General features: G+C 36.0%; 1 protein-coding gene and 1 pseudogene across 2 annotated transcripts; both read left to right on the forward strand.

Annotated features, from left to right (window-relative positions):
- Positions 1–3,444: 3,444 nt before the first annotated feature.
- On the forward strand, positions 3,445–38,053 carry LOC141545110 (E3 ubiquitin-protein ligase Mdm2-like). 2 transcript variants are annotated; one of them, XM_074272079.1, is made up of 21 exons: positions 3,445–3,980; positions 4,164–4,248; positions 6,167–6,241; positions 9,365–9,498; positions 10,991–11,040; positions 12,432–12,499; positions 12,659–12,737; positions 14,392–14,465; positions 14,588–14,666; positions 15,737–15,810; positions 15,935–16,022; positions 17,046–17,119; positions 17,242–17,329; positions 18,414–18,487; positions 18,615–18,702; positions 19,833–19,900; positions 20,019–20,103; positions 23,035–23,192; positions 32,326–32,472; positions 32,957–33,028; positions 37,487–38,053. In XM_074272079.1, the coding sequence occupies exons 2-21, from the start codon at positions 4,183–4,185 to the stop codon at positions 38,051–38,053; spliced, it is 2,208 nt and encodes a 735-aa protein (XP_074128180.1). In that variant the 5' UTR covers positions 3,445–3,980; positions 4,164–4,182. The 2 variants fall into 2 exon arrangements, with proteins under 2 accessions (XP_074128180.1, XP_074128181.1); XM_074272080.1 differs by lacking the exon at positions 10,991–11,040 and having other exon boundaries at positions 3,816–3,980.
- A 7,188-nt stretch (positions 38,054–45,241) lies between these two features.
- Positions 45,242–46,888, forward strand: LOC141544025 (gasdermin-E pseudogene; annotated as a pseudogene).
- Positions 46,889–72,089: the final 25,201 nt, after the last annotated feature.

The following is a 72,089-nucleotide window of genomic DNA, read 5'->3' on the forward strand; positions in this document are numbered from 1 at the left end:
TGATAGCTATTATGTGAGATGAGGTAGCCAAAGGCCAAATCAAGGGTTTGTTTTTGTTTTTGTTTTTAGTGAGCTGGATAATATTAGCAACATCTTCGATGAAGTGTACATATAGCTTTTTTGCTGCTTTTATAATCTTTTTTTTTTTACCTTGGAGACTTCAGACCTTGAGGTCCTACTTAAATAATCCCCAAAATAGTTATTGTATTTATCTCTATCATAGGTCAATTTGATAATGTGCTGAAAGTGAATGCTTTTTATAGCATAACATAGAGTTTCCTCCACTGAAGACCATGGGATCTTCCTCTGTGACTATCCTTCTGGAGGAATAGAGCTAAGACAGGTTCTTGAAAATTATGCCAACAAATTCTGACTGATTCCGCCTAAGGTAAATTAAGTATAAATACCACAAACTATGTCTGCCTCACATATCACTAGACTCATGGTAGGAGCCCTGGTCACGATTAATTTTATGGTGCCAGGAGGACTGTCTGGGTTTTGATTCTTGTAATGAAAGAATATCAATGGTTTCTTTCTTTCTTTCTTCCTTTCTTCCTTTCTTTCTTTCTTTCTTTCTTTCTTTCTTTCTTTCTTTCTTTCTTTCTTTCTTTCTTTCTTTCTTTCTTTCTTTCTTTCTTTCTCTCTTTCTCTCTCTCTCTCTCTTTCTTTCTTCCTTCCTTCCTTTCTTCCTTCCTTTCTCTTTCTTTCTTTCTTTCTTTCTTTTTCTTTCTTTCTTTCTTCCTTCCTTCCTTTTCTTTCTTCCTTCCTTCCTTTTCTCTTTCTTCCTTCCTTTCTTTCTTTCTTTCTTTCTTTCTTTCTTTCTTTCTTTCTTTCTTTCTTTCTTTCTTTCTTTCTTTCTTTCTTTCTTTCTTTCTTTCTTTCTTTCTTTCTTTCTTTCTTTCTTTCTTTCTTTCTCTTTCTTTCTTTTTCTTTCTTTCTTTTTTTTTTCCTGAGGCAATTGGGGTTAAGAAACTTGCCCAGGGTCGTACAGCTAGGAAGTGGTAAGTGCCTGAGGTCAAATTTTAACTCACATCCTCCTGACTTCAGGGCTGGTGCTCTATCCACTGCACCGCCTAACTGCCCCCAAGATCTTTTTAAGCACTGCATTGTTATCAGATTTGTTATTGTTTCATAGCTTTGTTATTGTTTCATAGTCTTCTTCCTCTGGACATACAGTATATGAGTAAAAGAAGGATGTAACATAAAGCTTTTAGTTTTTCAGGCCGATTTCAGAAAACCTGGACTTAAACATGATCTGATGTTGAGATAAGTGAGCAGGATCAGGAGAGCATTGTGCACAGTAACGGAGGATTATGGGATGATCAGCCATCCTCAGCTCTTGTCAGCAATACTGTGATCCAAGATCATTCCGTAGACTTGGGATGGAAAATGCTGTCTGTATTCAGAGAGAGCTATAAAGGCTGAATGCAAATTGAAGCATATTATTTCATTTTTTTTTCTCTGCTGATTTTTCCCTTTTTTCACACTATGAATAATGTGGAAATATGTTTAAAAGGCTATATATATGTATAACATATCAAGTCTTTACTATCTTGGGAAAAGGAAGAGGGGAAAAAATCTGGAACAGTCTTACAAAAGTTAATGTTGAAAACTATTTGAACATGTAATCAGAAAAAATAAAATGGAGGGGGGAAGTAAACTGTTACAAATCATCAAAAAAAAAAAACAAAAAAACAAAAAAAAAAACGTGTTACAAAGGATTATTTGCTGCAAATGTTCTAGGAACTCCCATGGATTTAACTCTCTTCAACTAGGCAGATGAGCAAATGGGCGCGAATTTGAGACGGGACGAGAGCCCGGAAAAGTGTCTGTAAAGCGCCTGACAAGCCTTAAAGCGCTGAGTACATATCACTGAGAAAGCGAGATGCCAGTCCCTCTTTGCTGACAGTGAGGCTGCCTCCCACAGAAGGGAAAAAAAGCTGACAGTGTGTTCGCTCGCTGACCCCTCATTCTCCTTTTAAAACCAAACAAACTCGCTTCCGTCCCTCCGCTGTGGACGCTCTCGCTTAACTTCAGCTTGGTCTCTGCCTTTGTTTTTAATCGCGCTTACTCAGAGTATTTTTATTTTTTTAATTATTCTTAACAAGGCTGGGAAGTTCGTTGCTCTCCCTCCCTACTTAGAAGGAGCGGCGCATAAATCCAAATAACGACGTTCTCCGGGATTCCAGCCGTCACCGCCGCTCTGCAGGCGCGTGCCCCCTTCTGGGGGCGCGCCGAGCCCCGGATGGGCCGCAGCTTCGGAGAAACGTAGCTGCGGATTCGGGCGGGGCGGGGAGAGTGAAGGGCGTGCGCGTGCGACATGCACGCGGTTTCCCGCGCGTAGCTCGCGGCTTCCGGCGCATCCGGTTGGAGGGAGAGGGGCGCGCGCTCTCTGCCGACGCTCAGCAGCGCTCGGGGAGACCTGTGCCCCTTCCAGCTTGGGCCCACTAGGGACTTTATTAGGAGCGTAGACGCCGCCGAGGTGCTTCTTCCCCTCCTCCCAAAGCCCTCCTAGTGTCCGCCAAGCGGCCGTGGCGCCCGAAATCCTCATCCGAAGGCTAGTAGGGCCCCGGGGGAGCGGGCGCGACCAGAAGCTCCTTTCAGCTCCAGAGCTGGAGGCGAGTCTGCGGCCGGGGGACCGTCACTCAAATCAAGTAGACCCAAAGCCTCGCTCTGCTTGGGGGAAGGGTCGAGGGGCGCCCAGTCAATGGCTACTCTTTTCTGGCGCTTGGCGCCGAATTCGAGGTGTGAGGGTGGGGGCGAAGGGACGACTTTGAAGCCACCGGCAGGAAGGGAAAGGAAGAACCGGACGGGATTGGGAGGGGGTGGCTCCGTATCCGGGACTGGGAGGGGGACTCCGCATCCGGGATAAAGGTAACCGGAAGGCGGGGTCGGTGAGCAGACGGGCTCTCTCGGAGCGCGAACAGGTGCCGGTTCTCCAGGAAGCCCAAACCAGAGCCCGGGTCTGTGGGCCCGCCCCGGCCCGCCCGTGGAATCCGCTTTTTCCTTTCTGCTTGGTGGTATTTAGACACGTCAGGAGGCGGCCGTCCCGGGTTTCTAAGTCCCGACTTGTGCGCCAGCTTCGGGCATTGACACTGGAGCCGGAGTAACGCCGTTACTTGCCGGCTTTTGGGGTTTTTAGGGGCTGCGGTCTCCTTTGAGATCCAAGAGAGCACCTCCCGTCCTCATCCGGTAATGCCCGGGAAACTGAGGCGAGGAGAGAGTAGGGTTTTTTTTTCCCCTGAGGCAATTGGGGTTAAGTGACTTGCCCAGGGTCACACAGCTAAGGCGTGTTAAGTGTTTGGAGGAGAGAGTAGTTTAAATTTAGGCTGGAGAGTTTAGTAACCAGGCCCGCCGACGGGAGGGACTATTGTCCGCATCATTCGGTCCCGAGTGACCGCAGAATGGCGTTTGTGTAGCAAAGCGCGCGGGACACACGGAAGCGAAAAAGAAAGTTCGGGCTCCGGGCAGCAGAAAGATTCCCCACAGTTTAGAGTAATAACTGGAGGCACACAATGGGGGGAGGTGCTCGGGCTACTTAACCTAAAGCAAGTGCAGGATACATACAATGAGGGGAATGGGCTTGGGCTTCTTAACCTAAAGCTACTACCGGATACGTACAATGGAGGGGCATGGGCTCGGGCTACTTAACCTAAAGCTAATACCGGATACGCGGACTTCGAGGGGAAGGAGCTCGGGCTACTTAATCTAAAGCTACTACCGGATACGTCCAATGAGGGGAATGGGCTCGGGCTACTTAGCCTAAAGCTAGGACGGGATGCGGACAATGAGGGGCGTGGCTTGGGTCGCGTTCTGTGCGGCGATTGGGCTTCCAGTGTTTGGGCAAACACTTTGCAGGTGTGAGGAAGCGGCCGCAGAACAAAAGCGGGAAGGGGCGTTCTTAACACTGGTTCGGAGCCTTGGCTGAGTTCAGGTTCTCTGGAGAAACTTAGTGGATCCTTTCTGGTTCAGCCATCCAGGTGAGGAGCTTTTCGTTCCCAGCAAGCCCGCGGGCCGCCTTTCTCCGTTCTGCGCTTTTCCGGGCTCGTTTTACTCCTCCGTTCATCTGTGGCCTTGGTCGCCGTCTTCTTTTGTTTCTTTCGGGAAACGATTGAGGTTTTCTTATCTTTGTGTCCTTTGTGGTTTTCTTTTTCCGATTTTAGGCCCCTGTGCGATACCAGGATGTCTGCAGACCCAGAGGGTACCTTAAGCACCTCGCAGATTGCAGCTTCGGAAGAAGAGGCTCTGGTTAGTATTCGCGTCCCAAGTCTTCCGCTTCCCTCGGTCCTTTTGTGCGTGGGGCTTTCAACGAAAAGTAAAGAAGATAAAATAAAAAGCCAGCAGCATTTGCTTTTTCTCTTCTAAATAGATTAATTCAGGTAGACTTTGACAAAATTGTCCCCCTCAAACAACTCCGGGCAGTAAAAATCAGAATCTTCATTCCGGTTGTTCAATCCTATTGCTGATAACAGCATTAACAGTAAGGGATTTTTCCCTCTTTCCCCCATCAAACGAGCCAAGAGATTGAAATGTATACTTTAGATTTGTGCCTTAAGTCTTCATGTTTCTCCACCACTTTTCGCTTGTTTTGAGAAGTCTTAAAATCTTTAGGTTAAAGTGACTCGTGTTGAGATGTACTTTGTATTTTATATCATGTATAGCGTAAAATTAAAGAATCTTGGGAGCAATTTTTCTTTTTAAGTCTACGGTGTTTGTTACATTTTAAACTCCAGAAGCCTTTTTTTCCTTCTTTCTTAAGGAGTCAGTCCTTTAACTGGTATATTGCCTGCCTCACAGTAGACACTCGCTGTCTGACTGGCAAAAAAAAGTTGATAAAAATTTCTGAGGTTTGTGATCAGGCATTGATTGATTCTATTATTTTCTGTTTTAAAAAAGGATTGTAGATAACTTCATAGAAGTTTTTGTTTACATTTATTATCTTTTTAATGCTTTAAAGTTTTTTTAAATTAACATTTGTTTGGCATTTGAATATGAACTTGATATTTCCATAAGCACAGGGTTTGGTTTGATCTCGAGCTGTGATCTCATAGCTCCACAAGTTAAACAGTCTAATTGTAACCAGTTGAATGGAAAAAAACCAGAACAGTGTACCCTAATTATGATCCCGGTGGGGTGGTAAAAACTACAAAAAAAAAAAGTTGTTTTTTTTTTTTAAACTAGAAGTACTTTCTAATGCATTCTGAAGTTTTTTTGTTTTTGTTTTTAAAGCAAACTTTGAATACCTATCATTTGCAAGAATCTAGTCTAATGCTCTGGGGATACTAAATATAAAAGAGAAGGCTTCAGTCCTTGTAATTTACTGTCTAGTAGAAATTCATAAACTAAGAAAATAGGATCCTGAAAAAGTCATTTCACATCTTAAAGAAAAACATTAGAGTTTTAGAAGTTATTATATTGGGTTAAGATAAATCCCAGGCCTCCCTCTCCCCTTTCCTAAATTTTTTACTTGCAAGAGGTAGGAGTTTGTCACACATTTATTTAGTAGTTTATAGTCAAATATCTCTGAAGCTGCAAAGGATCTCAGGTCCCTATCTATAATCCAACCTTTTCATTTTGTAGATGAAGAAGCTGAGACCCACAGTAAGTAGTATATGTCACGCCCTTGGTTAAACAGTAGTAACTTAGGGAGCAGGTATTTGAGCTGAAGTCCTGTAACTCTTCAAGTTTTGTTCTTTGTAAGCAAAGACTCTGGCCCTAAAAAAAAGCAGTGAGGCAGAAAAGAGCTTTGGCTGAGGAGAGAAGAAGTAGGTTCTAGTTTGAATTCTGTTTTCAGCTCATCTCATAACCATGAAGGCAGAATGCTTCACTTCTCTGGACCTCATTTTCCTCATCTCTAAAATTTTAGATACTGGGATTATAAGACTTCCATGAGAATACATGAGGTGTCTGGTTAGAGAATAGGAACTAATAGGGAATTTATGAAGGTCATCTGGTCTTACTCCCTCATTTTTAAAAATGAAGAAGCTGAGGCTCCAGAAGTTGCCGAGCAAAGTTTTGAATTCCAGTCTTAGGCCTCCAAATCCAGTACTACCATACCATACTTTATAGTTTCATTTATTGTGATTATTATATGTTATTAAGTATTAAGAAACTCTTGGTTGTAGAAAGATTTTGTAAGTGTTATAGATATGTTTTTATTTTCTAGGTTCGACCAAAACCATTGTTCTTGAAGTTGTTGAAGTTTGCTGGTGCACAGAAAGATACATTTACAATGAAAGAGGTAAGTTATATTCAGACATTATAAAGGAGGTAGATTGTATTTTGAGATGAAATACAACTAAATTTCTTTTGTTCAGCCTAATGTAGCGTACAGTAATGGTGAAAGAGTTGCATTGTGGAGGAATTTTTTCAGGAGCTAGGGAGATAAAATAATGGAAGGAATTTGACTCTTTTTATAAATGTGTAACATTTTATTACACTGCTTTTACTACTCAGTGGAAAATAGTATCAGGTTTCGAGTAGAAGACTCGGGGAAGACATAATAGGAAAGATAATGTTTGTACCTTGAGTACATTGAGCTGCTTGACCTGTGGACACTTTGTAGAATATGAACTGCATTTTAACTCGTGGATTATTCTTCTATTTACAGTGGTATCACATCCAAAGTTGTGGTCTCAAATTTTCTGCTGTAGAATTACATTTTCCTTTTCCTAAGATATAAATTTTATTCTCATGATGTTATTTTAAAAGTAATTTTATACTGCTATGATCATTATACTACTCCCCTTCTCTGGGGTAATTACAATTTTCTGTAAAAAGATCTTTTCATTCCGTTGGAATTGTGATGGGTAGAAGAGAAGGAAGGAGACTTGTTAGCACAAGTCTTTGGTTTTACTCAATACCTATTGTGGGTTTCAGCTTTGCCTTGATTCAGTGATCAATAGTTAGGTAAGTAGGAGTTAGAGGGCTTCTTTCCTTTGAGTGTGATCTATCAGAAGAGATGGGTCACTTAGTTGTTCATCAGGAAGAGGAAAGAGGAAGATTATCTTCTAAGATTTTTATCATTTTCACCTTCCCCAACAGGAATTCTTAAAGTAGTGTGTGTTTCTAGCTTACATGCTTCTTTAAATTTCATTATGTTATTTTGTTTAAGACCAATAATTCCGGTTTTGCTTTTTTTTCCCATTTCATATTCTGCCTCCAAACAAATTTTAGATTTCAATTCATTGTACATTTGTTAAGTGCCTAGAACATGCAAAGGTTCATAGTTTCAGAGACAATGAAAATAGTTTTGGTGTTGAAGAGCATGCTTTCTCTTGGGAGATTGGGGAAAAAAACAGCGTTTAATTAGCTACTTGCAAAAGGGATTAGGAAAAATGTTGAGACTTTCAGAAGGAGATGGCACTAAGACTTGTGTCTGGAAGGAATCTAAGGTTCCTGAGCTTTAGCTAAGCTTAGAGAACCAGAATTGGGCCAGGTGGGGTGGAAGAGAGAATACATGAATGAAAGGATGTTTGAGATGTTTGGAAGGGGAAGCAGAAGTTAGAAAGGATTTTACATTCCATGTTCTGAGGAGTTTTTTACCCTAGAGCAAATAATACTGAAATAATATGATGACTTCCATTAGGAAAACTTTGGCAGCCTTATGGAGGATGGATTGGAAAGGGGGGAGATTGGAATAAAAAATCCAGTTAGGAAATTATTGGAATAATGCAGGCAGTAGGTGATAAGTGCCTACAGTAAGGTGGTGCATAGGTGAATCTGAAAGAAGGGGGTGGATGTAGGAGACATTATGAAAATAGAGTTGAGAAAACTTGACAATAGTGTGGAATTGGAGAGGGATGAGAATCGAGGATGTCTTGAGTTTGTGCACCTGGGTGACTGAAAAGAAGGATGGTGCTCAGCAGAAAGAGAAGATGTTTGGAAAAAGGGCACATTCAAGAGAAAAGTTCTTTTGGTTCTTTTGAACATTTGGATGTCATTCATCGGAAATGTACTGGAACCCAAGAGATGATTTTTGATAATATGGATTTTGTAATTATCTGCATAAAGATAATAATTGAACCCATGGAAGATTATGAGTGACTGGGAAAGGTTAGAAAGAGGGAAAAAGAAGATAGAACTTGGGGCTTTCATTTCATTAGTGGATGAGGAAATTGACATTATTAGACTGGCAGGAGAACCATCACAGGATAGGAGAACAGGGGGGAGATTCCATAAGAGGAGGAGGTTTCAGAAGTTGAAAGTAAAAAACACAAGGGAAGAGATGGGATTAATCTACTAATACATATATAGCAGTGACATGTGGTTGGTCTAGTGTGAGACTCTTAGATCTTCAGGTGTTTATTCAGGGTTGTGATGAGAGAGGGAGAGAACAGAACGCACACTTATTTAAGGATTTAAAGGAGTCCTATGGTAACTAAAATGAGAGGAGACAGTAAGTACTTAGTCAAGTTCTTAGTTTAACTTTGGTATTTGTGAAAACAAATATCCTTGAGTGTAAATAACATTTAACTTGCTCTTTCAATGAACTCCCCTGGGAGGTTTTGTATTATTAATGAGCAGATGGTTTGTCTCATGGTAATGCGCTCACAGGCTCTTGAGCTTTATGACTGCAATGAACAGAAACTAGGAAAAAGATGCAAAATCAGAGTAGTTAGAAAGCCCTTGCAATTTAATCACTTTTGATGGCGGTATCACTGAGAATATAGGAGATTCATCAGCCCTCTGAAACTATTCTGGAAAAGGGCAGACCCACTTAATGAATTTTATTTAGTAGTTAGTAGTAATATATTAAGGATAGTGTGATAAGCTGGAGAGCATGCAGAGAATTTTGAGTTCAGGACTGATGGTTCAGTGAAAAGAATGGGGTATGTTTAGCAAGGAGAAGAGACCACTTGGGAGACATAATAGTGAGGTCCAAGCCCTGTAATAATGGAAAGGGCACTGACTTGTTTCCTTGGACTACACAGGGCAGAACTAGGGACAAGGGTGGAAATTGCAAAAAGGGATTTAAGCTTTAAGAAAAAGTTTCTAAAGCTGGGCCAGGCTGGAGTGGGCTGGCTCCAGAGGTGGCAGACTATGTTTTGGTGGAGGTCTTCAAGCATAGGCTGAATGACTGCTTTTGTGGGGGGTGTGTTATTTTGGGGATTCCTTTTGTCTTTGACTTGGATTAGAGAACTGCTCTATTTTCTCCCACTTCTCCACACCTACCCCTGAGAATATCCTAGTGGGTAGGCTACATCCATTAGTACTCTTTTAATACATAATCTTGTACTCTCTGGCAGGCTCACTCCTACTTTCTCTCCTTTCTTCCTTCCCTCCCTCCTTCCATATATATATTTATGTATTTTAAATAATAATATTGATTTCTCAGTATTTATAAATTTCATTTCTATTTCAGGTTTTAGTCTATCTTGGCCAGTATATTATGTCAAAACAATTATATGACCGAAAGCAACAGCACATTGTTTATTGTTCAGATGATCTTCTTGGAGCTCTATTTGGGGTACCAAGCTTCTCTGTGAAGGAACCTAGGTAGGCTGCTTCTGTTGATTCATTCCATTTAAAAATCTAGCTATGACTAGGTTTTTTAAATTTAACCTATAAGGTCATCTTTGTGTAGTGAAAAGGTTTTATAATTATATATCTTGCTAAGCGTCATGAGATAGTCTTAATTAGAAACTTGGTATTTTATGAAAAATTCTGAAATATGATTCTTCAACTTTGCCTTACTATATCCTTACTGAACCATTAGAGGTTACTAATCACTACTGCTATAAAGAGCCTACATCCTAGCTACTTTGAAAATACCTATTTCCCTTTTTGATATGCTGCTATGAAACTCTTGTTTTGATATTTAAATGGAATCTAGAGACCAAGTATTTTCTTGACAATTGGGATTGATAATTTTGCTTATACGTGACATTAATTTGTTAAGTAATAGTTTTTAGCATAGCTTCTGTTGTGTATCGTTTTAGTTTTTAAATGATTTTTAATGGATGTTTTGTATATTGTTTACTTCCATTTTCCCATTCTCCAATTTTATTGAAATACTAACAGGCAAATTATGGTGATTTTTAACTTCTCTTTTTTGAAAATTAGAAATAATATAATGACATACATGGTAGTCTCCAAATATATTTTACATATGTCTGGTTACTTAAGTGAATATTTTGTAGATGTTAAACTAATAGAAAAAGAGCATCAAATGATTAGCTTAAGGTTAATATTAAAGTAAAAACAAAATTGAATTTTTTTAAGTCAAAAGATCGAAACATTTTTCCTGTTTTAACAAATTCAGAAGAAACTGCTAAGAAGGGTATAGTTTTCTAAATCCTGAGACTAAAAATAGTCTTCTTTATTAGCTTACTTTAATACTAATTAAGATAGGTCAATTCTTTAGATAGTTTGAATCCCATTGGTAGTATGCTAGATTGGCCCTAATATTTCAATTCAGTTTGAAACTTGTTTAATAGCAAAACCTCTTTTTCCTCCTCAATATTATTTTATTTTTCGAATTACATGTAGCTTTCAACATTGATTTTTTTTTTTTTTTTTTTTTTTTTGGTAAGATTTTGAGTTCCTATTTTTTTTCTTCTTTCTTCCCTTACCTTCCTCCTTCCCAAGACAGCAAGCAATCTGATAAAAGTTATAAATGTGCAGTAATTTTAAATATAATTCCATATTAGTGATGTTGTGAAAGAAATAAAATCAAGCAAAAGAAAAAGCAAAAAAAAATTGAAAATAGTATGTTTCCTTCCATCTTCATCCAGTCTCTCTAGTTTTCTCTTTCAATGCAGGTGGTATTTTCCCTCCCAAATCTATTGAAATTGTCTTGAATCAATGTATTGCTAAGAGCTAAGTCTGTTATAATTGATCATCACATAATCTTGCTGTTATTGTGTCCAATGTTCTCTTGGTAGCATAATTGTTTTAAAATGTTTGATTGTATTCATTTGAATTCAGTCATTATGCAGACTTTCCATTACAGATGTACTTTTTTTCCCCCATCCAATTCCCCTCCAAGGAAACTATATGCCATGATATCTAGAAACTTGATAGCAGTGAATCAACAGGGTAAGTTGATTTTGAAAGAATTCCAAAATGGTTTTTTTGTTGTTGTTTACTCTCCATCACTTCTTAATTAGTTTTCATTAGGTAGTGCATTATGTGGAATTGTAATTTTAATAATATGGAATAATTTAATGAAACAACACAGAAACTAATATTTATATAACATTTGATATGTTTTAATTTATTTTTATAATATATGAATTTTCATGTTCCTCATCTGTATAAATTAACTTAATTAAGTTGGAAATTATTAATGTATTTTGCAAGTTGGGTAATTTAGAAGTCCTCAGTTTGTAGATGAAACACTGATAAGTTGATTTCATGTCCTGGTAAGTAGTGCATTACTTTTTAATTAGTCGTCCTAGTAGGACCCTTGAATAAGTGTTTTTATGTTTTGGAAACTAACAGAATACCACATGGATCACTGTATCTGGGTAAATTACAGCTTGCTTCTCAGTCCCCAGTATGTGGTTCTGTTTCAGCATAGTCTTGATGAGTCCCGATTTCCCTTGTCTAGCCAGCTCCACTTATGGTAAGAATACTTTTGGAGGTCAGATTGGTTTTAGCACTGACTTGAAATTAGCAATCACTAAGCTTGAATGTCTGTCTCATACTTGCTCCCTTACTTCTCTCTGAAATCTCTCGCCAGAAGAAGCCAAAGCCCCTTTCCTAGGTCATCTCAAGACATGGATGCAAGAGAAGACATATATCAAGTTAAATTAAAATTAACAAGCTCTGCAAATGCAGAGATGATAATAGTAATTGACATCTTTATGTAATGCTTGTGCTTATGAAAGATCTTAAATACTATGTCAATCAGAGCTTTATTTTCTATCCAAAATGTTCTTTTTTCCCCCTAAAACAAAAATATGTAAAATTATGCTAACATAGTGGGTTGTTTCACTCTTATGTGTTAATAATGATAAGTGACACTTAAATATGGCACATTTAATCTCAATTAACTTTTCAACATTGGTTAAGTGTAGGGTACAGTAATATACCCCATTCAGTAGAGGAAGATACAGATTTAAAGATGCTAAATAACTGTCCCATGGTTATACAGCTCCCAGACTTAGCCAGAAGTATAAATTTTTAATTTTGACAATTTAAGGGGCAGCTAGGTGGCGCAGTGGATAGAGCACCAGCCTTGAATTCAGGAGGACCGGAGTTCAACTCTGGTCTCAGACACTTAACATTTCCTAGCTGTGTGACCCTGAGCAAGTCACTTAACCCCAGCCTCAGGGGGGGAGGGGGAAATGCCATTTTAAAGAAATATTTTTGTGCCACTTATTAGCATATTTAACAAGGATTTCAACTGCATAAGAGGTTCTGTCTTGCTGTTTTTATTTAAATTATCTTTTCGAAACACCTTAGTTGTATTTTTTTTTCTTTAGAATTTGCTAGCCCAAATACATCTACAAATGAAACCAGGCATTGGCTTGAAATTGGAAGTGATCAAGAGGTGATCTTTACTTCAATATTCTATTGCAGTAATCCTTTTACACTGGAAAGTGTTTTTTTTTTTTTTTTTTGTTGTTGTTGTTGTTGTTATTGTTTTTTTTTATTTGAATTGTATTCTTAAGCTTAATATTTATTTAGTACCTTTATGTTGAACACTTAGGAATCTATGCAAGAAGAGAAACCACCAAATTTGAATGCTACACCAACTACCTCACCCAGAAGAATATATAGTGAAATAGGTATATATAGTAATTAATATTTAACTTAATTTAAAAATTTCACTTCATTTCTACCTTGAAATTAAGATTTACATTGATAGTAGTTGATTTAATAATCAATGCTTGAACGGAGTTTTTGTTTGTTAGGCTGATTGATCTTTTGAGTCTTTTCATATTCTCTTTATATGATATATGCTTACTTATTGAACACTGGCTAATTAAATTCTGTCCAATTTCTTTCTTATTAATGCATTTTAATTTTACTGCAGTGTCTTTTAATATAGTTTTTTTTTAAACCACTGATAGGTAATTTCATTTGAGAAAATGAAAATGGAAGATCTCTTTGGATAGAAATATTAATGGATAAAATTATTTAGAAATGTGTAAAATTACACTTATCCGTATTACACTATGTCTTAGTAAAACAAAAATTAAGCACACACCCTCAATATGATACATTGACAGGTAAATTGCTTACATGAACTGTTATACTAATATGTTACACATTATAAGAACAAAAAATAAAAAAAGTTAGAAAGTATGGTAGATAACAAACAATAGTTTTTTTTTTTAAATACTACATAAAATTGTAGTATTTTTATTGAAAGCGATTGAATATACTGTATTATCTTTGAAAATCTTGACAATTTAAGATAAATCATTAACATCATTAGTGATAATGGGTAGAATTGCGTATTTTAAAGAATTTTAGTGCCTTCAAATAATTATGACCTAAATGTTCTTTTTTCCCCCCAAAACAAAAATATGTAAAATTATGCTAATATAGTGGTCTGTTTGACCTCTTTGTGTTAAAATGCATCATGTATAATATCAATTAACCATTCAACATTGGTGAGGTGTTGGGTACAAGTATATTTCCTGTTTAGTAGAGGAAGAAACAGGTTTAAAGACACTAACTGTCCCGTGGCCATTTGGCCTCTTAAATTTACCTGGAAGCATAAATTTTTAATTTTGACATTTTAAAAGGGAAAATGCCATTTTAAAAAATATTTTTGTGCTACCTATTAGGAGCATATTTGACAAGGATTTCAATGGCAGTGGTTCTGTCTTGCTGTTTTTGTTTAAATTATCTTTTTGAAACACCTTAGTTATATATTTTTCTTTTCTTTTTTTAATATTTAAAAAATTTATTTTATAATTATAACTTTTTTTTAACAGTACATATGCCTGGTAATTTTTTACACCATTGTCCCTTGCATTCACTTTTGTTCTGAATTTTCCTTTCCTTCCTTCCACCCCTTCCCCTAGATGGCAGGCAGTCTTATACATGCTAAATATGTTATAGTGTATTCTAGATACAATATATGTGTGCAGAACTGAATTTCCTGTTGCACAGGAAGAATTGGATTCAGAAGGTAAAAATAACTTGGGAAGAAAAGCAGAAATGCAGTTTACATTCATTTCCCAGTGTTCCTTCTCTGGATGTAGCTGATTCTGTCCATCATTGATCAATTGGAACTGAATTAGATCTTCTCTTTATTGAAGATATCCACTTCCATCAGAATACATCCTCATACAGTATTGTTGTTGAAGTGTATAATGATCTCCTGGTGCTCATTTCACTTGGCATCAGTCCATGTAAGTCTCTCTAAGCCTCTCTGTATTCATCCTGCTGGTCATTTCTTACAGAACAATATATATTTTTTTTCTTTAGAATTTGCTAGCCCAAACATATCTACAAATGGAACCAGTCGTTGGCTTCAAATTGAAAGTGATAGTGATCAAGAGGTGATCTTTAAACTTTAATATTCTACTTCAATAATTCTTTTATACTGGAAAGTGTATGACTTGTATCTGAATTGTATTTTTAAGCCTAGTATTTATTTAGTACCTTTCTGTTGAGCACTTAGGAATTTGTGCAAGAATTGCAAGAAGAGAAACCATCAAATTTGAATGCTACCTCACCAGGAAGAACACATAGTGAAACAGGTATATAGTAATTAATATTTAACTTAATTTAAAAATTTTACTTCATTCCTACCTTAAAATTAAGATTTACATTGATGGTAGATGATTTAATAATCAATGCTGAAAGGAGTTTTTGTTTGTTAGGCTGATTGATCTTTTGAGTTCTTGTTATCTTCTCTCTATGACATGCTTATTTAAATTTTTTTTTTCAATTTCTTTCCTGTTAATGCATTTTAATTTTATTGCAATATGTTTTAAAATAGTTTTGTTTTTTTTAACCACTGATAGATAATTTTATTTGAGAAAATGAAAACGGAAGATCTCTTTGTATAGAAACATTAATGGATAAAATTATTTAGAAATGTGTAAAATTACACATATCCGTATTACACTGTTTATGTCTTAGTAAAACAAAAATTAAGCACACACCCTCAATATGATACACTGACATAAATTGCTTACCTGAACTATTATACTAATATGTTACACATTATAAAAACAAAAAATAGAAGTTGTTAGATAGTTACCAAACAATAGTTAACATTTTTAAAATGTTACATAAAATGGTAATATTTTTGTTGAAAGTGATTGGATGTACTGTATTATCTTTGAAAATCTTGATAATTTAAGGTAAATAATTAACATCATTAGTAATAATAAGTAGAAATGCATATTTTAGAGAATTTTAGTAGCTTCAAATTATTATGTCCTAAATGTTCTTTTTTTCCCCCTAGAACAAAAATATGTAAAATTATGCTTATATAGTGGTCTGTTTGATCTCTATGTGTTAAAATGAATCATGGATAATAATCAATTAACCATTCAACATTGGTGAGGTGTAGGGTACAATTATATACCCTGTTTAGTAGAGGTTTAAAGACACTAACTGTCCCATGATTAGTTAGCCAGAAGTATAAATTTTTAATTTTGACATTTTAAAGGGGGAAAATTCCATTTTAAAAGAAGTATTTTTGTGCCACCTATTAGGAGCATATTTGACAAGGATTTCAGCTGCATAAGAGGTTCTGTCTTGCTGTTTATGTTTAAATTATCTTTTCAAAACAACTTAGTTATATATTTTTTTCCTTTAGAATTGGCTAGCCCAAACACATCTATAAATGGAACCAGTCGTTGGCTTCAAATTGAAAGTGATAGTGATCAAGAGGTGATATTTAAACTTTAATATATTCTATTGTAGTAATTCTTTTACACTGGAAAGTGTATGACTTGTATCTGAATTGTATTCTTAAGTTTAGTATTCATTTAGTACTTTTTTGTTGGATACTTAGGAATCTATGAAAAAATTGCAAGAAGAGAAACCACCAAATTTAAATGCTATACCAACTGCTTCACCCAGAAGAACATACAGTGAAACAGGTATTTTAACTTAATTTTAAAATTTTACTTCATTTCTACCTTGAAATTAAATTTACATTGATGGTAGTTGATTTAATAATCAATGCTGAAAGGATTTTTTGTAAACTGATGGATAATTTGAGATCTTTCTTTTCATCTTCTCTTTATATCATATATACTTATTTATTGAATACTGACTAATCATTTAATTTTTTTCCAATTTCCTATTAATGCAGCATGTTTAAACTAGTTTCTTTTAAGCACTCATAGATAACTTGATTTGAGAAAATAAAATTGAAGAATTCTGGATAGAAACATTAAAGGATAAAATTATTTAGAAATGTGTAAAATTACATACATTCATACTACACTGTTTACTTCTTAGTAAAACAAAATTAAGCACACACCCTCAATATAATGCATTGATATATAAATTGCTTACATGAACTAGTGTACTAATATGTTATAAATTATAAGAACACAAAAATAGAAGTTAAAGTATGACAGATGAGCAATAGTTAAATTTTTTAATGGTACGTGTAATAGTAATTTTTTGGTAAAAGCTATTGAATATTTTGCTTCATTATCTTTGAAAAACCTTAACATCAATAATAATGGGTAAAAATGCATGCTTTAAAGAATTTTAGTTAACTTCAAATTATCATGTCCTAAATGTTCCTTTTTTTTTCTAAAACAAAATATTTCAAATATGCTAATATAGTGGGCTATTTTACTCTGTGTTAGTAATGATAATGACTGATACTTAAAATGAATTATGAATAATATCAATTAACTTTTCAACCTTGGTGAGGTAGAGTCCAATTATACACTCCATTCAGTAAAGGAAGAAACCGGTTTAAAGACACTCAATAACTGTCCCATGGTCATACAGCCTCCCAAACTTAGCCATTTTAAAGAAATATTTTTGTGCCACCTATAGGAGCATATTTGACAAGGATTTCAGCTGCATAAGAAGTTCTGTCTTGCTGTTTATGTTTAAATTATCTTTTCAAAACACCTTAGTTATATATTTTTTTCCTTTAGAATTGGCTAGCCCAAACACATCTATAAATGGAACCAGTCGTTGGCTTCAAATTGAAAGTGATAGTGATCAAGAGGTGATCTTTAAACTTTAATATTCTACTGCAGTAATTCTTTTACACTGGAAAGTGTATGACTTTTATCTGAATTGCATTCTTAAGTTTAGTATTCATTTAGTACTTTTATGTTGAATACTTAGGAATCTGTGCAAGAATTTCAAGAAGAGAAACTACCAAATTTGAATGCTACACCAACTACCTCACCCAGAAGAATACATAGTGAGACAGGTATATAGTAATTAACATTTATCTTAATTTTAAAATTTTACTTCATTCCTATCTTGAAATTAAGATTTACATTGATGGTAGTTGATTTAATAATCAATGCTGAAAGGATTTTTTGTTTGTAAGGCTGATGCATCGTTTGAGATCTTTCTTTTCATCTCTCTGTACGATGTATGCTTATTTATTGAACACTATTTATTTTCCAATTTCTTTCATATTAATGAATCTTAATGTTACTGCAATATGTTTTAAAAGTTTTTTTTAAACCACCGATAGGTAACTTCATTTGAGAAAATAAAATTGAAGATCTCTTTGGATAGAAAAGTTAAAGGATAAAATTATTTAGAAATGTGTAAAATTACATATATTCATACTACATTATTTGCTTCTTAGTAAAACAAAAAATTAAGCACATCCCCTCAATAATAGATTGATGTATAAATTGCATACATGAACTACTGTACATATGTTATAAATTATGAGAACACAAAAATAGAAGTTAAACTATGACAGATAAAAAGAAAAGTTACATTTTTTAATGGTACATAAAACAGTAATTTTTTGGTAAAAGGTATTGCTTCATTGTCTTTGAAAACCTTAACATCAATAATAATGGGTGAAAATTCATTCTTTAAAGAATTTTAGTAACTTCAAATTATTATGTCCTAAACGTTCTTTTTTTCCTAAAACAAAAATGTCAAATTATGGTAATATAGTGGGCTGTATGATCTTTCTTTTTTAATAATGATAATGAGTGAACTTAAAATGGGTCATGGATAATATCAATTAACCTTTCAACATTAGTGAGGTGTAGAGTAATTGTATACCCCATTCATTTGAGGAAGAAACGGGTTTAAAGACACTAAATAATTGTCCCCGGTCATGCAGCCTCCCACACTTAGCCAGAAGTATAAATTTTTAATTTTGCCATTTTAAGGGGGAAAATGCCATTTTAAAGAAATATTTTTGTTGCAACTATTAGGAGCATGTTTGACAAGGATTTCAACTGCATTAGTGGTTCTGTCTTACTGTTTTGTTTAAATTATCTTTTCGAAACACTTTAGTTATATATATTTTTTTTCTTTAGAATTTGCTAGCCCCAATACATATACAAATGGAACCAGGCGTTGGCTTCAAATTGAAAGTGATAGTGATCAAGAGGTGATCTTTAAACTTTAATATTCTACTGCAGTAATTCTTTTATACTGGAAAGTATATGACTTGTATCGTATCTGAACTGTATTCTTAAACTCAGTATTCATTTAGTACCTTTGTGTTGAGTACTTAGGAATCTATGCAAGAATTGCAAGAAGAGAAACCACCAAATTTGAATGCTACACCAACTTCCTCACCCAGAAGAACAGATAGTGAAACAGGTATTTAGTAATTAATATTTAACTTAATTTTAAATTTTTACTTCATTTCTACCTTGAAATTAAATTTACATTGATGGTAGTTGATTTAATAATGCTGAAAGGATTTTTTGTTAAGGTGATGACTCTTTTGAGTTCTTGTCATCTTCTCTATATGATATATGCTTATTTATTAAACACTTATTAATTCTTTATTTTTTCCAATTTCTTTTCTATTAATGCATATTCATTTTATTGCAGTATGGTTTAAAATAGTTGTTGGGTTTTTTTTTAAACCACTGATAGAGGTAACTTCATTTAAGAAAATGAAAATGGAAGATCTCTTTGTATAGAAATGTTAAAAGATAAAATTATTTAGAAATGTGTAAAATTACATATATTCATACTACACTGTATACTTCCTAGTAAATCAAAAAATTAAGCACACACCCTCAATATAATGCATTGATGTATAAATGGCTGACATGAACTATTGTACTAATATGTTATACATATAAGATCACAAAACTGGAAGTTAAAGTATGACAGATAAAAAGCAATAACTAAATTGTCTTTAATGGTACATAAAATTGTAATTTTTTGGTAAAAGCGGTTTAATATTATACTTCATTATCTTTGAAAACCTTAATATCATTAATAATAATGGGTGAAAATGCATACTTTAAAGAATTTTAGTATCTTCAAATTACTGTGTCCTAAATGGTCTTTTTTTCCCCCTAAAACCAAAATATGTAAAATTATGCTAATATAGTGGGCTGTTTTACTCTATGTGTTAGTAATGATGAGTGACACTTAAAATGGGTCATGGATTATATCAATTAACCTTTCAACATGGGTGAGGTGTAGGGTCCAATTATATACCACATTCAGTAGAGGAAGAAACAGGTTTAAAGACACTAAATAATTGTCCCATGGTCATTTAGCCTCTTAAATTTAGGCAGAAATAAAAGGTTTTAATTTTTATATTTTCAGGGGGAAAATGCCATTTACAATTTTTGTTTTTGTGGTAATATTTTTGTGTCACCTAGTAAGAGCATATTTAACAAGGATTTCAACTGCATTAGAGGCTCTGTCTTGCTGTTGTTGTTTAAATTATCTTTTTGAAACACCTTGGTTATATTTTTTTTCTTTAGAATTGGCTAGCCCAAACACATCTACAAATGGAACCAGGCGTCGCCTTGAAATTGGAAGTGACCAAGAGGTGATCTTTAAACTTTAATATTCTACTACAGTAATTCTTTTACATTGCAAAGTGTATGACTTGTATCTGAATTGTATTCTTAAGCTCAGTATTTAGTACTTTTGTGTTGAATACTTAGGAATTTATGCAAGAATTTCAAGAAGAGAAACCACCAAATTTGAATGCTACAACTACCTCATCCAGAAGAACACATAATGAAACAGGTATTTAGTAATTAATATTTAACTGAATTTTAAAATTTTACTTCATTCCTACCTTGAAATTAAGGTTTACATTGATGGTAATTGATTTAATAATCAATGCTGAAAGGAGTTTTTGTTTGGTAGGCTAATGGATCTTTTGAGTTCTTTTCATATCTTTATATATGATGTATGCTTATTTATTGAACACTGGCTAATTATTTAAATTCTGTCCAGTTTCTTTCCTATTAATGCATTTTAATTTTACTGCAGAATGTTTTAAAATAGCTTTGTGGGGTTTTTTTGTTTGTTTTTTTGTTTTGTTTTGTTTTTTAACCACTGCTAGGTAACTTTATTTGAGAAAATGAAAATTGAAGATATTTTTGGTTAGAAATTTAGAAATGTGTAAAATTATATATATTCATAGTATACTGTTAACTTCTTAGTAATACAAAAAATTAAGCACACACACTCAATATGATACATTGACATATAAATTGCTTACCTTAATTATTGTATTAATGGTATACATTATAAGAACACAAAAATAGAAGTTAAACTATGATAACAAACAATAAAATTTTTTTAAATGTTACATAAAACAGTAATATTTTTGTTGAAATAAATTGAATATACTGTGTTATCTTTGAAATCTTGATAATTGAAGGTAAATCATTAACATCATTAGTAATAATGGGTAGAAATGTATATTTCAAAGAATTTTAGTACCTTCAAATTATTTTGTTTGATTTTCTGCCTGATTTAATTACTTCATTGTATGGTTATTTTTATCTTCTAATATGATTGATCAAGAACTACTGCTAGAAGTAAGAAAAATGACAGCTCTTCCAATTTGTTCATTTGTGCCCATGCATTATTACTATCTTCAATCCATAGTTTCTTTCTGGGAATCTTTTTTTTAAGCTATTAGTCTATTTTGTGAGGGTTAATCTAGATAAACCCAGACAATATTGTAAATCCACTTACCTGGCTACAATATGTTATAATATTCTGAAAGCAAATAAAGGAATGAGGGTACCAGTCTCAGTCCTTTTGTGTGGAGTCTCTCCCACTATTCCCTTAGAACATCTCAGATTTTTAGTCAGGATATGTGACCCAACTTAAGTGAAAATATTGGTATTAAGCTTTATTAATTGTTAATAAAGCTTAATTTTTTTTGTAAAAAATAAACAGATTTAACATTTTTACATTTCAGTGGGTTATCTTATGCACATGAGCCATTGCAGCCATTGGCAACTATCTTGTTTTTCTTTTTTTCCCCCTTTTTTAAGTAGTAGAAATGAAATCTTTTTTTTTTTTTTTAAAGTAGCTCTTGGAGTAGCTAGGTGGGGCAGTAAATAGAGCACCAGCCCTGAAGTCAGGAGGACCTGAGTTCTAATGTGACCTCAAATACTTAACACCTCCCAGGTGTGTGACCTGGGCAAATCACTTAACCCCAGTTAACCTCAGCAAGGACAAACAAACAAAAAAAAAAAAACTTAATTTGATCTATCCTGCCAGAGAAATAAGATTGTCTAAAAATTGAATGACTAAAACCAATTTTGCAATAAACTTTTATTCTTTTCTTTTTTTTTTTTTTTTGACATATAACCACTGATAAGAAAATCATTCTAGAATACCACATTTGTCAAGATAGAGGATTTAATTTTTTAATTAAAAAAGTATTCAATTTTTATTCTCCGGTTACCTGTAAAACAATTTTTTTCATTTGTTTTAAAAACTTTTGAGTTCCATTTTCTCTCCCTTCCTCTTCACCCTCCTCCCATTGAGGAGAGGCACATGTGAAATTATGTAAACCGTTTCCACAAAAATAAGTTGTAAAAGAAAAAAGATTTCTTGCCTCCCTTTCCCCTCAAAAAAGAAGATAATAAAAAACTTTCAAGAAAAATGAAGTTTAAAAAAATAATGCTTCAGTCTATATTATGACATAATCAGTTCTTTTTCTGGATAGGGATAGCATTTTTCATCATCATTTCAGTCTTGAATCTTTGTATTATTGAGAATAGCAGAGTCATTCACACCTGATCATTTCTCAACATTGCTATTATTTTGTGCACAGTGCATTTCACTTTGCTTGAGTTCATGGAGGACTTTCCGGGTTTTTTGTTTTTTGTTTTTTTTTTTTAATAAGAGCATTCTGTTCACCATTTTCCGTTATAATCACATACCATAATTTATTTAGCCATTCTCCAATTGGTAGGTATCTCTTCAATTTCCAATTCTTTGCCTTGAGAAAAAAAATTTTCATACATAGGTCAAAGGAGATGCATGATATTATAGTCCTTTGGGCATAGATCATATCTTTTCATCATTGGTCAATTGGAGAATGGCTATTTATTATTTATTTGATCCAGTTTCCAATCATTTGAGTAATGAGAAATTCATCCGAGAAATTTGCTTCAAAATTGTTTTTACAATTACTATTGCTAATTGTATTTATCCTTGTGTATTCTATTCTCTTTTCACCCTGTTCTTCCTCAAAAGTGTTTTGCTTCTGTGTACTTCCTCACTTAATATGGCCTCTTCTGTCACCTTCCCTCCTTGTATTGCTTTCCTCTGCTATTTTCCCATAGATAAGATAGATTTCAGTACCTGTGTTGGATGTAACATACAAAGGACTTTTCAAAATTAAAGCTTTTTATTTTCAAAACCAGATTTTAAAAGATTTTAAGAAAGAAAATGTCTGAATGAATTTTACAAATTATTACTTATGGAGATATAGTTCTATAAATGGTATGTTAGATGACTTTTTAAAAAATTGAGAAGTTTCAGTAGAGCTGTTTTTTTTTCTTTTCGAACATTTGTGTCACATTTTAGTTTATTATGCCTTTAATTCTTTTTAATGAAAAAAATTTCAATATAAATGTAAATGAAGCATTTTTTAAGATAATGATTGTATAAATTAACAAAAAATTTTCTTATTTTCTTACAAAGAAAATTCGGGTGATTTGTCTGATGAAAGAGACAGAAAACGGCATAAGTCAGATAGTATGTCCCTTACATTTGATGAAAGCTGTGCACTATGTGTCTTAAGAGAGATATGCTGTGAACCAAGCATTAGCGGTGACACTACAGAAATCCCTTCAAGTCCGGTAATCATTGTTTATTAAAATAGTTTAGATATCTTGTTCAGTAAAATGTAGGTAAAGGTGGTTTGAAAGAACTTTCAAAGATAGGTATGAGCTTTTAAAATTGAAATAAGTTTTTCTATTTAAGGAAAACAAGTATATAAAAACATCCTGTTATTGGGGGGTGGTGATTAATATTAAACTTGATGAAGATATTTACAAGAATCAAACTTAGATGGGTTTTAGGAACTTAAAGCAATTTCATTCTAATGATTTGAAAAGTTTAACAAGCAAAGGCAGATCCCTCCCTGCCACCCCCCATTTACCTTAGATATGTATAGTTCTTAGGGGTCTGAGAGCTGTAGCTCGTTTCAACTACTAGAATTTGTCCAGTTGTAAATCTTTAGTTAAAATTTAAGGCAATGCCTTTGTTTCAGCTACCAGCAACTAAGTCATTGTTAGTTATAGTCACCATCTACCCACCTATTACATCTAATGTGGTAGCTTTTAAAATGAGAAAAAGATTCACCTGGATGGAGGGAAATACTGATGTGACATTATGTATGACAAGACAGTGTGAGTATTTCCTTGATTTCCATGTAAATGTATGACATTTTATTTAGTACCCACTGTGTATTCAGTACTGTGGGAGATGTTGATGGAAAATTAAATCATGACTTTGGTTTCCAATTTATCCATCTAGCTGGAGACCAATGTCTTGTATCTTTGAAGTTAACTGTATTGTTTCAATTGTGTACTTAGCTATTTCACTATGTAGCTGGTTGTACGGTGTATCCTTGAAACAATGTCTTTTAAACAGGGAACTATAGATTGAGAGCTAAAAGGTTACTTGGGCATCCTCTTGATTAGTTCCTTCCCAGTTCTTTCATTCTAGGATGTCTAATCATTGATCATTCAGCCTAAGTGAAGATTTTATCTGATGGAAAACCCATTAATTTTTAATGTGGGGCATTGAATACTCTCATTTTTAGTAGATTTTTTTTCTTAGTTTGAGCTAAAATTTAATTTTTTTATTTTTAAAATTTTTATCAATTGAGGGCCAGGCAAAGCAAGTATGATCTTGCCTCCACATGGCAGTGCTTCCATATGTTTAAATATTACTGTATCCTCTAGTAAAGGTTATTTTTTTCTAGGATAAACATTCCTATTTCCTTTAATGAAAGCTGTAGTGATTTAGAGTATTCCTCCCATCATAGTCATACTCCAGGTTGAATATTAACTTTTCATCATTCCTTCAAACAATGTAGTACCCAGAACTGGTTTTATTACTCTTCAAATGATCTGACATGCTTGTCATTGTATGATGCAATTATCAGCACCTTGTGCTAGTACACTTTTTTTGGGTAATCTTAACACGTGATCTCACTGATCTCAGATGTGGAGGCATCCTCTCTAGTCATGCAAATTAGCAACTATTCTGTAACTTGAAGTCTATAGAATTGCTTGGATCACAGAGTTCTGAAACCAGCTCTATTTACTCTTTGTTCTTGAGCCTGATATCCATGGACTGTATCCATGTATAGATTTTAAGTTGTCCATGATAAGACTTAAAATAGGAAAAAAATTACAGCTTTATTTTCACCAAATTTATAAATAAAATTTTCCATTTTCTTCAATTACTTTAAAGTATTCTTCTGAGGAAGGGGGTCCATGGGTTTCGCTAGACTGCTAGGGTGGGAAGGCACAATACAAAAAGGTTAGGGTCGTCTTCATTGTAACATGCTGCTTGCTCATTGGATATTTTTACTCCCTTCACTGACAGTAAGTAATTCTTGTGGATTATTTTTCTGATCTTTAATTGGTTTCAGAGCCTTGTTCAGTCTATTGTAATTTAGGGTATCTATTGCTTCATTAAAACCTTAGTCTACTTTCATCAGATTCTTTAGAACTGGGCTCAAAATTCACTCATTAAAACTTGGATCCCCTAATTCCACCCCTGCTTGGAGGGACAGACCTTATGAGAGAGAGGAAGGGCTTGTAGATTACTAGAATAGGCTGAGTCTGGCAAAAAGGCCTTTTTTCTCCTAGATTTATGGATTGGGGTGAATAAATATGGGAAGAGTTGGGGGTGTTTTGCTTGGGTCAGAACTGAGAAAGAGATTTGGGTTTGATATCAAAGGCAAATGAGAATATAATCAGGGATTGTGAAAACAGTATCAGGAGGAAAAGGGACTTGGTAGGCTATTTGGAGAAAAGGGCTGGTAACTGAGGGAAGAACCTATTTGCAGTAGAAAAGAGATAAACCAGATCCCTTGCCTTAAGATCAAAGTGTTACAGCTGAATTGTTATGAATAATAACTTATTGATTCTTTGTTTTGGATTGCCCCCATTTCAGTTTATCTTATCTTCCCTCCAGAACATACATACAGTGAATCCTTGCTTGAAACAAAGAAAAGTAACCAACAGTATACCAACTGTCAGCAGTTGTGTTTGACTGTATTCTACTTCATTCTAACCACATAGTTCCTTATGTTGTCAGAAAGGAGTGTATTTATTTTCTCCTGGGGAAAGACCAATATTGGGCATTAGATTTTCAGTGTTTGACTTTTAAGTGTCCTTCCATTTACGTTGTTTATCATGTGTATATATTGTTTTTTGAGCAGCTACCTGCCACAGTGGATAGAGTGCCGGGCCTGGAGCTAGGAATACTCATCTTCCTGAGTTTAAAAATGATCTCAGAACATGTGCTAATTATGTGGTTATTTAACTCTATACCTCAGTTCCCTCATCTGTAAAATGAGCTGGAGAAGAAAATGGCAAACCATTCCAATGTCTTTGCCAAAAAGAAACCCCAATGGAGTCATGGAGAATAGGACACGACTGAACAACGATAAACTATTGCTTTCCTGGTTCTGCTTGCTTCATGTTCTGCATTACTTCATATTAGTCTAGTGGTTTTTTTCCTTGAATTTTTCATATTGTTTTTCATGCTACAAGGATATTTTATGTTCATATTCCACAATTCGTTTAACTATTTCTCCAGGTAATGAACACTTCCCTTTGTTTCTGGTTTTTGTAACTGCCTAAAGTGTTGCTGTGATTGTTTTTCTGTATTTGAGAGTTATTTGTCTTCCTCTCCCTCACCTCCCCAGCTATACTCTCAGCATTGGGATCTCTAAGTCAAAGATTATGAATGGCTTAGGGAGCCCACATTGTTTTGCAGAATGGTTGGACAAGTTTATAGGTCCATTAACTGTGTATTCATCTGTTTGTCTTCCCATATGTCTTCCAGTGTTGAGTTGTCATCTTTTGTTGTGATGATTTGCTGAGCATGAGATGACACTGCCCCCTTGTTTAACTTTGCATTTCTATTATTGCTAGTGATTTGGAGTATGTTGTTTTTTGTTGAGGTTACTATTGATGTGAACCTAGGCTATTTGCATTTAAAGGGGTGTAATTTGCTGCTGTCTAATCAATTTTTTCCTTTTCTTCCTCTCCCCCACACTTTTGTTTTGGAGGGTGGAGTAAAGCAAGATCAACAACTTTTTCCAATCTTTAGGAATCTTTGCCTCTTTTGGTTATCTTGCTGCAATTGATTCTTGAAGGCTTTAGAAATAGTGTCCAGCAGCAGAGATTTCTTATGTATCTAATTGGCCAATTCCAATAGCTTCCAACTTCTGGTTTAAGTATGATTTTATTGTATATGAAACCTGAATGTGGTGATTTCATATTTTTTCCATGGGAATGATGTACTATCATAAATTTTTTCACAATTCTGCTATTTTATCTCCGTTTGATTTCCATCTGTTTTTACTTGCAAGTTCAATCAGAATGAGCTGGCTTGATCTGGATCTCACAGCATCTTTGTGAGTGTTTTCTTAACCGCTTTTCACTGTTTTTGAGGTAATACTGCTTGTAGCCTTCCAACATTTTTCTGTAGTTTTACAATTGAGCTTGTATTCAATTGATGTTGCTTTTGACTGCCATATGTCTCAGCTTGCCAATGAGGTAGTGTTTGCTAGTTAAGGCTATTTCTGGGGCTTTTTGTTCCTTTCACTTGTTTGTTGTGATGACTGTTTTACAAGAAGTAAAATTGGAAATTGGATTAGTGAACTTCTGTGAATATGGAAGAGTAAAAGATCAACGGAGAACCTTCCTTTTAAAGATCCCAAACGATCCAAAAATCTTGTCAATAAATTGCCCCCAAAGGAGAGAGAAACAAACTACTATAATTTTTCAAGAGAAACATTTTAGGGAAAAAATATCCAAGGTTTGAACAAACAAGAGAAAAGGTTCTACTATAGTCAAAAAAATAGAAGCATAAACACCAGATAAAAGTATATATAATGCAAAACAAAACCTCTAGAACACAGTGGATATTGGAAGAGTGGAAGTAGTGAAAGAATTTAAGAAAAAATACCAGGAGGAAAAAGGAACTGATGAGAACTTGGAAATGCCTTTCCTGAGATTTCTGAAACAACAGCTTAGAAATATCTGAAGAAAAGGTAAAATTTTAAAAATAGAATCATATCCCTGGGGGGCAAAACTGAAGAAACTGAGAAAGGGAAGCATGGTCAAAAAGTTTAACAACTGGATAAAGATATAGCACAATTGGAAAAATTGAATCCACAGGACAGAACAAGGAAAAGGTTTTAGTATTGTCAAGGAAAAAGATGGTTTTGCAAGTAACTTAAGAAAAGCATCTCATAGGAGAAAGCATTGATTTGAATGATATAAGATTTTTCTACCAAAACAAGAGAGAAAAGGACAACATCTGAAACCTGTTACTCCTAAAAATCAAGACTAAAATTTCTTCCCTGAGGGGGCAGCTAGGTGGGGCAATGGATAGAGCACCAGCCCTGAATTCAGGAGGACCTGAGTTCAAATCTGGTCTCAGACATTTAATACTTCCTGGGCAAGTGACTTAACCCCAGCCTCAGGGGAAAAAAAAAATTCATCCCTGAGCCAGTTTAGTTTTCCATTTGTGCTAAATCTCTAATACAATCTTTTTGAAGACAAAAAGGTGGTAATTATGCGTCCACGGGAATTTCAAGAATTTTTGGAGGAGAGAGGCAGTCTTAAGGCAGCTTTCAGAAGGCAGATCATCATCAAGGTATGAAAACCAAAGTGTTTTATCATTTAACTCAATGTAATCACTATAGGAAGATAGTAAGCCATGTAATATGTAAACATTTTGAGTTTTAGTGTGAGGGAGAAGGGAGGAGGGCAGAAGAGAAACTGATTATAAGCATCAAAAGATGAAGAAAGTGGAGAATCGATAGCAAAAAGAATAGAAGGAGTAGTGAAAAGGAAAGCAGTTTTTGAATACTTGTCTCAAATGGGAGAGATAGAGAATTTAAATTTTAAAGAGAGTGTTGTTTATTTAGTGTGATTATTGCATATTAAGATTGGAATTGTATTAAAGTGAAGTAAGAACAGGGCAAAGTTAAGATGAGAGGTTGGGCCTAGAAATGGTGATAGCCAGTTTCTTAAATCTATTTCATGTGTTTTGTATGTGAAGAGATTTGTAGAAGTTACTGTTGTCATATGTAGTGTCTGTACTTTTATCCTTTTTATTTGTTGCTTACTTCAATCTCTTCTAAATGGTTAACTGAGGTTACAACTGATTGGATGTGATTTGTTTCCTGTTGAAAAATGGCAGATTGAACGTTTTAATGTTGTTTCTTGCTTGCCCTATTTAGTGCCTTTTAGCTCCTCCAAATGACTATATTTATGATTTTATTTATATGAGGATTCTTACCAGTCCACTTAGAGTTTGGCTTTTGATTTCTTGATCCTAAGCCATATTTACCTGTATAATTTTCACTCTATCCTGTCTTCACTTGTGTTTTAAAGTTGTATTTCAAAGTTTATAATGATTTAGCTTAGCAAGAACATTGTCAAGTTCTTTAATAGAATTTCTCTACTACTCTCTGTAATAGACTTTGAGACATAAGCTAATTATCTTAATGGTGGTTTATTTGCTTATGTTTATTTTGAGTTCTACTAGATGACAGTCTTTTGAAATGATTTTGAGTATATCTTGAGTCCCACACAGACAGCTTTTTTAGTCATTGCCTTTAAAGTAGAACCTATAAGTTGCTCGTGCGTTTAGATGTAATGGTTTTAGTATGTTCTTCATATTTACAAGAATGTCAAAATGGATGCATTAATGTTTCCCTTATTTGAAGTCAGTTTCTTAGGCATTAAACATAAAGTGTAAATGTTTCTTGCCAGATTGAGATTCTACCCTTTCTGATCAGCTATGCCAAAAGAAGTCATAAAAGTTCAATTAGAAACAGGAAATGTTTACCTGTTTTCAGATAGTAAATTTCATGCATGTCTTTTCAAAGCTTTCCTTAAAATGCTTTATGAATAGAAAAACTGAGTTGCAGCAAAATATTTGAGAAATAATATTCGCAAGCTCAGTTACAAAGCTCTGAAGAGATGAAAAAGGTGTACACAGAGTTCTTTAATCAACTGTTGTTAGCTTAATCTCTTTGAATATAAAAGACAAAAGAATGTTCTTTCCTTCTGGTTCTCTGTTACTAAAATAGTACTATCTATTTATCTATATTTTTAAAAAATATGTGGGGCATTGGGAAACTCTTGATTTCCTGTCAGTATGATTGACATATGTAGTGACTGAAATACTACACTTCAGCCAGCATAGGAAAAAAAATTGGTTTTATATTGACATCTAAGAATTACTTTATAATTCTGGCAATGATTAGATACGGTAATTTACTTTTCCAATTTGACCCTTTTATGTGTTAATGATTTTTTTTTTTATTATTATTCTTAGGAAGGTAGGTCTGTATTTAATGCTTATCTGCACAAGTGGGTACTAGCTGTGGAGATATACAACAAACTCATTTTAGTTTGAGTTTGGTGACTGTTTATTCTCCTTAAGAAGCAATCACCTGTAAAAACAGATACACAGAATAGTCTCTAGAGAAGCACTTTTGTGATTTAAGATTTCTTAATTTTAGCTTTTTCTTAGAAAACTCAGGGAAATAATAGTAAATATTATGCTGCCCAACTTCATCTCTACCCTCCAGATAAATGATCAGATTAGAACATAGTGATATTCTTTCTTTGTCATGCATTCAAGCTGGAATCGTTTTTGTCATTGAAAAATTGGAAATGGGGGCAGGTAGGTGGTGCAGTGGATAGAGCACCAGCCCTGAATTCAGGAGGATCGGAGTTCAAATCTTGTCTCAGACACTTAACACTTCCTAGCTGTGTGACCCTGGGCAAGTCACTTAACCCCAGCCTCAGGGGGGAAAAATTGGAAATGAATTTTAACAGACAAATCATAGTGATTAAAAAGGGCATAGCGAAAAGAGGAGTACAATTTGAGGGAGGAGGGATGGTGACTATTGGTCAGAATTCTCCATGCTAGAGAAATACAGCATCAGTTTTCTTGGCTATTAATGTGGCTGTCCTAACCCACTGTACTTGGGACTGAAGCTCTCTATACAAACTTGGTGGTTATTGTTTGTCCTTCATTTTCAAAGAGGATCATGACATAAGGAAGGGATGCCATGACCTGCAAGTGAATTGGATTTAAGTGAGGAAGAGAGCTGGGGAAGGTCACCTGCTGCTGTCCTTTCCCCTCCAGAGCCCTCTGGGTCTAGTGGTCAACTATAGATCAGGAGGACTGGAGGTGACTCTGGATGTGTAATTATTGGTGCCATAAGCAATTTATGTTACAAATGGAGAATGTGGACTTCTACTAGAAAGACTAGATATATGTCCAGGTAATTATAATGGAGCTTCTGGAGTCTCTCCAACCATATCTGGATGATGTACCAAAGAAGTGATGTGTTGAAAACCCCTTCTACTTCTACCTTTTCTGGCATATAGAGTATCAGGTAGGGGCTGATTACTTCATAAAGTATTTTCTTTAATTGTGATCCTTGCATTTTTCTGTGTGAAGATTCAAAATCCATAGGAAGTTTTGGTTAAATTGTCTTACAATTTCCATTGATCTCTTTAGTAAGATGTTATTTGTGTTTTTCATAGTTGACAAAAGTTACAAGTACGAAGGCACTTTAGAAATATTTTAGTAGACTTCATATTATAGATAAGGAGACTGAAATCTAAGTAGTTAAGTCATTCAAATGTTAAGACTGAAGTAAGATTCAAATCCAAATTTTTGGAATCCTAAATCTATTGTTCTTTACATCAAACTATGGGACCTTCTGCCATAGGATCTTTGTTACACTTGTCTTGCTTAACAAATTTAATAGATCTGGGGCTCAGAGTCTAAAAAAACCCATCTTTCCATCTCTTTACAAGACACATAATGCTGATGAACATTAGTCTTTCCTGATTCCTGAAAGTTTGGAAATAGTTAGGAAAGGGAATTGTCTCAAAATGGAGCACTTCAGGAGGGTTTTTTTTTATGAATAGTCTCCATCTAGATTAACATGAATAATAGAATAAAATAACATGACCAGTTATTTGAATTGGCTGGGCAAACTCTCTGCTGGTCAGTGCTAGAATTTTGTAAATTGGACCACTTTTTTACCTCTCCTGGTTCACCCTGAAATCTCAGTTATTAAACTGTTTAATCATACATAGTGTAGACTTCAAAACATGAACACCAAGTGTGCACAAGTCTTGTGCCAGGTTTTGTGGGGGAGGGAGGTAAGATAATGTAGAGATCAGTTACTGTCCTCAAATATGTATTGGGAAAATAAGGTATACCTGTGAAAAGTGAATAAGGAAGTAGACTATTGAGGCCAAATGGATAATTCAGACAAGTCACAATCATTTACAGAACCCAGATCATTTTCAAATGTGTGACTGGTAAAACTTCCCAGCAACATGCTACTTGAGCTGGTCCTCAAGGACTGGAGAAGTACAGGATGCGATGGGGAGGGAGCAAGGTGAAACAAGAAGAAAGGTTAAAGCTAAAGCTTGAAGGTCGGCAAAGGCTCCATTGAGTTGGATTTTGAGATTTTCAAGGGTTTTGAATGTTCACATGCTAGAATGCTGGGATAAAAGAGTATAGGTTTAGACCTATTTAGTACAAGGAAAATATTTAAGGAAGAATTAGTCTGATACACTGATTAGATTTGAAAGTGGGGGAGAAGAGGATTGAAAAAGTAAAGGGAGAGAAATTAGGAAGTTCTGCGTCTTTTTTTATTTTTTTGGCTTGAGTTAAAATTCCTTTTCTTTTGTTTAGGATATTATTGATACTGGTATATTAAATGAAGATTCAGAAGATTCCGTTTCAGACCGATTCAGTGTTGAGTTTGAAGTTGAATCTAATGATTCAGAAGATTATAGTCACAATGAAGAAGGACAAGAACTCTCAGATGAAGATGATGAGGTAGTTTTTTTTTTTTTTTTATCTACCTGCTTAAGGAATTGATTGTGTTTTCTATGTTGAGTGCTTTTGTACAGCAAATTGAACTTCTAATTCCTACTTGAATGTAATGAGCATTTAAAATCCCTTAAATTTCTTCTTTTTAACTCTGTTACCCTCATGAGTAGAAGAAAACCTCGTGTGGATTGTATTTGAAAGCATACAGTCTGTTTCCCTTGTAACTGAGAAGTAGATAACACAAGCATTGTCATGCCCATTTTACAGGTAAAGGTTAAAAAGGTGAAATTGCTTGCCCCTCCCCTCACAGATCCAAGTGGCAGAGCTGGTTAAGACTCCCTGCTCTGCTCCCATGTCACCTTTCTGTTTGGTTGAGGGTTGAGGTTTGGTTCATAGTCAGAACACAACTTGTATTAAATCTAAAAAACTTGGTCTGGATAAAAATGAAGTAATGAATTGGTATTAATGGAGTTTTTGGGCTTTATTTTAGATATGCCAGATATATCAGGTAGAGGAAAGTGACATCGACTCATCCGAGGAAGACCCTGAAATACCGTTAGCCGTAAGCATAAACTTTTCATTTTCTGTGATTACCCCCCCAAAAAATAATTGGAAATGAGGTATGAATTTAGGTTAGGATTAGAAAAATGTTTCTACTCTTTAAGAGGTTAAAAATTTGTAAAATTTGCTTAATTTTTAACATTACAATACATATTAATGACTCAAAGCTGTCATTTCTTGCTATATATTTGTTGGTTTATTGGAGCACAGTTAAAATTTTTTCTTTAATGTTCATTTTTATATTATGTACTTAGAAGATTGCCTCTTTATTAACTCACGTGGAGAAAAATTTTGTTCGTTAAACTATGTGATTCTAACTTCTTATTTGGTTAATATTGCCAGTTAGTTTTCCCTTATAAGAATAAATTAGTAGGAAAGTGGACTTTCTCATGCTAAATATGAGAAGAGATGATATAGATATCTGTGCTTCCTTGAGTGATCTATCACTATTTGGGAGACAAAGCTGCAGAGAAGGATGACTCAAGATTCAGTTAGATTCCTTGTGCCAGGAAGCTTCTAAAGCAGGTAGACCTCCATGGGGAACTTAGGGAAGGATGTGGGCAAGCAAGTTCAGGAGACTTCAATGAATTTGTGATGTGTATTCCTGTTAAAAGGCATGTCCAAATCATTGAGATCACAGATCTATTTGGAAATGATAAAAACACAATCATAATGTATGATTTGGAGGGATTTATTTTAATTTCATTGTAATGTTGGAAAACAAAAATTTGAAAGTTAAGCTGACTTCTTTTTTCTTTTTTTTAACATTTTAATAGTTTTTATTTACCAGATATATGCATGGATAATTTTACAACATTGACAATTGCCAAACCTTTTGTTCTGATTTTTCCCCTCCCCCCCAGATGGCAAGTTGACCAATACATGTTAAATATGTTAGAGTATAAATTAAATACAATATATGTATACATGACCAAACAGTTGTTTTGCTGTCCAAAAAGAATCGGACTTTGAAATAGGAAATCCAAATGCAGGCAGACAAAATTAGAGGGATTGGGAATTCTATGTAGTGGTTCATAATCATCTCCTAGAGTTCTTTTTAATATTGATATATTGAGGTCCAGTTGTTAGAAAAGCTTCAGATAATGTCCTGTATTTTGAAGTCCTTAATCTATTTTGAAGTACATAATTTAGGAAGAACATAATCAGTATTTTTATCTCATCCTGCTAACAGAAACTTGTATATTCTATACTCTTATAATTTTAAAAGAACTTAGTGAAAATGATTTTATAACTTTTGATTTCATTTTACTATTGCAAGAAAGCATTATAGACTCTAGGCGAGCTTAGTTTTGTTTAGATGATGTTTTTTAAAGTAATTAATTTTGGTTTTTGATGGTCCATTGATGTCAAACTAAAAATGGGTCATTGAGCTGTACATCAGCATCTATATGGACTACATATTGACTTAGTTTATGTTATCTGCTTTATTGCATTATTTATTTTGTAACATTTCCCAGTTACTTTTTAATCTAGTCCAGGGAATACTTGGGAGTGTGGTGCATCCCTGAGATGTGTATTTGACATCACTGGTCCAATCTCTGAACTCTGTTGGTCAGAGAATTTTGCTTGAATGTGAATGAAGATTCAGGTTTTTCTTGTTCTTTTAATTTCTGTTGTCTTATTATGGTTCTACTTATCTTTGTGTCACGTCATGCAGTTCTTCCTAAGTTCTTCTCAAAGTTATTATTTCTTAAAGGGCAATACCATTCTGCTACTTTTATATACTAAAATTAGATGACTAAGCAGTCTCTTCTTGGCCACTGCACAAAGTGCTGAATAGGAATATATGTATTGACCACTTGGCTTTTCTACCTGTGTCTCACATTTTTCTCTCTCGTGGACTCAGTGCTCTAACTAAACTGGATTACTTGTTGTCCTGTATCTCATTGCTTTTGTTCAGGCCATTTCCTGCTCCTCTTATGTAGATCTGGCTAAGTGGTACAGTAAATAATAGAATGCTGGGCCTGGAGTTAGGGGGATCCAAGTTCACTTCCAGCCTTGGACAATTGCTAGCTGTGTGACCCTGGGCAAGTTACATATTCTCTGCCTGACTCAGTTTTCCCCAGTATAAAATGGGTGCTAATAATAGCACCTACCTTGCAGAGTTATTGTGAGAATCAAGTGAGGTATAGTATACTTAGTCTTTTACCCAAACTTTTTGTTTTTCTATTCTTGTTTCTTGTAAGCAGAGGCCTTCACTAAAGTCTTAATCTAATGCCTTGTTATAACATTATCTAATGATCCTGACTTCTCAAAAGTTATTCCACTGGGACTCGGGCTCTAGCAGATTCTTAGCGAGGCGAGAAGTCCAGGCCCAAGTGAAGGGCTGTCAATGTGTGTTCTCTCAGGACCAAGCTAAGTAAATTTAGAGAAGTTTGTCACCTGAAGCGATAAATTTGGGTGACTACTAGTAACTCATTAAACCTTGAGGTAAGAAAGAGTTATATTTATGTGTACATTTATTATTTACATTTCACGGTATGTGGGGTATGGAGACTCTAACCCAAAACTGACTACTGGCAGACTCCTCAAAGTGAAGGTAGGAGGTTTTATTAGAATCTCGGAGAAGTGGCAAGTCCAGAATGAATAGGGCAGCCTTACAGAAGCAGAGAGCTCCCTTAAATAATCAAGTGCTACCCAACCCTCCCAAAGAAACCCCCTGATGCAAAGCTTTTTATATAGTGGATGTGGGGATAATAGGCTAAGGAGAGATGAGATAACTACCAAAAAAATTTCTTCCAGCTCATGTGATTTCTAAGAAAGGAAAGCAGAGGGCTAAGGCTTCCCTTACTTTAGGGGACAGTCTCTGAGAAAACCACATGGCTTGGCCCACACAGCAAGATTATGCTACATGGGTGAAATCATAGATCTCTGAAGTATAAGAAACATTAAAGTTAAGCCTAGTTTTCAGCAGGAAGAGAAGAGATTGCTGACTGTCGTTATTCCTCTAGTATACGTTGAGCAAAGCAGGTGATAAACTTATGGACAAGCAACTGTTTAGCAGCCCCGAACCTATTCTAAAATTCTAAATTATTTCCTAAAATATTTTCTCTTCCAAACATTCACTTTCTGAATGTTTCTACTTCACTTTGTCCCTGAAAGAACTAAGGATTCATTCAATTTGCAAGCCTTTGAAAAACAAGAAAGAAATGCAGGGATTACTCTAGGAGGTTTCCCAGGCTCAGTCATTACATTGCTTTAATTCAGGCTTTCTTCCTAACACATCTTGACAGTTGGATTAAAAGTTTTGTTTCAAGTGAAAATAGCATAGTTAATTTGGGAACATGAAGAACATTGGAGGGCACATGTGAGTGAAACAAATGCCAAGATGGATCACATTAGGACATCAGGAAGATTTACCAAGAGATGAGAGAAAAACACTCAGGGATCATGAAGAAGATGTCAAAGACAAGCTTTACTTCAAGGTTCCCTCCACTGTGCAAAGGAACTAGGCTGTCCATTAGATGATTTCTATACATAATTCTAGCCACCCTCTCAGCCTTTTCCACTTTTACATTCTTTGGTACCTAGTGATATTAATTAAAGTGTATTCTAGATAAAGTAGACTTCTCTGAATTGGGCCTGCAAACCTAGTTTTCCATTTGTAGCAGTATTTCTATAAGAACATTGATTCTTTTTTAATGTATTCCTTGTTGTAACAATACAAACCATTTGTAAGGTGAGAAACTATCTATGAATAGAATTTGACCGGTTTCCTATAAATTGTTTTAATCTCTGTTTTGCCAAAAAAGGCAGAGGGAAGAAGGAGGAAATGGCTGCTAAGAGATTCTTCTGAATACTGCACAATAAAGATAGACATGGTAGCTGATGGATATTAGGAGATCCTGCCAGAAATAGAGATGAATTCCTATGAAAAGAAGATTTACAATTAACAATTTAGAATGTCTCACTATAGTGCGCGAAGGTGAAACTAGATAATCACAATTTCAGTTTCAGAAGGTAGTTGCTAAGAGTTAAAGGTAAGGTAGAATTTGAGATATTGCAAAATAATCTACAAAATCTTTTTTTTTTTTTTTTAACTTTTTACCCTCAAAACATATGCATGGATAATCTCTCAACATAGACCTCTGCATAGCTTCCCTTCTCAGACTTTCCCTTTCTTTCCCCACCCTTCCCCCAGGTGGCAAGCAATCCAATCCATGTTAAACATGTCAAAATATTTGTCAAATCCAATATGTGCTAACGTATTTGCACAATGCTCTTGCTGCACAAGAAAAATGAGATCAAAAAGGAAAGAAAATGAGTCAGAAAACAAAAACAAAACGAGCAACAACAAAAAGTGAGGGTGCAAAATCTTTTTTTTCTATGGCAAAACAAACATTTCTTAATAAAGAGACAGAGTACATTGTTATAACTAGCATTGTTATTCATAGTTTAAGAACTATTGAGACTGATTCTACTTCTTATTTCATTGCAGGATTATTGGAAGTGTCCTTCCTGTGACAAAATAAATCCTCCACTTCCACCACATTGCCACAGATGTTGGACTTCAGGAGAAAATTGGACTCCTGAGGAGAAGGGTGAAGTTTTGGATAAAGGCACACTAGAAAATCCTGCACAAGGGGGAAAAGAGGGCTTTGATGTTCCAGATTGTAAGAACAATAAAATCAATGACTCTCAAAATTCATTTGTTGAGGAAAGTGATGAAAAGATAGTACAGATATCAGACTCCCAAGAGAGTGAGGATAATTCCCAGCCATCAACATCTAAAAGTATCATGTGTAGTAGTCAGGAAGATGCTGCAGAATTTGAGAGAAAAGAAGCACAAGACAAAGAAAAAAATATGGGATATTTTCTTCCCCCTAGCACGGTAGAGCCCTGTGTCATCTGTCAGAGCCGACCTAAAAATGGTTGCATTGTCCATGGAAGGACAGGACATCTTATGGCATGTTTTACATGTGCTAAGACATTGAAAAAGAGAAATAAGCCTTGTCCAGTGTGCAGGCAGCCAATTCAAGTGGTTGTGTTAACTTATTTTCTCTAAATGTGTTGTACTGAAACTGGAACTGTAGAATCCTGTACATGAAACACTCTTAAGAATGTTCACACATGGCTGTGAAATTTATTTAAGATGTTATTTTTGTACCTTTTTGCCTGAGAAAATGAGTATTTCAGTTATCTCTAGTGTATTTTGCTTTTTGAAAAGAATTTTTTTATTCTTTTCCTTGAAAAAAAATTTGGTTACTAGGTTTTTCCATTTTTGCATTCTTTTTATTAGTATTCATTTGTCTTACAGAGACAGCAGGGTATAGTGGATAGAATACTAGTCTGGATAGTCTAGGTTCAGATAACACCTTGGACATCTGAAACTTAATTTGACCCAGGATGAATCACTCATCCAACCTCTTTGTGCCTTAGTCGACTCTTAAGATTTATTTTCTAAGTCAGATAAATTTGGGAGTAAGTCATAAACACTTATATTGGGTTTGGGGAAACTATAGCTCATTTACTGTGTGTGTCATTAAGAATTACTAGTTTGAAGACTATTTCTATTTGTTAAATAGTATCTTCCGAAGTTTGGGAGTGTCAGGATTTTTGAACAATTTGTGTAAATGATTTAATAAATATTACTTAAGTTTAATATTGTTGGGGAAAGGTAATGATGATTCATGAAAATGAGTGTTTTTGAGTTGCAAATAAGATACTCTTTAGATTTCTGATTCCTTGAAGTTTTATCTGGTCTGAGTTCCAAAAATATAGAAAATATTTGCTGATAAAAACCTGTTTTTTTTTTTTTACTACCTCAAGCTCCTTTGCTATTGTGTATGTAAACACAATCTTTTGTGGAGCCCATTGTAATTCATTCTTTTTACATTGCTTTGCACCACAAGGACCACTGTAGGCAGATCTTTTGAAGGCCTCCAGTGCTATTTAGCATTGACCTTTTGACTTGAATACTAGCATACTCTGGACCTCACATAAAGTTTGGTTTTGAGTTGGAAAGTGTTTTGTTTTTTTTTGTTTTTTTCTGCCAAGTTGAAAGTAATTCAGATATGACTGAATATATTATTTTGGTCTGGGAGTTAGTTTTTTTTTTTTTTTCCTACCAAGTTGAAAGTAATTCAGATATGACTGAATGAATATATTGTTTTGGTCTGGATACATAGCCTTGAGTGTAGGTATCTTTGAGTTTTAATGTAAACTTAAATTGGAAGCTGCACACATAAAAGCACATTTTTATAGAATCCCCCCCTTTCAACTGCCAATTAAGAATTTACTAGATTTATGATGTTGTTAAACCATTTGCCATATGTTTCATTTCAATGTGTTAATATTAGGGGGTGTCAGTCTTGGTTATTTAAAACAGATAATTAATGTGAATTTTTACTTTCACATGCCATTGAAGGTGAGCTTTGATCCACATATTGAATGTGGGCACCTGCCATGTCAATACATTATGATTTTTGTTTTGGGGAGCAGATTTATTTTCATAATTATTGTTGCTTAGTCTGTGAATTCTCTGAGCCACAAGCTAATTTGCTGACTGGAAAGCTAATTCAGATTCGGAAACTTGTCATAAAAATTCATGTAGCTAATTGAAAGTTCATTGTAAATGTGTTTGTGAAAGTTAATAAAGAAAATAAAATACACTAGAGCTGGTTTCTTCTGTTTGAATGGAAGACTGTTAGTGAACCCCAGAGAGCTAAAGATGCAGATCATTTCCCTAGAATGTGTGCTCCAGCCTGATGTGTGGGACAGGGCCATAGAGTACAACTGGGGCAGGGCTGGGGATGACTTAAAAGAATTGCAGATTTGGGGGCAGCTAGTGGCTCAATGGATAGAGCCCCAGCCCTGAAGTTAGGAGGACCCGAATTCTAATGTGGCCTCAGATACTTAACACTTCCTGGCTGTGTGAACCTGGGCAAGTCCAATTGCCTCAGCAAAAACAAAACAAAACAAAACCCTGCAGGTTCTACTTAATATAAAGCAAATTGTCTTGACCGCCAGAATTATCTAAAATTCAGACCTGACTGCTTTGAGTGGTAGTGAGTTTTTTATTACTGGAGGATAATGTAGATATAGCATGCTGGAGTTCTGTACCAGGACTAGAATATAAGGTGACTAAAAAGAGAGCAAAGACACAAAGCTATTTAGAACATAAAATATTACTGCCATGAATAGCTGTGAAATAGATTCGTATAGATGTATATACACACAATATGGGCACAGGTTTTTTTGTTTTTGAGTCCTTTGTTAAAATCTCAGCACATCTCTAGAAACAAAATGAATTGTGGGGAAATGGAATTGTACCGGATTTGAAGTTAAAGCCTGCTTTGAAAATTTTAAATTACTTTTCCTCTCTTGGGGGAGGGGGAAAGTAAAATGAAATTTATATGCATAGTCAAGCAAAATTGATTCTTACACTGGCCTAGCCCAATAAATAGGACTCAGGCTGCACTCGGAGTCTATCACCTTTCTGTCTGGAGTTAGGTTGCAGTTTCATCATGAATCTTCTGCAAGTATGTTTGGTCATTCAAGTTCAAGTCTGAAAGACTTGTTTTGACAACGTCAAAAATACAGGTTTTTTTTCCCCTTGGTTCTCAATACTTTGTATTAGATTATAGAAATCTTTCTAAGTGTCTTTGAAATCATTTCTCTTATCCTTCTTATATTTCTTATAGCACAATGGCAATTCCCTTATATGTTCATATACCATAATTTGTTCAGTCATTCCCCATTTGGTCAGTATTCCCTTAGTTCCCATTTCTTTGCCAACAAAGAAACTATCTGTTTTGTTATTTTATAAAAAAGGAATTGTTATACTTTTGAACATTTGGGTTCTTTATTTTAGCAGTATATATTGCATATATACTGATAAATAACACTACATATTGGTTTATAGATTGCTAGATCAAAAAAGGATGCATAATTTAATCACCTTTGGTACTCATTTTCAAAATAATTTCCATTGTGACTGATCTGAAAAAAGTTCTATATAATGGCACATTAATGTATCTGTTCCTTACAGCCTCTCCAACATTGGTCATTTTCTTATATAAATACATAATTTGGAACAATGAACATTGCTTTCTTTAAAAGCTCCTTTAACGTTTCATCTTTAACTCTGGGTTAGAGTATAGGATTTCTGGGATGCCTTCTAACTCTGATTTTCTGTGATTGGTTACAGAAGAAATTTAAGATCTGTGCTTACTGAAGGAAGAGGCTTGACTTTTCATTCTGTCCTGTTATATTTTCAGTGGTCTTTTGGATGTATCCATTGAGAGGTTCTACCATTCCCTGACACTGAAGTTAAAATCCATCTCCATTTTGATTCACTATCCCAGCAAAACTGACAAGCCTATCAAAATGTAGATAATGGTTGAATTAAATACTGTCAGGGACCATCTATATGCTGAGTTATTAACTTTGCACCTGTCTTTGTGGAATTCTCCTTCTCTTTGTCAAATCATTCATGTTTTTGTTCATTCATTTCAGTCATGTCTGACTCTGACCTGTGGACCCTAGCACCACAGTACCTTTCTATATATTTTCTGCATCATTTTTCTTGATGCTCATTAGAATGTCTAGCAATATAAAAAGTTAAATTTTATAAGGATATTTTATCAATGCTGTATTGTAACATGAAAAAAGATGAATTTATTAGAAGTGAGGCAAATTTATTTACATAAATAGCATCTTGATATGATACAGTTCTTGGAAGATATAAAAATATGTCTTTCTGTATATAGAGAGGCTGAAGGTACTCTTAATTAAGAACACTGAAAAAAGAAAAGCTGTGGTAAAAGGGATTAGAAAGTGCTATTAAAAGGAGTTAATTTTAGCCTTTTCAGTTTTATCTTGATAACTTAGGAAGAACAAATACAATAATAAATAAACAATATGTTGTATTGAAATCATTTTGGGTACTAGTTTGTGACATTGTTGTGATTGATTGATTTTTGGTGGTTATTCTAAGTAGATATTATGGATGTGAATGGTTTTTCTGTTTTGTTTTTTTTTGTTGTTTTTTGTTTTTTTTTTGAGGCTGGGGTTAAGTGATTTGCCCAGGGTCACACAGCTAGGAAGTGTTAAGTGTCTGAGACCAGATTTGAACTAGGGTCCTCCTGAATTCAAGGCTGGTGCTCTATCTACTGCGCCACCTAGCTGCCCCACATCCCTACTTTTGAGACCAAGAAATAATACTTTGCATATAGTAAGTACTATGTAAATATTAGTAATTATTTGTCATCATTAATAATCTCCCTTCTATTGTACTTTATCTCATGCATATATGTATGCACGTATTTATACACAAAGTGAGGAAAAGTGAGGAGGAGTGAGGAGAGGAGGGAAGGATGGAGGGTCATTAAATTAAATTAGGGTTAAGTCATTCCTCAGACAATCAGCTACTTCTATTACCATCAGTTGTGGGGGAAAAAACAAACTTTGGATATTGCTAATTCACTTGTTCTTGCATATAAACAATAATTTTTTCTTTTTTTAAATATTTTTTCCTTCCAATTAATTTCAACAACTGAATATAGATTTCCCACCACTTCTCCACCATTATCATTTCAGTGTGTTCTGAATAAGATACTTGATGTATGGTTACTCAATCCCAATTAGAATCAGATTGAAGTGTTCTAAAACTGTAGAAATAATATGATTTTCTCTTTGTGTGTGTATACATATATGTACACACATGTACATATGTATGTACACACATATACACATTACATTCAGGTCAACAAACATTTATTAAGTAGCCTAATATGTGCTAATCACTGTGTTAAATTCTGGTGCTGCAAAGAAAGGCAACAATCAAACAAAAACATTTCCCTTGATCATTTCCCATTTTTGATTTTAATTATTTGTTTAAATGTTTAAGACACAGAAGCCTTATTCTTCTACAGTAAAAATATTTTCTTTGACAAAAAAACAAGAATTGTTAGGGACAACATAGTACAAATCCAAATAATACCATAAAGAATAAGATAGATTATCCTAAAAGTTTTAGTGAACTTCTAAGCTTTCAAACTACACGAAGACTTTCTGAATATTCTGTATTTGAACAGATCAATTAATAAATTAATAAACATTTGTTAAGTACCTACTGTGTGCCATAAAGTCAAATCACCAAGATAATAAGTATCTAGACTATATGCCAGGTATTGTGCTAATTACAAATACAAAGAAAGGAGCTCACAAACTAATGGGGGAAAAACAGGCAGACAATTGTGTAAAAATATGATACATTAGGGTGTTATATACAACTATGTACAAAACATTTAAATTAGAGACAAGAAAGAAACATTAGCATTAGGGGGATAAGCGGGACAGTTAGATTTTATCCAGGATCTAAGGGAAGTAGGGAAACCAGAAGATAGAGATGAGGAGGGTGAAATTCCAGGCATGATATATAGCCGGGGCTATTGCATAGGGTTGTGTTGGGGTATTTTGTGTGAGGAACGTTTAGAGGGTACGTGTAAATAGCTCACAAATTATTTGTGAAGAGGAGAATGTCAGAAAACTGGAAAGAGGAAGATTATGAAGAGACTTAGAAGCCAAACAGAATGTTACAGTTAATTTTTGAGGGTAATAAGGAGACTCTCAAGTATAATGAATATTCGGCTAACATGGTCTGACTTTACATTTTCAGAAGATGACAGCTGAAGAGAGAAGGAGCTAGAGTGAGGACTTAATACAAGGTTCTTTCTGTGTTGTCCCAGATTTACTGTGAGAATCCAATCTGTTTCTGCATGGAAGTCATTAGAAATTAAATCATTCTTGGGATGTGAGCTATTGGATTTTTAAGTGATTCTGCCCATGGAAGTCTTTTCTCTTGGAACTGACTCAAACTTAAAAGAATGCAAGCCATTCTCCAATTGATAAATGGTCAAAGGATTTGAACAGACAATTTTCAGAGAAAAAATTAAAAAATAATTTCTAATCATATAAAAAAATGCTCTGGATGTCTATTGGTCAGAGAAATGGTAAATTAAGACAACTCTGAGATACCAGATCTTTCAGATTGGCTAAGATGACAGGGTAGGATAATGATGTATGTTGCAGGGAATGGGGGGAAACTGCATACATTGTTGGTGGAAATCCAGGGGGTTCTTCTCCCCAGCTCCCCATTCTCTTAATTGCTCTACAGCCTTTGACATTTCTGGTGATTCTCTGTCCTCCAGGGTCCTCTCTTCTCTTAGTTTTTAGAACATGGCTCTCTCCTGGCTTTCTTCCTCCCTATCTGACCACTTCTCTGTCTTCTTCCTGGAACTCAGGCCCCTCTTTACCACAGAATGCCCCCCTTTTGTCCCTTATTGTGAGCTCGCATCTGCAGGCCGGGTCCCATCTCAGCTCCAGGGCTCTCTGGAAGCCATTGCTCTGTCCCTTGCCCTTATCTCCTTGGTTTGGCATTATTCCAAAGTCAGTCAGTTCCAGGGTATGAGAAGGTCTTTCTCCTCAAGGCTGGTAGGACTTTGTGCTTCTGAATTGAATTGTTGAAGATGGCACTTTGCAGCCGTGGGTTTGGTTTTTAGAACACTGTGGGTGAGCTGGGGATTCCTTCCATTGCACTTTCATTTTCTTCTCCAGGAATGACTAGTTGTCTCCGGCCATTTCCTTCATGAGAGTGTCCATTATTTTTAACCAGTGTCCTTCCCTGGGGGCTCCCATCCTTTGCTTTTCTAAGTGTCTGCTGTGTATTTCCCTTCAGCAAGGGCAGATTTTGACTGTTAATTGTTGTTTGCTTCATTTCTTCTGGGCTCTCATTCAGTTTTATATGCTTTTATTTCCTGTCTATTCTTTTTTTTTTTTCCTTTGGGAAGAGTTACCCAGCCAGAATTTAAATATTCCTGCATCTTGACAGCAATCAAAAGAAATCTAGAGGCGCTCCCCGGCCCACTCCAGCTGCTGGGCGGGGGCAAAGTTTCCCGCCCCGCCCCCGCCGGGGCCCGCCCATCACGCCCCGTTTGGGCCTGTGCATAAAGGGGAGGCTCGCCGCCCGGGTGTGAGCTCCAGCCCTCCTCCCATGAGTAGCTGGGAATCCAGGGGCCTGAGCGTGGGAAGAGAACCGGGGCGACGTCGGGGGTCCCGGAGGGAGCTCCTCCTCCTCCTCCTCCTCCTCCTCCTCCTCCTCCTCCTCCTCCTCCTCCTCCTCCTCCTCCTCCTCCTCCTCCTCCTCCTCCTCCGGCCGGCAGCGGCTCACCTGGCCCCACGAGTCCGTGGGATGTTCGCCAAGGCCACCAGGAATTTTCTGAGACACACTGACCCGGGCGGGGACCTGGTGTCAAGCCCCAATGACTCGGACACGCGGCAGCTTCTGGGGCTGGTGGGGAAGAAGAAGTCTGGGTGCTGGCAGAGACTCGTGTGTCAGTTTTTGTCACCATCAGTGACATCCTGACCAAAGATCAGTGTCTGACCCCAGTTGGTCCAGTCGGACTTTGTGACTTGTGAAGGCAAGTTTGACGATGTCGTGCAGGGCACCGCGGAGACGGCGCTGGGGAAGCTCCCCTTGAACGCCGGAGGCTCGGGCTTGGCGGAGGCGGTTCTCCTTTGGGACGCTGCCGAAGTTGGAGGTGGAGCTGCAGCAGCTCATCGGGAGGCGGCGGAGAGGAAGCTAAGTGTGCAGAGGCCCGGGCTGCCGCAGGTCCTGGAGCGGAAGAACGAGGCCCTGTGCCCACTCGGAAGTGTGTGATCTCCGAGCACGTCCACGTAGAGGAGAAGGGCGGCGGCGCGGTGGGGCTCAGGCCCACGAGGTTTCTGTGAGCCAAGATGGGAAAGGGATGCGAGATTCCATCGCGGTCCTTGACAGCCCCACAGCCACCCCCATCGCCTTCAGGGCCCTGGAGCTCTACGTCCAGGAAGATGGGCAGTTCCAATTCTGTTTCCCGCATGAGAAACAAGGCGGCTTTGAACGAGGGAGCCCAGATGGCCGGGATCGCCTGGATGCTGGGATTTTGGAGGGCTCCTCTTCCGCCAGACACCGTGCACCGGACTTCTGACGCCTGCTGAGGGCCCATTAAGCGCCTTAAAACCCGCTCAGTGACATCCTGGCTGGCGGACGCCCGCAGCTGACGGCCCTGGCGGGCTGAGCCGTCTCCAGCAGCAGCGGCTCGCCGCCTTCCTGGGGCCGGCCGGCCTCCGGGTGCAGGAGGATTCGCGGCTGTGGCGGGACGCGCAGGGCCATCAGGAGCTGCTGGCCACCGTCCGCTTCCTCGGCAGCGCCTGGCAGAGGTGCCGGACGACACAGCGGCTCTGATGGGCGTTTGCTGCCAGCTCCGGCTGACCTCACGTCGCTTGCCTCCTGTGGCGTCCGCGGACGGCGTTTCCGAGCTCGGGGATCCGGGCCTGCTCAGGGGCGCAGAGAGCTTCGGGATCGTGCAGAAGCTGTTTGCCTCGTCCAGCCTGGAACGAGGGGAGTCGAGCGTGGAAGTCGTCCTCGTGAAGCGGCCTCGGTAGCTCCCCCTCGTCCTTTACATAACCCTCAATGGCCTCTGGGTTTTAAAGGGAAAAGCTGAGTGAGGGGACCGGGTAAAGGCCGAAGTGCTGCTAAAGGCCGGGCGTCCTGCGAGCTCCACCTTCCGGAGATCCAAAAAGCTGCTCACGAGACAAGTGAAAATGAAGAGCGGCCGCCAGGTGGCGCAGTGTATAGAGCACCGGCCCTGAATTCAGGAGGACCCGAGTTCAAATGTGGCCTCAGACACTTAACACTTCCTAGCTGTGTGACCCTGGGCAAGTCACTTCACCCCAGCCTCAGGAAAAAAAAAAAGGAAAAGAAAATGAGGAGACACCCCCTAACCCTCCCTCCCGAAAGCTAGGGCTTCCTTTTAATTTGATCGCGTTTCCTCCTAACATTTGTAATATTAGACTCACGTACTGCAGAATGGGGGCTGGGGCTGGGGATCACTCAGCAACGGCCACGTACTCCTTGGGGTCCTGGACTTGGACAGAGGGGCCGAGGTGCTCTTCTCTGCAGCCTCCACCAGGGAGAGAGACCTTGTCTGTTTGTGTGACAGACTGACCGTGGGGAGGCTACCAAGCCATCCTGCCTCCTTCCAAGGGAGCAGGAAGACACCTCTGCCTTTTAAGTTGAAGTGACTGGACACCGACAAGGAGCGTGGAATGGGCAGAGGCCTCCTGCGGCCCCTTGTCCAGCCACTGCCAGCCGGGTCCTGGCTTCCTCCGCTGCTGTCCGAGCCCCTGTGAGCCAAGGTCCAGTTTACCGCCTTCCTTTCCCTTGCAATCCAGATGTTTAATTTACCAAAAAAAAAAAAAAATCTAGAGACCCAAGAAATATGGAAAGAGGTGCGGCTGGGAAGGGATTTGTGGAGAGCCTAGTCAGAAAAGTCCCAAAGGAAGAGAGCCAGTGAATAATGAGGAGGTAGCTGGGCTTTCTCCTTAAGAGAAGATTTGGAATACGTTAACCTCCTCTCATGTTGGGGGGCTGTGGGAGGCTTGTGAAGGAAAGAGATCTGCAATGTCTTCCCTTGGGGGTGAGGAAAGGAATCAGTCAAAGATGAGCCGTCCATCAGGACTTCCTTCCTTTACTGGAAACGGACCCTATGGAAAAAGAAGTTATCCCTAGAGAAAAAGATTCAGCAACCCATGGCAATCTCAAAAAGTGTAAAAGGACAATAACTTCCTCAGTTGTTCACAGGTGAACAAATACAGAAGAGTAAAGGTGAAAAGTGGATTACACAAAGACTATGAGGAGGTCAGGGTGGCCCTTCCTAGTTAGAAAGAAACATGTCCCAAGTTCACAAAGGCCATTCTCTTTGACAAAAGGTATCCTTATTTAGAAGAAGAGGCTATAGAGAAAATGAAGAGAGAAAAAAAAAGAACCAGTAGGGGGAAGTATGAAATAGTGCTGAAAAAGCAATACAGTTACCCAGGAAAAGAATCGGGAAGACTCCCTTAAAGAACATAACAGGTTGTTACATTAAATGGCCGCCTAGAAGCATAAAGAAGTTTAGCAAACTCACCAGAGTTATTTATAGTTAGCTCTACTTTGTATATAGTATATATATATAAGTGTAATGAGGCAGACCTCTGGAGAAGCTTAATTGAAACAACATGTTAACTCAGAGGAACTGAGAAGACGGTGGTTATCTAGTTTAGCTGTGAGTTCTCTAGTTCAGTACATGTACTTCCTACTTAACATAGTTCTACAAGATTGACACAATGATGTAATCATCAGATCTGTTTCAGAATAAAGCTGAGGGTACCAGGGGAAAAGTGTGAAAAGGGCCTTAAATTAGCAAGATCTGAGTGTCTGCCCCTTCTGGCTCCTCTTTGATCCATCATTATGTAGGAGCCCTCAAATTCTTGCCTGGCATTTCCCCCTCCTGCCCCAAGAAACCTCCAACCCTGTATCTCACCTGTTAGGATTACTGGGTGCTAACTGGGTTGTCTAATTTAGCATGGTACTTAATTCTCTAGCTCACACCTTTAGTTCAAACTTTTAAAAGAGTTTACACCTTTAAAAGAAGCTTGCTCATTAGTCTGTAATAAGTTCCCACGAGCCCATGGGAGTACCCACAAGCCCATTCTCTGGGAGGATAAAAGGAGCCAACATTGAATCTAGGAGGCAGTCTGGAAGGAGGCAGTCTGAATGGGGCAAGGACAAGACTTCCCAGGAGAACTTCAGGGAAGCTGGAGGAGATTCAGAGCCGGGATTCAGGAAGAAGAGGATTTGAGATTTTACCTTCATGCTGACTAGAGACTTTGTATTCAGAGAGAGCTAGAGACTGAAGCTGGCTGGAGAGATTCTGACAGGAAAAGATTCAAGACTTTGAGGGACACAACACAGAACTTAAAGCCAAGGCTGCCTCCCCAGAAGCTCCCCAAGAGATCTCCCAGAGAAGCAATAAGTCCTAAGTGAAATAAGTGCCTTGTCTTGTGAGTGAAGATTAAAACAGAAAAGAAAAGAACTAGCATCTAAGGGTATGTCCATTGACTGAAAGAATTGTGGTTTATAAATATTATGGGATATTGTTCCTTAAGAAATATGAAAGAGTTGATAATCCTGGGTGTTATGAACTGATGCCGAGTGAACAACCAGGAGAACAATAAACATAATAATGTATAGCAAAGACAACTTTGAATGACTGAAAAACTCTGATTAGTATAGTTACCAAAACAGGTTCCAGAAGACCTATGCTTAAGCATGGGTCCTGGATCATAGTGATGGATTTAAAGTGTGGGAAAAGGCCTATATTTTGGCACCATTTGGTTTTGTTTGACTGTTCGTTTGTTATAAAGCTCTTCCCTCTTCCCCTTTCACAATTTCACAGTTTAAAGAAACAGAACATTACACTCACGTCCCCATGGTCAAGGTCTCTGCTAAGTCCTTTTTAAAACAAAACCCACTACAAGGCACTCTTTCTTCCCCCCCCCATCCTCCTAGTAGCTTCAATTTAATGTTGTTTTACACTTATTGCTAAGGCCATAGTTATACATAATGAGCCAGAAGTCTGGAGCAGCATACTTGACATAACATAGTTCTGCAAGATCGACACCTCCTATGAGACATTCATTCCATCTCCCACCTCCCTGGAGGCCTATTTTTCCATCTCTCTCTGATGGACAATGGGAATACCGCAAACAAATATCAGGGAATTGTTAGGGGACAGATAATTCTCTCTGAGAGCCTCCACAGCTGTGGATCATAGCATCTGAAGGAGTTGCAGGGCAGCCTTTGCCGACACAGGTGTTTCAGACTGGGAAAGAGATATATTGGAGGCAGAGGGAAAAGAAGGGAGGTCAGTGACCTCGGAGGTGGGGGATGGAATGAATGTCTCTCCTCCGGTCCTTGTTGGCTCTTATATACTCTATTATGATTACATCATTGTAGGTGTCAATATGGCACGTGGCAGTCTGGGTTCCAGACCTCAGACATGGTCATTAGACTCTCAGAGGTTGTTTCCAGCTTTGAGGGAAAGAAAATTGAAGCTGACAAAGAATTCTATTCCCCCATCACTATGGGGATAGCCTGGAATTGGTTATTCCTGATAATGGCAGGTTGGGTTCTACCTGAAAAGGGAAGTGACCAAGCTCAAAGTCCACCTCACACCATGAATCAGATGGTTCAAAGAGGAAATCCAAAATCACGGACTTGGAGCAGGTTGGAAATAGAGATGACCCCTCCCCAGCATCAGGGTATTCCCACTTCTGGCCACCTTCTCCTATATAGGGTTCATCTGTTGGGTTCTTAACTTACCTCCATGATTCTTGTTCTCCCCAGCGTGTTCATTTTTAGGCATCTTTGTAAACGTTTATTTCTCATAAAGAAGTTGGCAATATCTTTCCCAAGAATGTTTTTAGTTAATGAATCTTCTTCTCTAGTTATTCTTGCTTCTCTGTAATGAAATATTAAAATTAAGGAGTAAGAACTTAAAACAAATGAAAGCAGTGACCAATAAAGGTTTGAGCTGTTATGCCCATGACAACACGCTACACAGAGGTATCTCAGGGAAGCAATAAAATTTTTCCCAGAGCATGCTGTACTTGCTAGCTTCTCACAGTGTTTAGAGAATTTTCTTTAGAATATATCACTTAAGTCACTTCTGCTGAAGAAGAAACTTCCCATCACCCTCTTGCTCTCCAAAGATCCATCTCCCTAACAGATAAAACACAAACTCTTCCTGATTCCACAAGGAAATATATTCTCAGCTTTATTCCAACTGCTTCTATAAAATGCTTTTCTAAAAACTCAGTAAGACTCTTACTGCCTGGGGCAGCTAGGTGGCGCAGTGGATAGAGCACCAACCCTGAATTCAGGAGGACTCAAGTTCAAATCTGATCTCAGACACTTAATACTTCCTAGCTGTGTGACCCTGGGCAAGTCACTTAACCCCAGCCTCAGGGGAAAAAAAAACCCAAAAAAACAAAAACAAAAAAAACCTCTTACTGCCCCTGGTTTCAGGAGCTGACTCTGGCCCTCACAAATGGCATGAGCTTTGAGCCAATCCCTTCTCTGCTTGAGTTTCCTCTTGTAAATTGGAGAGGGTTGGATTCTTGTAGAGCTGAAAGTCACCTCAGAATTCATCTCCTGACTTTGGTGCTTTAGGACTTGGTGACATTCAGGGATGTGGCTGTGGACTTCACCAGGAGGAGTGGGGCCTCTTGGACCCTCCTCAGAAGGAGTTGTACAAGGAGGTCGTACTGGAGAATGCCCGGAACCTGCTGTCCCTGGGTAAGGACATTTCCCTGGGTAATTCTGAATCTGCAATCCAAGGGCGTATCTTCATTTCCTGGGGTGCAGAGTTTGGGGTGTGTCTGGTCTGTTGTGTCCAAGCACCAGAGTCCTCCTGTGTGTCTGTTCCTTGTGTGATAGAAAACTGAGGGTGTCCTTGGTTGCTCTTGAAGCTGTCTCTTACCTCTTCTAGGTAGCTTCAAGTCAGAGATGTAATCAGTGTGGAAACAGCTCACCCAAGGAACTAATCTGAGGTTCTTTTGGCTGACCTCTACCTGGACACAAACTGGTCTACCAGAGCTCAGAAAATTGCTTCCAGTTATTGCGATAACCTGTCCCTCTCTGGCTCGGGAATAGGATTGGGAATACTCTTCTTTTTAGCAAGCATCACTCTGTAGCCCAAAGCCCCCGGTTGTTTCTAGTATAGGAAACTTGTCCTTCATTTTCCTTCCTATTGCCCTCAAATTCTAGCAGCAGTGGTGGGAAAGGGCAGGAAGGGAGTCAGCATTTCTTTTCAGATGCTGTTTGCCAGGTGCTGTGCCTTATGCTTTCTTTACAATACAAACAATTAACAATATTATTTAAGAAAAAACTTCCAGCAAATGTTACTTTGATTATTCAGTAACACTTTTTATGCAGGTATGGGGTCAGAACCTTCTGCCAGAATGGAACCTAATAGGATAACAAGAGGGGGAGGAGGACGAGCATTTGACTGTTTCTGCAAAAAAAAAAAAAAAAAAAAAAAAAAAAAAAAGGTGTATAACAGGATGATGGGACAAACCCTATCGTAGATTTCTTGCATTACAAGCACTAGTGGGTGTCCACAGACCACTCTTTCAATATAATGGGCTGAATCTCAATGGAGCAGCTCTGGATCCTCTCCCCATTCCCTAAAGAGAACTCAGTTTCAAGCTTCTCTCTTCATCCCTCCCTGATTTCCATGCCCAAGGCTTCCAGTTCCCAGAGAAGATATGATCTCGTATTTTAAGCAAAGACAAGTGCCCAGGATGCTGGAGCAAGAAAACCTGAGGAGCTGCTCTGTAGGTGAGTGAGGTGGCAGCAGGGATATGAGCAGTACTAGTGACTTCTGGGAGTTCCCCTGGAGAAAATGCAGGTTTGGGGGAGAAAGACCAGCTTTGGGATTCTTTTTCAGATACTTTTTAAGAAGATCTCTTTCTCAGATTCTCCTCTGCCAGTCACTGAATCTCAGTTTCCCATTTGTGATGACCACATTGGACCCTGTATACCTTAGAATCAGCTGAAATCAGGATAAGCAAAAGCCTTTATTCTTGGTCTTTAGCGGTAGAAGTCAAGGGGAATGGAACCCTAGGATCTCTGTGACCTCACTTCTTCTTCTCCTGTCCAGAAGTGACCCTGGCTAGTCTCACTCGACTCCCTAGGCCCTCCCACAATTCTCTGAATACACCAAACGATTGGGCCAGCACAGGATTGTGGGAAGGATCATTTTCCAAGCATATTCTTATAGAGTGTTGTCCAATCGGTAATCGGCCTCAAGTGCTCGATTGTCCGACCTCAGTGCATTAACTCAAGAGTTTCAGTCCTTTACACCCATTTATAAAATGAGTGGGAGGCACTCCATTGCCTTGTAGGTCTCTTCCAGTGATCATGTGGGATCCTATAAGAAGTCATTGTTTGCACTTTGGGGCAATGCAATTCTCCTGAAGGTGCCAAAAGGGGATCAGGTTGTCCCAGATAAGCCAGTTCTTAGAACTTCTCCAAGTCAGCAAACAAAATTTTAAGTGCCTGCTATAAGCCAGGCCCTGGACTATGCCCCAGGAACGTAAAGGGAGACAAGGGACTTCCCCTGCTCTCCCTGGGTCACAGACTGCTGGGGTAGACAGCACACCAGTAAATATGTAGAAACCCTCTGTGGGCCAGATAAATTGGGTCAATTTAGTGCCTCCCTAAATCAGTAAGTAATTAAGGTAATGATGGTTTAAGGAGGAGAGTAAAATTGGGGAGATAATGGTCAAAATGAAATACTATACCTAGCATTTGTACAGCACCTACAGTGACATGCAGTGTGTCAGTGTTGTCTCATTTTATCCTCATGAGAACCCTAGGACTCGGGTGCCATTATTGGACCCTTCTTATAGATAAAGGAACTGAGGCAAACAGAGGTTTTAGTAAGTCAACTAGCAAGTTGCTAGGTGGGATGAAGTTGCTAGGTGGGATGAACACTCAGGTCTTGCTAATTTAAGACCCTGTCCCCACTTTTCCCCTTGTGCCCTCAGCTCTATTCTGATTCTCAAACAGATGTGATGAAAACGATCACCATTGTATGATCTGAACAATGCAAGGAGAGGTGAACAAGTTCCGATTTAGAGGTAGAATCTCATTTCTTTAAATAATATTTAAATAATAATATTAAAGTATATTAAATATAAAATAATTATATTAAATATTAATAATTGTATTATATAACATTAATAATCATATTAAATAATATTTAATAAATAAATTTCTTTGAATAATGAATATAATAAATAATAATTTAAATAATAATATAATAAATGATAATTATATAACAATGTATAATGTATTATGGAATAATTATAATTATAATACTTAAAATTATAATATGTATTATATAATAATATAATAATAAAATAATAATTAATATAATAATAAAGTGGGAATTACTTGCTAATTACTGTTAAATTGAGCTATATTTCCATTGACTCATGACAAGTATTGCTTTAAATAGCAAATGTACTCCACCTCAGTTTCAGATATTACATTATGTTGTTTTTCTGTTTTTTAAATAATGTTTAATTCACAAAAGCATCATTTGAAAGGACAGAATAGCTTCAGATTTTTTTCTTTTTAACAATGGTAAAGTAGCTTATCTCCCTGACACTCCTCTATACCAAGAAGATATTCCATCTCACCTCCCCCCAAGAGTAGCTACTTTATTATTTTTTTTTCAAAACTCATTTTATATGTTATATGAAGCTTTTCCTAATGGTCCCAGGTCATAATGTTTTATGTTCTACTTTTATGATTATATGCCTCTTCAAAGAGAATTAAATTCTTTGATGGACATAATTGTTTTTGTTTTCCTAATATAGTACTAGACAAATAGTAGGAATTTTTTAAATGCTGAAGCAAAGGAAAGCCTCCAGCATGGTGATCCTCTATAAATATGTAGTAAAAAGGCAGGGGAGAGAGTTGAGCAGTTGAAAAAAAAATGCAATCTATAATGATGAGTCTGCCAATGAAAAATATACATATACATGTACACAGACTTCATGTATCTAGCATTTTAAAAATTCCTGCACTGATGGCTTAACATAGCATAGAGACCACTCTATGTTCTTGGATGATCCTAACAAATTATTTCTGTTTTCAATAATTTTATTCATCTTCAATAATTGTATGATAATGGATTTCATGTTTATTGTCTGAAGCTCAGCCTAGAGAAAGGGGATAAAACATATTCACTATAGGGTATTGACTATTTTAGCCATAGTATAGTAACTTCTGAAGATCATTTATTGAATAGAGGAAGTCATTGTTCTATGTTAGTAGTTAGTGGAGGTAACATCTACTGTGAATCAAAAGATTTCTAGTTTGAAGAGAGACACCGGAATAATCAGGGTACAAAAATCCAGAGTCTTTGTGGTGGAATGATGACATATCATAGAAAGAGCTTATAGTTCCTAAATACACAAAGCATATTCATTCATACATATATACATATAAGATACTTTATATAATTACACATGGCTTTTTGAATTCTTCAGTAATGAATATTGCATATCAACAGAGGAACATGAGCTCTTTCAATATATAGTATGTGAAAGAGATGGGAAGGAAATAAGCATCGCTATAAATCTGACCCATTGTACTGAGCTTTAAAATTATTGTCCTACAAGGTGGGTGATATTATTATGCCCACTTTTTTTTAATTAATAATTTTTTATTATATATATATATATATTATAATATTATCCCTTGTATTCATTTTTCCAAATTATCCCTCCCCTCCCTCTATTCCCTCCCCCCAATGACAGGCAATCCCATACATTTTACATGTGTTACAATATAGCCTAGATACAATACATGTGTGTGAATATCATTTTCTTGTTGCACAATAAGCATTAGATTCCGAAGGTACATGTAACCTGGGCAGACAGATATTAGTGCTAACAATTTACATTCCCCTCCCAGTGTTTCTTCTCTGGGTGCAGCTACCTCTGTCCATCATTGATCAACTGGAAGTGAGTTGGCTTTTCTTTATGTTGAAGATTTCCACTTCCATCAGAATACATCCTCATACAGTATTGTTGTTGAAGTGTATAGCGATCTTCTGGTTCTGCTCATTTCACTCAGCAACAGTTGATTTAAGTCTCTCCAGGCCTCTCTGTATTCTTCCTGCTGGTCATTTCTTACAGAGCAATAAAATTCCATAACCTTCATATACCACAATTTACCCAACCATTCTCCAACTGATGGACATCCATTCATCTTCCAGTTTCTAGCTACAACAAAAAGAGCTGCCACAAACATTTTGGCACAAATATGTCTCTTTCCGCTCTTTAGTATTTCTTTGGGATATAAGCCCAGTAGTAGCGCTGCTGGGTCAAAGGGTATGCACAGTTTGATAGCTTTTTGGGCATAATTCCAGATTGCTCTCCAGAATGCATGCCCACTTTTGTTGATGAGGTAACTGAGGAAAAGAGAAGTTGTAACTTGCTCAGTCATACTGCTATTAAGTGTCTGAGGTTAGATTTTAAACTCAGTTCTTCCTGTCTTTATCACTCTCTCTTTAGAGCCATCTACCTCCCTCACATTATTTAAGTAGCACACACATATGTGATATCGAAATATACGTATATATGTATATATATTTTTCTATGTTTATGTGTGTATATATATGCATATGCATGCATGCTATCTGAATATAGATACACTGTGTTTGTCTAATTGGTTAGCTATCTAATTAGATTCAAAATCTAACTGTTAATTGAGAAGAATTCTGCATTGTAATGCCTTAGTTCTGCATTTGACTCTCTATTGTGTATTACTTTTACCAGTGATTGGGCAAATGTATATTAATCAAATCTCTAAATGACAGAAGGTAAGAAAGTGTAGCTAAAGTATCAGATTATAGTATCTGGATTCATAAGTATCTTACCTAGTTATAGCATTGAGTGTAATTAAATAAGATAAAATACAATAAGGATATTAGAATATCTATGCTAGAGACAGAGAAAGAGAGAGAGAGGAAATCAGAGAAGTCTGGGGAAAAGAAAGGGAGAAATGTATATGTATTATATATGTATATTACATTTCTTATTTTAAATAATGACTATATAAATTAGGTCAGTATATCAGATATGCAAATTATCCATATGATTTAATATACGTCCATATATATACATATTACATATGTGTCTGTGCATAGACACAAAGATGAACACATAAATATACACATTTCAAATGTAAGATATTTGCAAAAAACAACACCTAACAATCCAGAGGAGCAGAGACAAAAGACAAATTTAAAAAAGGCCATAAATAAAGGGATAGTAGACATGGGAACCAGGGACCAGTCAGTGCGCTGAGGCAGGAAAAAGAAGCTTGCCCATTAGACCTAGCATATGGTTATTAGTCTAAATTAGAATCCATGTACAAAATAACAAGTCAAGATAAAAGAGATTACAGGAACAAAGTGACAGGGATTACTGACTTTGATAATCTGAAGCACCATTCTTCATTCATTAACCTGTATGATTTCTAGTACTTTGAGCCTTTTCTGTTATTTAAGGGCTATCGTCATTCAGCAGGATACTTTAGTTTTGTTGTTTGGACTAGGCTTTGTAATTTCTTCACTTTGAGGAACTATCCACATGGAAATTCCTTCCATCAATGCAGGCTTATATTTTATAGTCTTAGAAGTTACTTGGAACATCTAGACATTTAGAGACTATCCTCAGTCATGAAGATGGTATGAATCAGGAGCAAAACTTGCATCCAAGATAAAGCCTCTATATGCTAAATGTAACTTCATGATGATCAAAGAGTTAGTAAGTATATTTTTGTACATTTGCACATGGGTAGGTTCAGAAAGTACTTTCTAACACCTCCAAATTCTTGTATGTAAATACAGAAAAGTTCATAGTAACACATTTTTTAAACTCAATATGTGGTTTGTTGACAAGGTACAAAAGTAACAGTGTATTCTTCAAGAATACCCCAACAGGGTATTCTTTCAAAATAACCTTTCAGGTACAGGCAACAATATAACATGGTTGACATTCCTAGTCAACAAATAAGTTTGCCGTTATTTTTTAATGTAATTACTATTAATTAGCTATACAAAATTTGTCCACCTTGGAGGATGTAAATGGCTTGACTGAGTTTGCTAATTCTTCTTGTGAAATAGATTATTGAATGAAAAGGTATATATTTCCAATGGAAAAGATCTATGATTATTATTCTTAGACAAACTGAAATTATACTTTTTTTATTCTCATCTTATGAAGTTTTTTGATTTTTTTTCATATGCCAGTGTATGTTTATGATAAGGCTTATAGTCAATTTCACAAACAACAAACTCCAAACTCATTTTAAGCTGGCAATTTTACCTGTAAGAGGAAGGGAAAAAATTATATTTTAATACAAGTTTTCTAAATTCTAACCTGACATTCTTAGCTTCTATGTTAATACAAAAAGAGGAGAGGAACATAAGGCAAGAGGACACATAATGAGGTTTCATTATCATATTTTCCCTTTTCTTAGTATTGTAGGTGCACAAAAAGTCTAAAGTTTAGTGTAGAAAAGGATTTTATAAATCCAATAGTCATAAGCTCAGAGTATTAGAATGGAAAGGTCTTTAGAAGATTGTTAAGTTCAACCTTTCATTTTATAGCTAAAAAAAAGTGAAAGTCAAGCTTTTTAGGTATCTTGGCAAAGGTGACAAGGATGGTGAGAAATATTGGGAGGATTTGAAGCTTATTCTGATTCAAAATAGCAGCAACAATAATAACAGCAAGCATTAATACACCAAATCAAGATATGTGAAAGCATTTTCATACACTCTTTCATTTGATTCTCATATAATCTTAGAGTTACTGTTCTTTCTATGGTACATTGCTGTCCCATGGGTGTCCACAAAGATATTTGAGAGAAAATAAACCATTCACAAATAAAAGTTTCCAATTGAATAATTATATACATGTATGATCCACAAAACAAAACCATCACCTTTGTCTGCTGTAAGAAAACTTACCTAGTAAAATGATGATGCAGAGAAGAATAGCAATAAGAGCTCCTGTGCTTAGGCCGGCAGGAAGGAGCAAAGCCTCAGCTCTGCAGGACTGCATGTTCCCTTGGCTGTCACAAGCACAAACTCGAATAGTAAGTGTACCTGTACTACTTTGGATTGGATAATCATTATCGGAGATCACAACTGGCAAGGAATAGCTACTGATTTCATGCTGACTGAATCCATTTTTTCTCGTTAGAATTCTAGCAGTGTTATCTAAAATGAATTAAAACAATTATTTATTAGTTTTACCTATCCTGAAAAATCAATTGTGGTTTAAGATGTGTTGGATTAAATGACTCCAATTTATGAAGTTTCTAAAATAGTAAAGCTGTTATGTGTTCTAATGCCAGATACTGATTTCTGGTGGGCAGGCAAAAAATAAAACAAAAAACCAAATAATTCTAATTCTCACTAATTCTTTTTTTTTTCCTAGTAAAAATTGTGTGCACTAGAAAATATAATTTTGCAATATTTAATGATTTGGGCCACTATTCTCTATGTATAAAATACACAAAACAGTGCATTAATGCAAATAATATTCAGGGGCAGATTCTAAACACTATTCTAGAAGCATTGAATATCAATAACAATAGAGCAATACTATGGTATTGGTTCTTATCTTCCTTTGGCACCTTACCACTTAATCATATAAAGTTTAAGAATCCTAAAGATAGATGAGGCAATCTTAAATAGAGCTCCTTAATTGTTTTTATAATGGGCATCTCCCACAATCTACTAATCAAGTACTTCTAAGAATAATGATTTTAAATGCGTAAAGAAAAAATGCAGTATTATAAAGGGAACTAATTATATTGAATTTTTTTTCCTCATCTTACTTCACAGATATCAGTTTGTGAGAATCTCTTTTAAGAATACTTAATAAAGGCTCTATGGGAGCATTTGCATTAATTCTTAGGTTCAGTAAATTTTAGGCCATAATTATCTGCATGTATTCTTCTAGATAAAGAAACCAAGAGTGATGTTTCAACTCTGTTATTCCATAGTTTTGGAGGCAACACACTGGGAACAAAGCATCCAATTTTAGGGAAGGAAAAAAGAGTTGCTCATATAAATTTTAAAGATTCTGAAACTACACATTATTGAGCACATTTAAAATAACTAGTAAATCTAATCTTTATAGTTGGGTTGCTATTCTCATTATGCCAAAAGGGAAAAGACATATTTTGTTAAAATTGTTTTAATTAATGTCGTTTAAGTCATCAAAATAAAGTGAAGTGAAGATCTGAGATTTAAAAAAAAAACCAATTCAGGTGAAAGAACAATTTTGGTTGAAATTGTTGTAAGAACCACTGTTTATGCTGATAGTTAAAACATAATCATGTTAAGTTAGAGACAATGAATACATAAACACACACACATACATATGTACACACACATATATATATGAGAGACACAGAGAGAGAGAGAGAGAGAGAACTTTAATTCCTAAATCACTAGATTATTTATATAACAATAGCTATTAAGGTGACTGATTAGTTTGACTAAAGATAGATTACTGAAATAGACAATATTTTTTCTTAAAAATATTCTTAGTGAACTAATTTATTATGTATAGTAAATAATAGCTTAATTTTATGCAATACATTTTAATATATATATTTTTGTTGTATTTATTCTAGTATTCCTAATATAATGCAAAAATTAAAATGACAAATCAAAACAGAGTAGCATCTTATTTGAGATATTGGCATTATCAATTAGCTAAAAAATTATTTGTTTTTCTGTCCTTTGGCAAATTGTTAACATAATAAAGAAAATGAAATTGTACTTGCAATTTTTAAGGGCAAGATAATTATTGAGCACAAAAAAGAAGAAACCCTAAAACCTTAAAAGAGATTAAATATATTTAAGTCTTTAAGTACCCTGGAAATATTGTGTTGGGATCTTCAAATCGGAAAATTTGATTATCAAAATAGCGACTTCTCCATAATGGTGTTGATGGAATTTTCATATATGCTCAAATTTTTCTTTTTCTTTTTTCTTCCCCCCCCCTCTTGGGCTGGGGTTAAGTGACTTGCCCAGGGTCACACAGCTAGGAAGTGTTAAGTGTCTGAGATCAAATTTGAACTCGGGTCCTCCAAGGCTGGTGCTCTATCCACTGCGCCACCTAGCTGTCCCCTATGCTCAAATTTTTCAATCGGATAACTAAATATGTCATATTTTTTGAGGTTTAGAAATTTGTTTACCAAATATACCACATATAAGCTTCAGAGAAATCTCAAACTTAAGAATATACATCTAGAAATTTTTTTATGTGGTTATACATACCAACAATTAAAAATTAAAGTTTCTTCTGCAACTTGGCAATGTCTTCAAGTTAATTAAGAGACAAGTTAAATTCTATTTTGATTCAGGTTAGTGTCAAAATAAGCAGTTTAAAACCATCAAGAAATGGATTTAATGTTAATACCAATAATTCATTTCTATTTTGAAAGGCAGGAAAGAGTATAAATATAGAGTAACTGTTTCCATAGCAGGAAAGAATCATAAAAAGGTGAATAAGGAAACTGATTAAGAATTTTTTAGGTATCTGCAAGAAAGCCAACAATATAATTGTAATTAGGATGTTGAAACCATGGACATTACCTTAAAATTTTTTAAATTTGAAACAGTCAAAATGTTCCAATATTTGTTTACTAAATTGTGCCTATTACCCATTTTGATTTTGTAATAAACTAAGCTGAGTGGTCTATTTTATCTGGAAAAATTATTGTTATCAAATAAACCCCATTTTTCTACATTCCTTTTAGGAGACATAGAGGTTTGTGTATGGTCCTTCCTAAATGAGGATGATAGTATTCTCCTAATGTTATATACAAAATTTCTTGACAAGTTTTTATATGATTTCATATGCCATGAACTCTCCTGCCTCAGACTTTTTCATTCGTGAAATTCTGTAACCTACCAAATCTGCTTGTTGAGACTATAACAATTCTTTAAGGACTCATTGAAATGTACATTATTTCATGGACCTTTCTCTTCTGTCCATCAGAGTTATTTCCCTTAATACTCAAATTAATTCTTTTGATTCACTTATTGGTAATGTATTTTCTTACATAATAATTACTGTTCATATGCTTTAAAATTCTTCCAATTATATTATAAACTCATTGAAATAATGAACTGTCAGTGCCTATCACAAAATAAATATCTGAATGCTTACTGAATAATGAAAAACAACTTTTGGTATTATTCATTCAAAAAGATTCTGTACAAATTTTAAAAATATGCAAAAAGAGAATTACTAAATACAATACTACATTACTTATATTGCATTTATAGGGAAGGTATCAGATGAATAAGTTTTCCAAGTACTTTACATTATAACCTTTCTTTTTCAAAACTGAAAATACATATAATTGATAGTACTCTCTAAAACATATTACACACTCTTGCCTTTGCATACAGAGTATACTGAATTTTTTGTCTTTTTCTTGATGACACAAGATAATCCTCATTGAGACAAAGTGCTGTCCCATTCTAAAGTACATATTTGGTCTTTTTCTCTCTCTTGCCTATTCACCTCTCCCCTTTTTCTTTTGTCTCTAATTTCTTTCTTCCCCCTTAGCATCATACACCAAGATGTCAAATTTTGTTAAGAGTTCAACTTTAATTTCTTTTGTTAATTAGAAGTCTCTTTTATTCAGATCAGTGAACTAACCCATCATATAATTTTTAGGGCATTTTTTTCTTCTTTTACTTTATTTTTTACTTTTTTTTAATCACTTCTATATTTTTGAGTTAATGAGACTTGGCGCATATATTCAGAGGTGGAGGGCAGGGATATTCAATCTTGTGTATTTGAAGGTGTTATTGATTATTGAAAATGTTTTTAAAAATTGACAGTTCATTAAGTCTTTAAATACAATTTATAATATTATTAGAATATTAACTTACTTAAAGTCTTTATAATTATTTATGATATATTATAAATTTGGTAAATAATTCTTTATAGGCAATTCTTTAGATACCTTCATTATCCTGGACGGTGAAGTTTGGATTGACAGCAGCTAGACTGAAGAAACATTTCTGTCCACCTAAGGGATCATCTTTATCCACTGCACTTATAGTCTGTATTAGCTGCAGAGAAAAGAAAATACACATTAAAAAGTGCTATTGCCATGCAGATAACTGGATTCTTTACATGAAATACCTCTTGTGTCCTCTTTACCCCAATGCAGTTTATTCAGAAATATTAGATATAATTTCTTTTTATACTGGCATAAATTCAAGTTTCTAGTTCTAGGTCAATTAATCAATAATGCTTAAACTTATATCTTAATTTCATTTTTAAAAATTTTAACAAGCTATAAATACCAATTTTTTACCTTAGCAAAAAGTGACTTATAGTAGGAGGCAATGATTTTAGTTATATCATCTCTGGCTAGAATTTTATTTAATACATTTTTTACATTGGTTTAGAAAAATAGTCAATCAGTAAACTTTAATTAGCATTTTCCTTTGAGCCATACACTGTAGTCAGGAATATAAAGAAAGGCAAAAAAAATTAAAATAAAATAAAATAAATAGCACTTGCTTATTAGTCTTCACAATCTAATGGAAAGGACAAGGCAAAGTAATAGAATTAAGAGGTATGGGAAAAGTTTCCTATAATTTGGACTTTGAGGAAGTCATGGAAGCCAGAAGGTAAAAATGGGAATAGGAGAGAGAGTATTCCAGGCATGAAGGATTGTCAGTGAAAATGTCTGGAGTTAAAGATGCTGGTTTTTTTTTTTTTTTGTTGTTGTTTTGTTTTGTTTTGTTGTTGTTGTTGTTGTTGTTGTTGTTGTTTTATTTTTATTTTTAAATAACAAGAAAGCCAATGTTACCAGATCAAAGAATATTTGTGGATGGGGTCGGGTTGGAGTAACTGTGTAAGATGTAAGAAGACTAATAAATTGGGAATGTTGGATCAGTTTATGAAGGCTTAAAACACCAATCCATTTTATATTTGATCTTAGAGGTACTGGAGGTCACTGGAGTTTATTGGAAAGAAAGGGTAACCTAGTCAGACTTTCACTTCAGGAAGAACATTGACAGCTGAGTAAAAGATGATTTGAAATGGCAAGAGGCTTTTAGAAAGGAACCAGCAGGATACAGCATAATCCATGTTTGAGATGATGAGGGCTTCTACAAAGGTAGTAGTAATATTTAGGTGAGGTGATGACATTAGGAGAGGTAAAATAAAGAGATTTGGGAAACAGAGTAGATATAGGGGGTGACAGTAAAGATTCAGGGTTGACATCCAGTTTGTTAGCTTGGATAATTCATTGGATGGTAATATATTCAGTAAACATGGGGAAGTTTGGAATGGGAGAGCTTGAGCAGCTGGGGGGGAAGATGTTGTGGGTTCAATTGAGAATATTAAGTTTAAGGTGAATATGGAACATCCAGTTTGAGATATCCACTAGAAAGTTAAAGATGAGGAACAGAAGTCAGCAGAACAGTTTGGAGTAAATAAACTTGATGATTATCAGCACAATGATGACAACTGACTCCATGGGAGCTAAAAAGACCATTAAGTCAAAGTGTAGAGGGAAAGGAGAAGATGGCTCAGGACACTCATGGTTAGCAGGTGTGACCTGGATGAAGTTACAGACAAAGAACTCTGAAGATTAGACAGGTAGGAGGAGAATAGGTAGAGAGCAGTGTCATGAAAGCATAAAGAGAAAAGGATATCAAGGAAAAAGTAATCAACAAAAGCAAAACTACAAAGAGTTCAAGAAGGATGGAGTTTGAAAAAGACCCATAGATTCAGCAGTTATGAGAATACAAGTAATTTTGGAAATAGCAGTTTCAATTGAATAATGAAGTTATAAACCAGATTGTAAAGACTTAAGAAGATTATAGAAGAAGTGGAGGTACGTTTTATAAATGAACTTCTTAATTACTATAGCTATAAAATACAGGAGAGATATGTCTGGTTCATTTATTTTTTAAAATTTATAATTGTTTCTTTATTTATATCTTTCATGTTAATAAATTTCCCATGATAAAGTTCAAAGACTTATGGACAGAATATAATTTTCTAATGAACACAGATGGAGAATTTCCTTGTTTAGAATGCAAATATACTGTTATCTCCATTATTTATTAATCAATTTTTAAAACACTATTTTGTTCTCCTTTACAAGAAAGAAGTTAATACTTTAAATTTTCTTAGTATCTTTGCATATGAATAATCACACAACTGAATAAGGGGTATAAGTATTTTATATCTTACTTTTTTGTTCTCTTATTTTAAAAAACACAAAAATATTTTTAGGTTCCATCTTTTTATTGAAATAATTCATGTATCATTCAACTGGTAAACAAGAATGTTCTCTTGCAGGTCATAAACTAAGAGGGAAAATTGTACTTAAACATTAATTGACAAAAGTATCTGTCTGTAACTAAACAAATCCAGAGTATATCTGTGCTGGAATATATTCAACATATATTCTGGAAATCATTTCAAAAGATCTCTCAAAGAAAAACAGATTCTAAATTAATAAAAAAGTTCAAAGACATTTTCACGACCAAAGTTAAGCAAAAGAGAAAAAAATCCAAACTTAGCATGCTTAATTTGTTATGGCTTTATTTCAAAGATGTCAAAGTTTGGCTTTTAGCATTATCTCAAGAAGCACAGGTCATAGCACCTCTAGAATTGACATGTGTAGAAATAAGATGTTGTTGTTTTGTAGAAAACACAGGGAGAGTTTTAACAGCTTGAATCAGGGCTTATTCTTAAACATCAGGCTGATGAACATACACTTACATACCAGTATACTTGAACATACAATTCATACAATTTGGTAGAACCTGGTATAACTTTAGATCTACTATCAAAGCCTTGAAAGACCCAGGTTTACTCCAATAACACAAAGAAGTATTTTTAATAGGACTTTCGGAAAATATCTGCATTCTTATATAAAATCTTGGAAAAAATGATCTATGCAAATGTTGGAGTTTTCCGATAAGGAAAAAAAGAGGACAATAGGCTGTCTAGATGATTTTTTTTATAACAGTTTGCTTATTCATAGTAATAAGAATGAGAAGTATAAAAATATGACCTCCTACTGTATATTTCTTGTGTTGATTAAAAAACAAAACAAAACAAACAAACAAAAAAAGACTGTATGGAAAACTACCTTTAAAGCTCTCCCTCAAGGTGTATAGCAGTTTCATTCTGCTTTCTGCTACAAAAGAGTTTTTTCCAATACCAACATTTTCCTAGCAGTATTTTATTACCTAAAAGGAGCATGATGATTTTCAGTAATTTTTTTAAAAAGGTGCATTCCTCAAAAGACAAAGAAGAAACATATCACTCCGACAGTCTGTAGAATATTAGCAATAATGATGTATAGTAGCCTACAGAACACATAATAAAAGCATTGCTTTTCACATTCATTTTATGGAATATAACTATTATAACATCATCACAAAGAAATTTTAACATTTAATCTACCTTGCCAATCAAATCCTGTGAGGAACTGCCATGTGGAAGAAGAGAAACAAGGATAAGTTCAAATTAAGAGACCACCTCAGCTTGTCAGTGAGTGGCTCTTTAGGGTTCTTTTTGTGGAAGGGTTATGGTTTCCCATGGTGATTTCAGGATGGCCTGGACTGGGCATTCCTGTGACTGATTTTCAAGTAGGCTGCTAGCACTGGGGCAAGAGTACAGAACCAGGTACTCTTGATCTGGTGATTACAGATTTGAGAAGATGTGATCACTAGGGAACCCAGCAATGAGGGAACTGCTCTGGCGCAGAGAGAGAGCCACTGAGAGCCTTTGCAGGCCCGTGGCCCTTTGATCATAAATGTCCTTCCTGGAATTCTGGAAACAGGTTGTTGTCAAAGTGAGAATCTGAAAGACTCTGTTGCACTTAGAAGACATCAGGGTTTGATGGAAGCACCCCATGAACCCCCAAAACTGCATGTTCCTGATCATGGTCATTTGAAATCATTGAGAAAGGCTTGTTAAGATGCATATGTGCACATACTTGTTGTCTAGGGGAGAATTTACCACTTCATACAGCACTTGACATTTTTGATTCAAAAATGGATCCTTTTTTTGGATCCTTGTCTTGATCCTTCAAGGATTTTTTTTGAACTTCTAAAGGGGAAGAGTGCAGTAGCATGCTCTGTCCTTCCATGCCTCAGAATAATTAACTCTGTTTTTAGGATGAGATATATATTTTCAGATATGGATGATTTCCTGCATTTTAAAAATTGGATTTGTTAAAAGAATGTGGAGGGGAGTGTAATGATAAATTTTTAAAAATAAATAAGTCATGATTATCTCAAAGAAGTAAAGCATTAGAACAAAATCACATATGTGTCAGATAGAATAGGAAAATCCCCCAGAAAAACCCAACAGCCTTAGTATTCAAATAATGTATCAGAAAAAAAATTGAATGTGATTATATCAGAGACCAGAAACTTTTTTTAACCATCTCTGTTATTAAATTTAATAAGTTGGTGAGAAGAAAGACTTTTGACAATCACATCAAATAAATTGTTCTGCTGTGTTGTTTGTTTTAATCATTTCTATTTGGCTTCACTTCTCATCTTATGAACATGTGCAGTATGATTTTCAAATGCTGAAGATATTATTTGTTGTTAGAAATTGAAAAGAACTAATTTATCAGCACAAGGGCAAAAAATAAAATTGTTCATTACTTAACTAGGTCTTTAAATTAAACCATGAGTCAGGCCAAGAGAAAAATAAAGATAGTGAGAGTCTATTTGCAGTAGAGACCAGAAACTTAAAGAGAAAAAGAAAAATTTAGAGTTTGTGAAGTACTGTAGGCAGAGGCTGGCCATTCAGAGTGTGAATTCCAGGCACAGCTGCTAGGATTTGGTTCAAATCACTTAATCCCTCTGAGCTGGTGGCCTGAGTTGTACAAGTAGTGAGAATGAAGGTTCTTTCTGTGTAACGAGCTGTTGTCTCTAGAAGCTGCCGGATCACTCTCTGGGAAGAGATCTGCTGTGTCTTCTCAAATCTCTTAGACAGATTCTTCTTCCTGTAGTGAACCGTTGTCTCCAGGTAGTTGCTGTTAACTCTTGTCCAGAGAAGTGACTTCCCTTCCTGCAGAGAGCCGACTTCCCTTCCTGCAGAGAGCTGCGTCAAGCAAGATGTAATTCAGAGTCCTCTTTTTTCGTCTCTGGGAGCCCTCTCTTTTATTCTCCCAGAGAATGGGCGTGGGATAATGCAAGGGCTTCTGGGAAGAACCACCTCAGCCAATGAGCCTGCTCCTTCCATCAAGTCAACCTGAGTTCTCACCTTGTAATTGTCCAACCTGACACGTGGGGCAAGGACTTTTGCTTATCCTGACAAGAGGAGCTAGACCAGACCTTTGCAATTTGCTGCCTGGACACGGTCCTGATTCCAGTGGAAAAGCCTCCCATCCATATCTCAGTCTCTCTGACCCAGAACCGTGAGTAACGAGGAAACTTTGTTAAAGATTAAGTGAGCGTGCTAATAGATAAATAAGGAACTTAACTTGTTAAGGGCTAAACCAGCAATCTCTTATAGTGAAATGGGGCAAACACCTTCTGTTCAAGGAAAATGTTTAGAGAGCATCATCAAGGTTATGAAAAGCCAAGGATTGATTATAATTTTGGAAGAGATTACTGAACTTTTAAGAACTGTGAAGGTCATACATCCTTGTTTCTCTCTGGAAAAAGAATTGGATCCAGATGAGTGGAAATTAGTAGGAGAGCAATTAGGTGAACACTACAATTGTCTTTGTGACATTTTACCCTTTGGTTCCAGACCAAACTCAGTTTCCAAAGATACAATTCATACCTACAATTTAATCCAAATGGCTTTAAAAAATGTTATTCTAAAGGAAGAGATGAAGGAGCAAAATGGGGAAGTGTCAACTAAACTAGCTGAAAAGGATGAATCAGATAACAATGAAGTTAAGTACAATTCTGAGCAACAGCAACAGGAGCACCTCCCATCTCCTCCCTCAATTAACCCTTCAGGGATGGAGCAAGAAGGAGGAGAGGAAGAGACAGAAACACAAACAGAATTGCCTGTGAAGCAGCCTAAGCCAATGACAAGATTAGAAAAAGCATTGGTTAAAGCTAAGAGAGAAGGACAGGATATAAGTGATTTTATACATGCATATGCTGTGATTGAAAATATTGACTCTGTAGGTCAAAAAAGGAGAAGATATGCACCTTTAGATTTGAATAAAATTAAAGATTTGAAAAAAGGTTGTACCCTTTATGGGGCTACATCAGCTTATGTTAAAATGTTACTAGATGGTTTGTCTTATGAAGTCCTAACCCCGAATGATTGGAAATCCATAGCAAGGACATGTTTAGAACCTGGACAAAATCTGTTGTGGCTTGCGGAATTTCATGAATTATGTAAAATTCAAGTCAGATGCAATTTGGAAATAGGAGTTAACACACAATTCACTTTTGAGCACTTAGCTGGTGAAGGTCAGTATGGAGAGAATTCGGAACAGATTAATTATACCATGACAATATATGAGCAAATTGCTAAGGCTGCAATAAAAGCTTGGGGTGTCCTTCCTGGACAGAAAGATCGTGGAGAGGCTTTCACTAAAATACAGCAAGGTCTCAATGAACCTTTTGCAGATTTTGTGGGACGTTTGCAAACTGCTGTCAAAAGAACTATTGGAGAAAATTCAGCTACAGAAATAATGACCAGACATCTGGCTAAGGAAAATGCCAATGAGATTTGCAAAAGAATTATATGGGGATTAGACAAAGATGCTCCTTTAGAGGAGATCATAAGACGCTGTGCTACAGTGGGAACAAATGCTTTTTACACCCGGACAATGATGAATGTGGAAAGACAGGGTCCCTCCTGGCAAGGGCCTTCTAGAGAAACTCGGCAATGTTTTCAATGTGGAAAAATTGGGCATCTAAGAGCTCAGTGTAGATATGGAGATACAGTGAGAAGACAGGGTGAGAGAAGACCTAAAACTCCATGTCCAAAATGTCACAAGGGCCTCCACTGGGCCTCCGAATGTAGATTGACCCAGGGAAATGACAGGTGGGGCCCAGCTTCAGCCCCCCAAGTGGGGCATGATGGCAGCCGAGGTTACATCCAGAGAATGGGCGTGGGATAATGCAAGGGCTTCTGGGAAGAACCACCTCAGCCAATGAGCCTGCTCCTTCCATCAAGTCAACCTGAGTTCTCACCTTGTAATTGTCCAACCTGAATTCTCACCTTGTCACTATCCAGACAACCTGAGTTCTCACTTAGTAATCCTAACATCTCTGTATTGTCCCAGATTTACTGTGAGAATCCAATGTATTTCTGCATGAAGGTCATTAGAAATTAAATCATTCTTGGGATGTGAGCTGCTGAATTTTTAAATGATTGATTCTGCCCATTTAACATTTTCTCTTGGAACTGACTCATATTTATAAGAATGCAAGCCATTCTCCAATTGATAAATGGTCAAAGGATTTGAACAATTTCCAGATGAAAAAAATAAAAATAATTTCTAATCATATAAAAAATGCTCTAGATGACTATTGGTCAGAGAAATGTAAATTAAGACAACTCTGAGGAACCATCTTTCAGATTAGCTAAAATGACAGGGTAAGATAATGATGTATGTTGAAGGGATTGGGGGAAATCTGGGACACTAATACATTGTTGGTGGAGTTGTAAATTGATTCAGTCATTCTGGACAACAATATACCCAAATGGCTATCACTCTGTGCATACCCTTTGATCTAGCAGTATCTCTACTGAACCTGTATCCCAAAGAGATCATAAAGAAGGGAAAAGGCCTTCCATATGTGCATAAATGTTTGTAGCAGCCTTTTCTGTAGTAAAAGAGGGCTATGAGATTGAGTAAGCATCACAACCTAATATTTTACCTATTTTGTTGGTAGTTCGCTTGCATTTGGTTTTCTCATTTTTTCCCCTTTTTGATCTGATTTTTCTTGTGCAGCATATCAATTGTGGAAGTATGTATAGAAGAATTGCACATGTTTTACATACATTGGATTACTTGCTATATATAGAGGAGGTGGGTGGGGGAAGGAAGGGAGAGAAAAAATTTTGGAACACAAGGTATTGCAAGGATGATGTTGTTATCTATGCATATATTTTGAAAATAAAGTTTTAGTTAAAAAAAAAGAAAATATTTTTCTCTTTTGGCTTTGCAAATATAAAATAACTTGTGTTCATTTGATGGAAGGAAGGGGATTTTAATATATATGTGTATAGTGTTTATTTTACTGCTTATTTTTGGTTGTTTTTTTCAGAGCAAGAGATCAGAGTTGAAATGAATGACACTACTGAAGAGAGAAGCCTTTCTGTGGTAGAACCTCACAGGCCACCATCCATAAGTCCCTGTGACTTCACTTGGAGAGAAATCTGTGTTACACATGAGAAAATTCAAACTGGCAAGAAACCTTATGAATGTAACCACTGTGGAAAGGCTTTTACCCTAAAGGTAACTCTTATTAGACATGAGAGAACACACAGTGAAGAGAAACCTTATGGATGTAATCAGTGTGGAAAGGCTTTTAGAAGGAAGGGACATCTTACTGTACATTAGAGAACCCACACTGGAGAGAAACCTTTTGATTGTAACCAATGTGGAAAGGCTTTTACATGAAAGGACTGTCTTATTATCTATAAGAGAATCCACACTGAGGAAAATCCTTATGAATGTAACCTATATGGAAACTTTTGGATTCAAAAGAAGTCTTTATGGACATCAGAAAATCCACACTGGAGGGAAATCTTATGTAAGTAATGAATATGGAAAGGGTTTTGTACCCTTGCCAGATTTTTTAAGAAATGTGAAGGCATTGATATAAGGAGGAAAGTGAATTTGGTAGTGAACATTGGGCGAGATCAGCCTACAGAAGTCAGCCAGATCCCTTGATTGGGAAGGTCTTTTTTTTCATGACTTGTAGGACTTTGTTATTCTGAATTAAATTGTTTAATGTAACTGCTACTGGTTTTGGAGTAAGGAACCATGGGATTTTTTGTTTTGTTTTTCTGTAGATGATCTCTGAATTCTTTCCTTTCTATTTTCAGTTTTTCTCTGTTTAGAAGTTCTTTTTTTTTCCCACTTCTCTTGAATGTTTTCTTCATCCTTGAGTCCATTTTCCTTCCAGTTATGTATTTTCAGGAGATCCATGATGTTTAGGGTTTCTGTGTGCTTCCTGTCTTAGAATAAAATGCACTTTATTTCAGCAAGGGGCAAATTTTTTTGAATATTCTTTTTTTTTTTTTTTTTTTTTTTACTTCACATCTTCTGAAACAGAAGTGTATGAGGTAGACACTAGAAGGAGAGGTGAAAAAGCTCCTTTTCAGAGGTCATTTCAATGTCATTTCAAATGCTAACCAGTGGAAATTACTTACTAATTACTATTAACATGAGCCATATTTCCATTGGTCAATGACAAATATTGCATTAAATAATAACAAATGTACTTAGAGGTCAATTTCAAATCTTACATTATATTGTTCTCTTCGTTTTTTATAATGTTTAATTCACAAATACATCATCTGAAAGGACTGAATATCTTCAGTTTTTTTTTTTTTTTTTTTTTAAACAATGGTGAAGT

This window comes from Sminthopsis crassicaudata, chromosome 5 (genome assembly GCF_048593235.1).
Source record: "Sminthopsis crassicaudata isolate SCR6 chromosome 5, ASM4859323v1, whole genome shotgun sequence".
Classification (NCBI taxonomy): domain Eukaryota; kingdom Metazoa; phylum Chordata; class Mammalia; order Dasyuromorphia; family Dasyuridae; genus Sminthopsis; species Sminthopsis crassicaudata.

Bases quoted from the DNA above. Each gene is read 5' to 3' on its own strand.
- LOC141545110 (XM_074272079.1), top strand. From the start codon at position 4,183: ATGTCTGCAGACCCAGAGGGTACCTTAAGCACCTCGCAGATTGCAGCT. The intron at 6,242-9,364 runs GTAAGTTATATT...TTTCTATTTCAG, and splicing joins ATACATTTACAATGAAAGAG to GTTTTAGTCTATCTTGGCCA. The intron at 17,120-17,241 runs GTGATCTTTAAA...TTGAATACTTAG, and splicing joins AAAGTGATAGTGATCAAGAG to GAATCTGTGCAAGAATTTCA.